Raw genomic sequence first — 71,332 nt, 5'->3', positions numbered from 1 at the left:
TAATCCATTTTAAATTCAGGCTGTAACACAACAAAATGTGGAAAAAGTAAAGTGGTGTGAATACTTTCGGGAGGCACTGTAAACGTCGTACTATACACTTTTCATCTTCTGTCTTAGTTGAATTAAAACACTGTTGCTTTGTCTGTGCTTACCAGTATTACAACTAGCCTAAATGCAGCCTTGGAATTGAACTATAAGCCTATATACAAAGTACAACTAATTATGACTAGTTCATTTATGGTACAGGGAAACTAGTTTCCACAACAGGGTCTTGAGATCAGGGTGTCAGGTGCATACCGTTGTGGGTGAAGCTTATTGCTTGTCAAAAGAAATTTAACAAAAGCTAGATGGGGAACCTTGTTCTGTAGCCGTGAACTGTTGTTTGTGATGGAGGTAATTGATGATAATGAGGCTTATGCAGGAATCAATCAATCAATCATGATGAATAGTTAGGCTAACATTGATTAACCATTATTATCTATATTGTGAGATCTGAAATATAGGGTAAGCAACCTGATGATTGGCTAAGGTTTTATAATCTGACCAGAGGTTACCTAAAATGTATTTGACTTGTCTCCCCTCTCCTCTCTTATTTTAAACCGCAGGATTGTAATGAGGAAATATATATTTTTTTCCTAAGTGGTGCTGAATGGCATAGGGAACCACACTGAACAACAAAACACACGAGTCGACACTGATATGGGGAGAGTCCAATTCACACCAACACATCTGCAATTATTTTAAAAAACACATAGGCACACACTAAAGAGCCATTGAGTAGGGGATGAAGGAGGATGGCATTTGTCACTCACTACCATTGCGTGTCAATGATGTTATGATGAAGATATTTTCAAATTGACAGTCTTCTCAACACTCTACAGCTCTCTTCCCCCACAAGATGATAGGGGGCCCCATGTCTTCAAGGCCTTTTAAAAGCCCAAAGACAATATCAACTGAGGCCCTCAAGTCATACAAGTGACAGGCACACAGTTGAGGCACAGCTACTGAGGAAAAGAGAGGTGAAATGGAGGGAAGAGAGGGAGGAAGGGTTTTTAAAGGAGGAAAGGGGATTAATAAAGAGAAGGGTCAGAGGGAGAGTGGAGATTTAATGGCCAGAGTAGCAAGGGTAAGTGGAGGGCTCAGAACGGAGGGGGGAGGGGGAGACGGAGAGAGAGAATGAGACGGAGTGAATGGGGCCTTTGTGATCAAAAGGCTTGTTTATTTTCTTGGTGCTTGAACTCTTCAGGAAACACATTGGGTCTGTCTCTGCTGTCTAGCGTCCTCACCTTACAAACCCTCCCCGAGCTAACCTCTAATGTGCCTGCCTGTGCCCTTTCGCCTCTCACCAGCACTGAGATACTTCCAACATTAGATTACATACTTTAGACTGAGGAAAGTGGAGACGTATACTATATAGACACACACGCACACACTGTTCATTTTCTCCTTTCTCCCCACTCCTTCCCTCTCCCAGCTGGTATTCACACGTGTGTAATGGGATTACTACGCTCTTGCACTGGGGAAAGGGGGCCGAAATGGAGGGAAGAAGAGGGGATGATGAGGCCATGGAAGATAAGAGCCAGGGGAGGAAGAGGGTGGGGAGGTTATAAAGGGGATGGTTGAGGAAAAGACGAAGGTACAGGGGGCGGAGATCGGAGTGCCTTGTGAGGATTCATCGAGGAGTGGGTAATCGGCCTCTACCATCAGTCCTATTGGCCAACGTGCAAGCATTGGATGAAAAAATGGATGATCTCCGATCAAGACTAACCTACCAACTGGACATTAAAATATGTTATGTTTCACCAAATTGTGGCTGAACGAAGACATGGATAACATACAGCTGGCTGGGTTTTCTATGCATCTGCAAGATAGAACAGCTGCCTCTGGTAAGACAAGGGGTGGCGGTCTGTGTCTATTTGTAAATAACAGCTGGTGCACAAAATCTAATATTAAGGACGTCTCAAGGTTTTGCTTACCTGAAGTAGAGTATCTCATGATAAGCTGTAGACCACACTATTTACCAAGACAGTTTGCATTAAAAATGTTTGTACCTGTCTATTTACCACCACAAACCGATGCTGGCACTAAGACCGCACTCATCGAGCTATTTAAGGCCATAAGCAAACAAGAAAATGTTCATCCAGAGGTGGCACTCCTAGTGGCCGGGGAATTTAATGCAGGGAAATTTAAATACGTTTTACCTCATTTCTACCAGCATGTTACATGTGCAACCAGAGGAAAAAAAACTAGACCACCTTTACCCCACACACAGAGACACGAACAAAGCTCTCCCTCGCCCTCCATTTGGCAAATCTGACCATAACTCTATCCTCCTGATTTCTGCTTACAAGCAAAACCTAAAGCAGGAAGTACCAATGACTCACTCAATACGGTAGTGGTCAGATGACGCAGATGCTATGCTACAGGACTGTTTTGCTAGCACAGACTGGAATATGTTCCGGGATTCTTCCGATAGCATTGAGGAGTACACCACATCAGTCACTGGCTTCATCAATAAGTGCATCAATGACGTCGTCCCCATAGTGACCGTACGTACATCAACACCATTTTCCCAGAAACCCTAGATCCACTCCAATTTGCATGCCTCCACAACAGATCCACAGATGACGCACTCTCTATTGCACTCCACACTGCCCTTTCCCACCTGGACAAAAGGAACACCTACATGAGAATGCTATTCATTAATTACAGCTCAGTGTTCAACACCATAGTGCCTTGAAAGCTCATCACTAAGCTAAGTACACTGGGACTAAACACCTCCCTCTGCAACTAGATCCTGGACTTCCTGATGTCCACCCCCAGGTGGTAAGGGTAGATAATAAAACATATGCCACGCTGGTCCTTAACACGGAGGCCCCTCAGTGGTGCGTGCTCAGTCCCTTCCTGTACTCCCTGTTCACCCATGACTGCATGGCCAAGCATGACTCCAACACCATTAAGTTTGCCGACAACACGACAGTCGTAGGCCTGATCACCGATGATGCAGCCTATAGGGAGGAGGTCAGAGATCTGGCAGTGTGTTGCCAGGATAACAACCTCTCCTGCAACGTGATCAAGACAGATGATTGTGGACTACAGGAAAAGGAGGGCCGAGCATGACCCCATTCTCATTGAGGGGGCTGTAGTGGAGCAGGTTGAGAGCTTCAAGTTCCTTGGTGTCCACATCACCAACGAAATACCGTCGAGGTCATCCTGACTGGTTGCATCACTGCCTGGTATGGCAACTGCTTGACCTCCGACCGCAAGGCATTACAGAGGGTAGTGTGTGTATGGCCCAGTACATCACTGGGGCCAAGCTTCCTGCCAACCAGGACCTCTATACCAGGCAGTGTCAGAGGAAGGCCCTAAAAGTTGCCAAAAACTCCAGCCACCCTAGGCATAGACTGTTCTCTCTGTTACCGCATGGCAAGTGGTAACAGAGCGCCAAGTCAAGGTCCAAAAGGCTTCTTAACAGCTTCTATCCCCAAGCCATAAGACTCCTGAACAGCTAATCAAATGGCTACCCGGACCAGTCAAAAGTTTGGACACACCTAGTCATTCAATTTTGTTTTTTCATTTGTACTATTTTCTACATTGTAAAATAATACTGAAGACAAAACTATGAAATAACACATATGGAATCATGTAGTAACCAAAATATATTTTTATATTTGAGATTCTTTAGAGTAGCTACCCTTTTCCTTGATGATAGCTTTGCACACTCAAAAAAATGAAGAAAAAACCCTTGAACGAGTAGATGTGTCCAAACTTGGGCTCAATTTTGAGTCTCATAGCAAAGGGTCTGAATACTTATGTACAGTGTCTTGCGAAACTATTCACCCCCTTGGTATTTTTCCTATTTTGTTGCCTTACAACCTGGAGGTAAAAACATTTTTTGGGGGGGGGGGTTGTATCATTTGATTTACACAACATGCCTACCGCTTTCAAGATGCAAAATATTTCCTCGAGAGCATCCTGACAGGTTGCATCACTGCCTGGTACGGTAAATGCATTTCGGCAAGGCACTTCAGAGGGTAGTGCGTACGGCCCAGTACATCACTGGGGCAAAGCTGCCTGCCTTCCAGGACCTCTACACCAGGCGGTGTCAGAGGAAGGCCCTAAAAAATGGTCAAAGACCCCAGCCACCCCAGTCATAGACTGTTCTCTCTACTACCGCATGGCAAGCGGTACCGGAGTGCCAAGGCTAGGACAAAAAGGCTTCTCAACAGTTTTTACCCCCAAGCCATAAGACTCCTGAACAGGTAATCAAATGGTTACCCGGACTATTTGCATTGTATGCCCCCCCCAACGCCTCTTTTAACGCTGCTGCTACTTTCTGTTTATCTTATATGCATAGTCACTTTAACTATACATTCATGTACATACTACCTAAATGGCCCGACCAACCAGTGTTCCCGCACGTTGGTTAACCGGGCTATTTGCATTGTGTCCCACCACCCGCCAACCCCTCTTTTTACGCTTCTGCTACTCTCTGTTCATCATATACAGTACATGCTACCTCAATAAGCCTGACTAACAGGTGTCTGTATATAGCCTTGCTACTCTTTTTTTCAAATGTATTTTTACATTTTACTGTTGTTTTATTTCTTTACTTACCTACACACTTTTTTCTCTCGCACCATTGGTTAGAGCCTGTAAGTAAGCATTTCACTGTAAGGTTGTTGTACCTGTTGTATTCAGCGCACGTGACAAATAAACTTTGATTTGATTTTATATTTTTTTATTGTGAAACAAACAAGAAATAAGACAAAACAGAAAACTTGAGCATGCATAACTATTCACCCCCCCCAAAGTCAATACTTTGTAGAGACATATTTTGTAGCAATTACAGCTGAAAGTATCTTGGGGTATGTCTCTATCAGCTTGGCACATCTAGCCATTGGGATTATTGTCCATTCGTTAAGGCAAAACTGCTCCAGCTCCTTCAAATTGGATGGGTTCTGCTGGTGTACAGCAATCTTTAAGTCATACCACAGATTCTCAATTGGATTGAGGTCTGGGCTTTGACTAGACCATTCCAAGACATTTAAATGTTTCCGCTTAATCCACTCAAGTGTTTCTTTAGCAGTATGCTCAGGGTCATTGTCCTGCTGGTAGGTGAAACTCCATCCCAGTCTCAAATCTCTTGAAGACTGAAACAGGTTTCCCTCAAGAATTTCCCTGTATTTAGCGCCATTCATCATTCCTTCAATTCTGACCAGTTTCCCAGTCCCTGCCAATGAAAAACATACCCAGAGCATGATGCTGCCACCACCACCATGCTTCACTGTGGGGATGATGTTCTCGGGGTGATGACAGGTGTTGGGTTTGCGCCAGACATAGCATTTTCCTTGATGACCAAAAAGCTCAATTTTAGTCTCATCTAACCAGAGTACCTTCTTCCATATGTTTGGGGAGTCTCCCACATGCATTTTGGCGAACACCAAACGTGTTTGCTTATTTTTTTCTTTAAGCAATGGCTTTTTTCTGGCCACTCTTCCGTAAAGCCCAGCTCTGTGGAGTGTATGGTTTAAAGTGGTCCTATGGACAGATACTCCAATCTCCGCTGTGGAGCTTTGCAGCTCCTTCAGGGTTATCTTTGGTCTCTTTGTTGCCTCTCTGATTAATGCCCTCCTTGCCTGGTCTGTGAGTTTTGGTGGGTGGCCCTCTCTTGGCAGGTTTGTTGTGGTGCCATATTCTTTCTGTTTTTTAATAATGGACTTAATGTGCTCTTTGGGATGTTCAAAGTTTAGAATATTTTCTTATAACCCAACCCTGATCTGTACTTCTCCACAACTTTGTCCCTGACCTGTTTGGAGCGCTCTTTGGTCTTCATGGTGCCACTTGGTTGGTGGTGCCCCTTGCTTAGAGGTGTTGCAGACTTTTGGGGCCTTTCAGAACAGGTGTGTGTGTGTGTGTGTGTGTGTGTGTTACATACATACATACATACATACATACATAGAGATACATAGAGATATATATATCTCTATGTATCTATCTATCTATCTATCTATCTATCTATCTATCTATCTATCTATCTATCACACACATATACTGAGATCATGTGACACTTAGATTGCACCAGGTCTTATTTAGGGGCTTCATAGCAAAGGGAATACATATGCACGCACCACTTTTCCGCTTTACATTTTTTTGTTGTTGAAACAAGTGATTTTTTTTATTTTTTATTTCACTTCACCAATTTGGACTATTTTGTGTATGTCCATTACATGAAATAAAAATAAAAATCCATTTAAATTACAGGTTGTAATGCAACAAAATACGAAAAATGCCAAGGGGGTGAATACTTTTGCAAGGCACTGTAAATAAGGTATTTCAGTTTATTTTTTTATTTTTTTATAAATTAGCAAAAAATAATAATAATGTTTTGCTTTGTCATTATTGGGTATTGTGTGTAGATTGATGATGAAAACAATTTATTTAATCCACTTTAGAATAAGGGTGTAACATAACAAAATGCGGAAAAGGTCAAGGGGTCTGAATATTTACGAATGCACAGTAAACATTATTAAAGTAACCAGTGTTCCATGTCTATGTACAAAGGGCAGATTCTCTAAGTTGACGGGTTGAGTAACTGGGTAGTGGCCGGCTAGTGACAGTGACTAAGTTCAGGGCAGGGTACTTGGTGAAGGCCAGCTAGTGATGGCTATTTAACAGTCTGATTGCCTTGATATACAAGCTGTTTTTCAGTCTCTGTCCTGCTTTAAGGCACCTGTACTGTCCTCGCCTTCTGGATGATAGCGTGGTGAAAAGGCTGTGGCTTGGTAGCTGAGGTTCTTGATAATCTTCTGGCCTTCCTGTGACACCGGGCGCTGTAGATGTCCTGGAGGGTATGCAGTGTGCCCTCGTGATACATTGGTCAAACCGCAACACCCTCTAGAGAGCCCCGTGGTTGCGAACGGTGCAGTTGCCATACCAGGCGGTGATACAGCCCAACAGGATGTTCTCAATGGTGCATCTGTAAACGTTTTTGAGGGTCTTAGGGGCCAAGCTGAATTTCTTCAGCCTCTTGAGGTTGAAAAGGTGCTGTTGCAATTTCAGATTGTCAGTGATGTGTACACCAAGGAACTTGAAGCTTTTCACCTTCTCCACTGCGGCCTCAGTTGATATGGATGGAGGCGTACTTTCTCTACTGTCTCCTGAAGTCCACAATCAGCTCCTTAGTGTTGTTGAGGGAGGGGTTATTTTCCTGGCAGCACTCCCCCAGGGGCCTCACCTCCTCCCTGTAGGTAAGGTAAGTTGGCAAAACATTTGACAAACTGATGGCGAAGATAACTGAATTTACAGTCAGCATGAAATCGGAATGGTTTGTGTTTTGGGGTTGCAGGTGGTTAGAGGTAGCCTGAGGACCACAAAGTACCTTCCAGACCATATAATCAATTTAGTCCCCCCCCCCCCCCCCCCCTTCCCTTTTTACCTTTTTTATTTTTGTAAAAATCAGGTTATCTAGAGTCATTCCACAGTGCCCTGCTGAAAAATATCCCAAAGTGGGGGCATTTTGGGTACACATGCATGTGGGAGCAGACACACCTTGTGGTTATGGAGCACAACAAGATTGTGGGACAGAAGCCAGCAATGAACACTGAAAAGTGTCAAATCAAGACTACAACAGTAATGACACAACCACCTCATTCCTCTCTCTGCAGATTCTCCAAACACAATACAAAGACACGTCTGCAAAACTCCCCTGCAAAGGGCTACGTTTGACAAGAATGATCTGTCAACGTTAATGGGCTGGGGGAGGTTTACTGACAGTACTTTGAGATAAGGAAGGAGGTTTTGGTTGTGCTTAGACAGTAAATGTATTGTTGTGTATGAGCGATTGAGGTGCCATTTCTCTTCAATCTCCCATACACAACAATTCATACTGTGTAAGAACTGCCCTCCTAATACTTTTCACATCTTTAGCTCCCCCTCCCAGCCAATTCACGTTGTTGACTGATCTTTCCTCTCAAACGCAACTCCCAATGTCGCCTCATTGTCCCTAAACATTACGTTAGCTGGCCCCATTCGGTTGATACCTTCACCAACAAAGGCGTGTTGCCCTGCGTCCCTTCCACAAAAAGTGTAAAACACCACAACCATGTCTTTCCAGGAGAAGTGCAGTACCAGCAAATCTTCTGCAAAAGAACCCTAAACAGTTGGTGGTTAAGTATCCCTACACCACTTTTGGCAGAGCCTTATCCAGCTGGCTGTTCACCGCAGACAGGACAAGCCCATTGCCATAAGCACAAAGAGTCTCAGCTTCCCCAGCCCACCATGCTGAACACAATTGCCAGTGTACCGAAGCCGGATAAAGGATTATGGCTGCGTTTACACAGGCAGCCCAATTCTGATCTTTTTTTCACTAATTCATATTTTAATCAATCAGATCAGTTCTGAAAAAGATCTGATGTGATTAAGACCAGTGGAATTAGTGGAAATAAATATCAGAATTCGGGCTGCCTGTGTAAATGCAGCCAGTGTGGCTCAACATAAAACCATGTAGAACAAGGGTCTCCAACCCTGTTCCCTTCTGTAGGTTTTAGCTCCAACCACAGTTGTAACTAACCTGTTTCAGGTTATCAACCAGCTAATTATTAGAATTGGATGTGCTAGATTAGGGTTGGAGCGAAAACCTACAGGACTGTAGCTCTCCAGGAACTGAGTTGGTGAGCCCTGCTGTAGAATCACCATAAAATAAATATGGACATTTTCTATCAATCTTTGACATTTGACTGCTCTTATGGATTCACCTAAGGTATGTATATTAGTTGTACAGGGCTCTTTAGCATCAAGCAGATGCCAGACATTCAGATATCAAAATAATGTTTTTGTCAAATTCCAAAATACAGGAGAGTGTCCACTATTTAATGCTGACTCAAGAGAGCTGGGTATTCAACAAGAATGTTACTTTTAGTATGTAACATACATTTTTTTTATGAACAGTGTAATACAGTTCAATGTGTCTCAGGTGTAGAGACACACAAGTTGTGACATTGTGAGGTTGGACCCAGGTGCAGAGAAGAGACCAGCTCAGGAGTCAGAGGTGAAGGATAAACAAACATAATACTTCACTGAGAATGGAAACGGAAGGATCACAGTAACACTGGGACAACAACCAACACGAAGTCTCACCAACTCACTCAGGAGACAAACGCACACAATTCAAGCGTGAGCGAAGGACAATAGAAAACACACCTCTTTTAACAGGGAAATCATAGCGAGTAAAAGGGACACCTGAGTGTCGTTAACGTCTCTAGGAGAGTCTCTGCCGCCACCATGTAGACAGGTGGAACCATGACACAAGTGCAGAGAACTGTAGCTACAGATTGTTACACCAGGTGAGGTGATTTCTGCGGACATCTTTTCTCTTTCAAGTCTTCTCTCATTGATTGAGACAGGTGGATGTCCACCCCAAAGTGCTGCATGTCACGACGACCAGTACCGGTCTCGATCAATGAGTGAGAAGACTTGAAATAGGCACGATAGCGGCACACGTTGTTGGATTATTTTATGGAGCAAAATAAGTATTTATTTTAATAACAGAGCATTTTCTCAATTTAAATGGATCCACTGCAACTGGGCACAGACTTTTTATGAGACTCCCGCTTCCCCGAAACAAGGGCGAAGAATGTATCGCTAAGGTTCGTGGAAAATTCTCTGTGCTACACCAAACTGTACATATCCTGTAACTCCCAGTAATGGATGCCAAAAACATTTTGTTAAATCACATTATCTGGTGTAACAATCTGTAGCTAAGCGAACTGGTGATCAGCAGATGATGGGAGAGGTGGTTATGATGAAATTGCCATTCCAAAGAAACATACAGTAAGTTCAGGGAATACTTGTAAAGATGTGGGAGGAGTTTTGTCCATACCTTTTTTTAAGGTATCTGTGACCAACAGATGCATATCTGTATTCCCAGTCAGGTGAAATCCATAGATTAGATCATTTATTTATTTAAATGAACAGATTGCCTTATGAACTGTAACTCAGTAAAATCTTTGAAATTGTTGCACGTTGCGTTTATTTTTGTTCAGTATAAATTGAGTATTTTGGATTTACGTACAGAATAATAAGAAATGCTCTGAGACCAGGTTGGAGAGGGAAAGTTTACAGGAGTAATGAGGGGAAAGAAGTGATGGGAAAGTGTGTGTGAGATGGTTGGAGAAAGGGGGAGGGAGAGAGAGAGGGGCAGCAGTCTGAGGTATGTGTGGAACGATGTCAGTCTATATTGAGCACAGTATGTATGCGAGGACAGGGTCTCCTGTGTCTCAGCAAGGAACTTTCCCTTCCTATTCCTATTGGCACTATGCACTCCACTTCCCAGTACTCTCTCTCACTCTCGCTCTCTCTCTATGCCCTTCCTTTCTGCAAACTATGTCAGAAATCAACACACCCACTACTTAAAAACTTGGACTGGGTAACAGAAACTCCTGCCTCAACATTAAATTACAACTCTGGAAATTTTTGTCACTCTTTGGCTAGGCTCCCTTTGGGCACATAAGGAAAAGGATCATGGCGGTGGGCACAGGTTGCCAGCGGTCCAGAGACGAGCGCCAACTTCAACCATGTGAGGCCGAACACTGAGCAGACAGGCATTTGCGTCACCAGGACTACGCGTCTGCAAGAGCTGACACATTGAGAGGGTGCCTGTTGTCAAAAGCAACGTGGTCTCAGAACATTTTGTATTATTCTGTACGTGAATCTGAGACACTCAATTTAGTATATTCTACAAATTTCAATTCGTACGATATGTTACCAATTGCAATTCGTATATTATATTTCGAATTTGCAAAACGTACAATATATTTCAAATTTGCTAAACACATATGTTACAAATTCCAATTTGATGTGGCTAATGTTAGCTAGGTGGCTAACGTTAGCTCTAGGTGTTAGGGGTCAAGGTTAGTGGTCAAGGTTAGGGTTAAGTTAGATTAAAGGGTTAAGGGAAGGGTTAGCTAAACCGCTTACGGTTAGGGTTCGCTAACATGCTGAGTAGTTGCAAAGTAGCTAAAAAGTAGTAAGTACAGTTGAAGTCGGAAGTTTACATACACCTCTGCCAAATACATCTATACTCAGTTTTTCACAATTCCTGACATTTCATCCTAGTAAAAATTCCCTGTCTTAGGTCAGTTAGGATCACCACTTTAAAAAAAATGGAAGAATAATAGTAGAGAGAATGATTTATTCAGCTTTTATTTATTTCATCACATTCCCAGTGGGTCAGAAGTTTACATACTCAATTAGTATTTGGTAGTATTGCCTTTAAATTGTTTAACTTGGGTCAAACATTTTGGGTAGCCTTCCACAAGCTTCCCACATTCAGTTGGGTTCATTTTGGCCCATTCCTTCTGACAGAGCTGGTGTAACTGAGTCAGGTTTGTAGGCCTCTAGCTTGCAGAGGCTTTTTCAGTTCTGCCCACATATTTTCTATAGGATTGAGGTCAGGGCTTTGTGATGGCCACACCAATACCTTGACTTTGTTGTCCTTAGGCCATTGTGCCACAACTTTGGAAGTATGCTTGGGGTCATTGTCAATTTGGAAGACCCATTTGCGACCAAGCTTTTACTTCCTGACTGATGTCTTAGATGTTTCTTCAATATATCCACCAAATTTCCCTTCCTCATGAAGCCATCTATTTTGTGAAGTGCACCAGTCCCTCCTCCAGGAAAACACCCCCACAACATGATGCTGCCACCCCCGTGCTTCACGGTTGGGATGGTGTTCTTCGGCTTGCAAGCCTCCCCCTTTTTCCTCCAAACATAACGATGGTCATTATGGCCAAACAGTTCTATTTTTGTTTTATCAGACCACAGGACATTTCTCCAAAAAGTATGATCTTTGACCCCATGTGCAGCAAACCGTAGTCTGTCTTTTTTTTATGGCGGTTTTGGAGCAGTGGCTTCTTCCTTGCTGAGCGGCCTTTCAGGTTATGGCGATTTAGGACTCGTTTTTACTGTGGATATAGATACTTTTGTACCTGTTTCCTCCAGCATCTTTACAAGGTCCTTTGCTGTTCTGGGATTGAGTTGCACTTTTCGCACCAAAGTACGTTCGTCTCTAGGAGACGGAATGCGTCTCCTTCCTGAGTGGTATGACGGCTGCGTGGTCTCATGGTGTTTATACTTGCGTACTATTGTTTGTACAGATGAACGTGGTACCTTCAGGCGTTTAGAAATTGCTCCCAAGGATGAACCAGACTTGTGGAGGTCTACAATTTTTTTCTGAGGTCTTGGCTGATTTCTTTTAATTTTCCCATGATGTCAAGCAAAGAGGCACTGAGTTTGAAATCCATCCACAGGTACACTTCCAATTGACTCAAATTATGTCAATTAGCCTATCAGAAGCTTCTAAAGCCATGACATTATTTTCTGTAATTTTCAAAGCTGTTTAAAGGCACAGTGAATTATAAGTGAAATAATCTGTCACGTTCTGACCTTAGTTCCTTTGTTTTGCCTTTGTTTTAGTATGGTCAGGGTGTGAGTTGGGGTGGGCAGTCTGTTTGTTTTTCTATGTTGGTTTTTGAGTTTGGCCTAGTATGGTTCTCAATCAGAGGCAGGTGTCGTTAGTTGTCTCTGATTGAGAATCATACTTAGGTAGCCTTTTTCCACCTGTGTTTCGTGGGTGTTTATTTCCTGTTTAGTGTTTTTTCATTCTCCTTACGGGACTGTTCGTTTGTCGTTTTGTTCAGTGTTCAATTATTTTATAAAAAAATATGAACACTTACGACGCTGCGCTTTGGTCCTCACCTTCTTCCAACAACAACGACAGCCGTTACAGAACCACACACCACCAAAGGACCAAGCAGCGTGGTAACGGGCAGCAGCAGCGATCTCAGGACTCCTGGACATGGGAGGAGATTCTGGAGGGCAAGGGACCCTGGGCACAGGCTGGAGAATATCGCCGCCCCAAGGCTGAGCTGGAGGCAGCGAAAGCGGAGAGGCGGCGGTATCAGGAAGCAACACGGCAACGCGGCTGGAAGCCCGAGAGGCAGCCCCAAAAATGTATTGGGGGGGAGGTACACGGGGAGTGTGGCTAAGTCGGGTAGGAGACCTGAGCCAACTCCCAGTGCTTACCGTGGAGAGAGAGAGGGACCGGGCAGGCACCGTGTTATGCCGTGAGGCGCACGGTGTCCCTGGTGCGCAGGCATAGCCCGGTGCGGTACATAGCAGCGCCTCGTATCGGCCGGGCTAGGTTGGGCATCGAGCCAGGTGCCATGAAGCCGGCTCAGCGCATCTGGTCTCCAGTGCGTCTCCTCGGGCCGGGGTACATGGCACCAGCCATACGCATGGTGTCCCCGGTTCGCCAGCACAGCCCAGTGCGGGCTATTCCACCTCGCCGCACTGGCCTGGCTACGGGGAGCAGGTTTGGGCAGGCTCGGTGCTCGAGACCTCCAGTGCGCCTTCACGGTCCGGTCTATCCGGTGCCACCTCCAAGCACCAGCCCTCCGGTGGCAGCCCCCCGCACCAGGCTGTCTCTCTTTCTCCTCCCTACAGGTGCTCCCTCCTGTCCGGCGCTGCCAGAGTCTCCCTCCTGTCCGGCGCTGCCAGAGTCTCCCTCCTGTCCGGTGCTGCCAGAGTCTCCCTCCTGTCTGGCGCTGCCAGAGTCTCCCTCCTGTCTGGCGCTGCCAGAGTCTCCCTCCTGTCCGGCGCTGCCAGAGTCTCCCTCCTGTCCGGCGCTGCCAGAGTCTCCCTCCTGTCCGGCGCTGCCAGAGTCTCCCTCCTGTCCGGCGCTGCCAGAGTCTCCCTCCTGTCCGGCGCTGCCAGAGTCTCCCTCCTGTCCGGCGCTGCCAGAGTCTCCCTCCTGTCCGGCGCTGCCAGAGTCTCCCTCCTGTCCGGCGCTGCCAGAGTCTCCCTCCTGTCCGGCGCTGCCAGAGTCTCCCTCCTGTCCGGCGCTGCCAGAGTCTCCCTCCTGTCCGGCGCTGCCAGAGTCTCCCTCCTGTCCGGCGCTGCCAGAGTCTCCCTCCTGTCCGGCGCTGCCAGAGCCGTCAGTCAGCCAGAAGCTGCCGGAATCGCCCTTCACTCAGATGCTGCCGGAATCTCCCGTCCGTCCGGTGCTGTCGAAATCTCCCGTCCATTCGGGACCTGTGGCTTGGGTCTCCAGTCTGAGGCCTGTGTGTAGTTGCTATTTAGCTAAAATTCTTAAATTGTCTGTGAAGAGATTCGAACACGCAAAGTTTTTGCCTTAAGTAACCTTCTACATGCCAAACATAACATATCATACTAATTTGAGTGTCTTGAGTTATACATTTCCTATGTTACGTCTAGACTTAGGAAGATAGTTATAACCATATTTTATACTCTGGTCCTGGCCAGGTCATATTAGCTAAAGAGAGACTCACTCCCTAACTGACTCAACTGTGTAAATAAGTACAGTGCATTTTCTGTGATAGTTAATGTGACAGGTGGAAATGAAGTGGGCTACAGGTTAATACATCTCCACGTCTGCATGTGATTCATTCATTTTCACAATGACACTTCCTACACATAGACTTGTGATTCATTCATTAGCACAATGGAAATCCTCTGTTCGTTCACATCGGAATACACTTACCCGTATACAGCATTTATCAGTGAAAAGTAAAGGGTCCCTTTCTTATTCCGGTCAGAATCAAATTCAATCCGTACAAATTTGCACATGTTTTGGAATTGTTCCTCCTCAGTACACGGTGTTACCTGCACAACTACTTGTGTTTACCTGAAATTCAAATATGTATTCAAAATAACTTAAACCGGCATGACGCGTCTGTACGGGTTATGACACTGCCAGGACAGTTTAACAGTGATTTTGGGTAATAGCGTCGCATCCTGCCTGTCATTCTCAAGTCAGGAATGCAAGGTACTCCACTTCCAGTACATTTGTGTTCTTTGTCATTCTCAAGTCAGGAATGCAAGGTACTCCACTTCCAGTACATTTGTGTTCTTTGTCATTCTCGTGGATTCTTTTTTTGTACTCAGTTCTATATTGGTCTGAATAAAATACTCCGTAAGGTTGTCTTTTGAATTTGGTGTATGTGTCCATCTAGTGGTGGCTGTGGTTAGCAGCACCAATGTATCAGATGCCAAGGCATTGGCCAATGACAACAGAATGTGTTGGGCCATGCCACACTCCATTATAAATAGGCCAGTGTGGGCATGGATGTGGCCTTTCACTAAGCCCACACCAGTCTGTGTGGTGTCTGGTTGGGAATTTTATACATACCGGCAATAAACATTAGAAGAAAAGTGCCAATAGCCTCAGCACGGTAATAAAAATATGAGCCAGTCAAATTTGCCACAAAATTTGTTGTTCTTGTAATATCAAAATGTTGTTTCCATTATATTTCGCCCCTCCTTGTATTCAGCTCTGTGTGTCAGAATATGTTAAACCGTGAACAGGGAGTGTTATTCATGGTCACTGAACATGAGGATGAAGTTAGTGTGTGTGTGTGTGTGTGTGTGTGTGAGGGAGGGGCGTGTGGGTATTTTTCTCACCACACCAGGCAGTGGAACGTGTGTTAATGGCCGACACACACAGACACTCTGTGAAACAGCCCAGCAGGCTCTCCAATCATTACTAGGCCTTGATGGATTCCTCGGTTAACACATGTAGGATAAACAAGAGTTCCCAGAAGAGAGGAGGAAGGACTGGGCTGGGACTGACTGGAAAGATCCCTTGTCACCCCCCCCCCCCCCCCCCCCCCCCTCCTACTAGGCCACCCAGATCTACCACACCAGACCAAAAGCATCAGCAGTGTGTTACCCGCGGTAACGCTCAGACAGACACTACGCTGTCTTGTGAAAGGATGATTTAAGATGAGCATTGTCACTCGATTAAGATGACGCAAGTGTCCGTTTGGTTTTGGGTACTTGGTATCCAAGTAACCAAAACACACACACACACACACACACACACAATCTCCCAGAGTGGGCTCTAGTCCTATTATTTGAATGTACCGAAGAGGATGATATTTTGTCATTCACGTCATGAGGGAGGCTACATCTGTTTACGACTTTCTCATATGAACTGTTTGCTTATCAGAGACACTAAACATGGGCGTCTTTGACACGGACCCCGTTTCCCTTTGCGATGACGTTTCCATTGGCTGAATGTGTGGCTGACGTACTCAATACGTTTGGACAGTAGATGTTCTGCCGTGAGGCTTCTTCCAAGCTTCTGGAAAGCAGCAAGTCGAAACTCAATGAATGAATGCAGAGCAATCATGTAGGATGAGTATTGTAAATCACTTCAAGAGAAGGATCCGTGGAATATCCTTGATTTAAATCTCAACACTGTGTGGCCCACATTTGCCACCAACTCATTTACTAGAAAGTCTGCACAAAGTCTGACCAAACTCCAAACCACAGTGTGGTTCTAGCATACTATAGCTGAGTTTGGGTTCATCATGACGATATTATAAAATGATACTATAATATCTTACACCCATTAAAGTAACAGTAGCGTTTATGAGTGGAAAGCAGTTGAAAGTGTCTAGAGACAATGGACCTCTAACTTACTTTTCTTTGGGTACCTACTGTGCTGATCCCTCTTATCAAGGCCTCTATTTTGCATATAGACAGATAGTCTTGAGTTTACCAACGTAGGACTCTCTTGATCAAAACCGGTAATAGGGTTTCAGGGATAAGACATTCATGCATTGATAAGACAAAATACAATGCATTCAGAAATTATTCAGGCCCCTTTACTTTTTCCACATTTTGTTGTGTTACGTCCTTATTCGTAAATGGATTCAGTTGTTTTTTCCTCATTAATCTACACACAATCCCCCATAATGACAAAGCAAAAACAGTTTTTTTACGAAATGTATTAAAAATAAAAAATCAGAAATACCTTATTTACATGATTTGGAAAGGCACACACCTGTCTATATAAGGTCCCACTGTTGACAGTGCATGCCAGAACTAAAACCAAGCCATGAGGTTGAAGGAATTGTCCGTAGAGCTCCGAGACAGGATTGTATCAAGGCACAGATCTGGGGAAGGGTACCAAAACATTTCTGCAGCATTGAACAAGAACCCATTGGCCTCCATCATTCTTAAATGCAAGAAGTTTGGAACCACCAAGACTGTTCCTAGAGCTGGCCAAACTGAGCAATCGGGGGAGAAAGGCCTTGGTCAGGTAGGTGACCAAGAACCCGATGGTGACTCTGACAGAGCTCCAAAGTTCCTCTGTGGAGATGGGAGAACCTTCCAGAAGGACAACCATCTCTGCAGCACTCCACTAATCAGGTCTTTATGGTAAAGTGGCCAGATGTAAGCCACTTCTCAGTAAAAGCCATGTGGCAGCGACTTGGAGTTTGTCAAAAGGAACCTAAAGGACTCTCAGACCATGAGAAACTAGATTCTCTGGACTGATGAAACCACGATTGAACTATTTTGCCTGAATGCCAAGCCAACGACCCTAAGCACACAGCCAAGACAATGCCAAGGGGCTTCGGGACAGGTCTCTGGATGTCCTTGAGTGGCCCAGCCAGAGCCCAGACTTGAACCCGATTGTACATCTCTGGAGAGACCTGAAAATAGCTGTGCAGCAATGCTCCCCATTCAACCTGACACCGCTTGAGAGGATCTGCAGAGAAGAATGGGAGAAACTTCCCAAATACAGGTGTGCCAAGCTTGTAGCGTCATACCCAAGACGACACAAGGCTGTAATCGCTGCCAAAGTTGCATGAACAAAGTACTGAGTAAAGGGTCTGAATACTTCTGTAAATGTGTATTTTTCAGTTTTCAATTTTTTATAAATGAGCAAAAAATGTCTAAACCTGTTTTTGCTTTGTCATTATCATATATTGTGTGTAAATTGATGAGGAAAAAAACCAATTGAATCCATTTTAGAATAAGGCTGTAACGTAACAAAATGTGGAGTCTGAATACTTTCCGAAGGCACTGTACTTATTCTTCCCTTGATGCAGAAATACCCATTTTTGTATCCTTTTTGGTCAATAAAACAATGTTAACCGTGAATTATGATCAAACTCCGCTTAAAATGGAGTTCAAAATACGTTTTTAAATCTACATACTGGCACTGTAAAATGTATCTCTTTAGTCAAATGCTTGATATTCAATAATTGGTTTTGATAGAATGAATACCTATTTGAAAACACAAAGAGGACGAATAAATAAAAGACATAGAGAGATTGGTCTAAATTTGCACTTTATTCCTAACACTTACTGTTTCATTTGTCCCCCTCCCCCCAAACAACAGGCACACCGATAGCGATGAGTAAGGGGCAGTTTAACAGTTGGGAACAAAATAAGAAAACGGGTTACTAACTCAGAGAGAGCCTTGAGGTAAAAGCAGGTTACTCACAAACAGAAAGGAAATGGGTCGTAACAGATACAAAGTTACAGAGCAGTGTTTTAGTTATCATCAGCATCATAGTTATCATCATCATCATCAAACATCGTTGTATTAAAGAGAACTTTTGCCATTTTTATCGTCAAAAAGAAAAATGCAAAGTTTTTACTTGTAAAAGAAAGAATGTGTGGTGGAGCTCTTTGGTTTTCACTATTGAGGTTTTCATTAGTAAAATCTTTCTTTGCCATCCTCCATTAAATGACCTTTGGATTTAAGCTGTATTGTAGAAAAAAATGTTTAAAAAATAAACAAAGCATATGGGGAAAATTGACTTTGTTCTCTCTTTTACTATATCCACTTGATTTGGGCAAATTGAGTATGTTTGTTCTCTCTTTTACTATATCCTCTCTGATTTGATGTGACGTTCAGACATATTTGTGTTCTCAAGGCCAAAGAAATATCTTAGTTGATGGAGACCTATAAGTTGAGGACATTCTTAATAAGCACATAAAACAAACATTCATAGCCACTTATAACTACTGTATAAAATGGTCACAATTCAAGGCGCATAGCTTCATAGCATTAAGTGCTCTTGAAGACAGTAGTATGTCTTTTGATATCAATGAAGGGTAAATAAATACCATTATGTAGCATTTAGTCTTCGTGAAGACTCCTGAATGTTTATATACACATGGATTAACTGTGTGTGTGTGTGTGTGTTCTCCATGTGTGTGTTGTGTGTGTCGGGTCTCACTGTGGGGGTTTAACTTTGGTATCATTCTCGGGCCACCACAGGAGAGCCCTTCACAGGCACACATACTGTACAGCATCATCATCACGCTAATACCCCACACACACCTTCTCAGAAGAGACATTGCCATAAACACCTCCAGTACCCTCACAGCATTGTCAACAGAAATCAAAGACCCACTGAAGGAGAGACGAGTGGTGCATCTATTTCTGAGGAGTGAGGTCATAGCACGTGTTACCTATAAAACCAGAGGAAACTGCTTACAAACTGTTCTTTTAAAAAGTTTTGGAAAGTCTTGTTCATCAAACTCAATAGCCAGGCCAGTTATTGTATCCCTCTGCTGAGCCAAGACGACCATGGTCACATTAAAGCTTCTGTCTATTTGGTTTTTCATCAAAGTACATGAGGTATATATGACGTCGCTCTCTTGAAATAAAAGACGGGATCAGAGAGCAAGAGAGAGAGAGCTGGAGATCGTATGAACATATAGAGGCATCTAGACGTGTTTGAACTCCTATTGGCACACACAGGTGTAAGTAGAAAAGTGAAAGGAGAAATTTCAGGGGCCACTATTACTCTAAAATGGACCCATTTCATGGATCAGTTTGAATCTCTCTCTCTCTCTCTCTCTCTCTCTCTCTCTCTCTCTGTCAGGTTAGGGCTTTTATCAGTTGAGACGGGCTCTGAGATGACACCCATTACAAGAACAGTCTTTACATTTGGTTTCAGTTTTTGTTTTAAAGCTTGGCCTTTTTGTCTTTGTGTTTTAAAGCATTTTGTCTTCTTGTCTTAATCCCAAGAACGCCTCTCTTCAAAATACAACCTCACAATCCCCAACTATTACAAAGGTCTGAATCCAGAAATAGAAAAAAAAGAATTACATCATTGAATAAATCAATAAACAAACAAGTGAGAGTTCGTAACATACAAATCTTTTGCAAAGAAACTCATCTTCCACCTCACATGAATAGATACACACCTTCAAAACAAAGATCCCAAGAGAGATAGTTTAAAGCTTTTGGTCTAAAATCAAGTCATCGTTATCATCAACATTTTTTATCAAGGATCATTTCACAGCCTTTTATACATTAGCAGTAGAAGATATAGCTTTTTTTCCTACAAAATCTATTGAAGCACTAACAGATACATTCCCTATAAAGGGTAGGTCAACTGGCTTTCAGTTGATTTCCGCCCGCCCCTCCCCACAATATTATCATTGGTTGCCTTTAATATCTGCCTATATGTGCCCAAGTATGCCTCATTTCACGTGTGAAGTTTCATGTGTTTATCGAACAGTATTCTGTGGCACACTGGACAGAAGAGTGTGTTCTGAATCTTTATGGTGTGGTTCATATGCGAGAGAATAGCTCTTTCTACACACTCATTCGGTCTCTCTTTTGCTCTCCTGTCACATACACACCATCCATATCTCACACACAGGTATGTGCGCAATCATGTATGGTAGCATGCCTGAATGCGCGCACACACACACACACACACACACACACACATACACATACCTTTCTCTCTCAACCAGTCTCTCTACATATCTGTCCAGAAAACCCTAGCACAAACACAGTTATCCAACTGTTCCTCTCCGACAATTGTGCATTGATTTGGTTGGTATTTGGTATGTCTGTGTCAAACAGTTTTGCTTTTGGTATTCAGTTTTGGCTTTTTCACAACATTCTTGCTCAAAGAAAACATTTTGGAAGCTACATTTTCACAGTATTATTTCCAACCACCGAATGAAAAAAAAGCCAGAGCACGCCAATAATAGCCCAGACCAGATATGAAAATAGGCAATAAATCACCCCATCATCTCCATTACAAGTAGAAAGCAATGAGACAAAGTCGTACAGCAATCGACAGACCGACCATAAAAAGCAAAAAACGAAAAATATATATTCTTAAATTCAGTTCCGTGAGGTCATCAGCTGTTCCTCCATCCAGGAAAAGGGTGAACAAAGTGAGGTCACAAATGGAGGAGGGAGGAGAGAGTGAGAGAGGGAGCCTCTCAGGCTGTGACAGACTCTAAAGCCTCCTCCTCTTCCTCCTCTTCCTCCTCCACGTCTTTGTCCACAGCGTGTTGTATTTGGTTTTTGGTTTCTCATCTGTTCAGTTTGGTTACTCATACGGAGGTTTTGGTAAGGTTCTTTTTTGGTTTTGGTCCTTCGTTCCAGCTTTCTCCTCCGTTTCCCCCTGCCGTTTCCAACAGATCCTCTTTTTGCCTTTGACTCCTCTGGGCAGTCTTTCTGTTTTCTTCTCGTCTTCTTTTTTTTTTTGGCTCTTTGACCCCATCTTTCGAGGCTAAGGAGAGGGGCAGAAGGGGTGGAGGGCAGGGGGTTGGGGGCTCGGAGGGATGCTGTCCTTTTTTTTGTTGGTGTGGAGTCGTCCTCTGTTATGGGGCGTTTGGTTTTTGACACGGCTGAGGTCTCTGTCTGAACACTTGTTTTCCCTGCTCTTCCGGCCGGGTGAAACAATGCTTTGGTATCCAAGAGTGACTGACTAGAAGTGACTGATATGATGTCAGTGGAATGATATGAAAATGAATTATATTGAGAGAAAAAAAAAACTGGCAAACAAATATAATGAAAGGCATTAAAGATTACTTAGCTTCAACATCTCGATACATTCTAGTGTAGTGTGTGTGTGTGTGTGTGTGTGGGGGTGTGTGTGGGTGTGTGTGTGGGTGTGTGTGTGGGTGTGTGTGTGTGCGTGTGTGTGTGTATGTGTGAGTGTGTGCGTGGGTGTGTCTGTGTGTGTGTGTGTGTGTGTGTGTGTGTGTGTGTGTGTGTGTGTGTGTGTGTGTGTGTGTGTGTGTGTGTGTGTGTGTGTGTATGCATGCGTGCTTGAAGCAACAGCCATTGGAGTACATTTTGGTGTTCATATATACATTGATAAAGATTAGCAAAAAATACAGTCTAAAATAAATGATACAAATACTTTTTGTTTGCAAAATAAGTGGGGAAATTATATTATTTTATACTAATACAATTGCTCAGAGAAAAAGAAAGAAATAAAAGATAAGGATCAGAATGATTCACACCCCAGGTTTTTAATACTCCCTCCCATTGCAAGTATACCTACACTGAGCCTTCAAACAACAGGTAGCCATTGCAAAATTGAGATTTTGTGGTCAATAACCCATTTCTTTGTGGATTTTGATTTGTGTTTGGGGTTATTGTCTTGCTGGGAGATCCACTTGTGGCCAACTGTCAGCCTCCTGGCAGAGGCAACCAGGTTTTTGGTTAAAATGCCCGGTTGGGACTTGGTAAAGTTAATGACGCCGCTGACCTTAAGAAGGGCCCCGGGATCCGTGGAAGCAAAATAGCCCCATAATATCAAAGGTCCACCACCATATTTTAACATTGGCATGAGGTACTTTTATACATATTCTCCTGTTTTTCAAAACCAAACCCACCACTGGTGTGTGTGGCCAAAGAGCTCTAGTTCCATGTCCTTTGACCATAGCACCCGGTTCCAATCCAAGTGCCAGTGCTGTTTATAAAACTCCAGACAGTGCTATGATCAGATGACATGAAAAAAAGATCTCTTTGGCCATGCACACGAGTGGTGGGTTTGGCGTTGAAATACAGAAGAATATGCAGAAATGTACCTCATTACGGTAAAATATGGTGGTGGATCTTTGACATGATGGGGTTATTTTGCCACAAGTGGATCTTCCAGCAAGACAATAACTCCCAAGCACTAATCAAAATCCACAAAGAAAAGTTTAATTGGTCACAAAAATCAACATTTTGCAGTCTCCGGACTTGAACCCCATTGTCGTTTGAATTGAAGAGGGAAGTCCATAAGGGCAGACAAAGGATCTGGAAATATTCTGCGTGGAGGTACGGTCTAACATCCCTCCCAGTGGGTTCTCCAATCTCATCAAACCTTTGAGAAAAAGGCCCAGTGCCCTTATCTTCGCAAGGGGAGGGTGCTAGAGAATTGTACATAAGAAGTTAAGAAACAAAGGAGGCAACAAGATCTCATCATATTAAACAGATGTTGAAGTTAATAGCCCTTAATGACGAGGGTGATTATTATGATGATCATGACAATGAGGATTCAATCAGCAAAATGTGAAATAAACAAAGGAAATTGAATAGGAAAATATACCACAAAATAAGTTGTAAAGTTACTAATTCGAGGTGACAGCTAAATCCACAACACGGCTTTGTACTGTAAATAAAAACTGTACAGCCACTAGAGGTAGGCAAAGATATGTGGGAGGACTGACACTACTAACATATCTATATCAAATCATGCTCATTTGGTATGACATAACCCAATGCTCAAATCATATAAAATACAAAAATAAGTGTTGAAAACGTTAAAAAAATTAAAAATACTAATAATATTCCGATGAAATCATACATGCTTTTGAGTGTGGTTGATGTGCTGATCCGGAACAGATCAGAATCAACAGTCTTTTAAGTAAAGCTTTTCTCTCCATTTTTTTGGTTTCAGTTTTTGGTATTTCGGTTTTGGAGATTTTGGCATGTTTGTCATTGTTTATCTTTGTGTGTTTTTTCCCTTCTAGGTTTTTTAAAAATGTGGTTTTCTTTCCATCCATCCACTGAAGCTTGTTGAAAGTCTTTCCTTCCTTTCCTGTCCTTGCCACCCATCTCTCACACAAAGTCTTAGTTCAGTTGTCATCCCTGCCCTCTTTTCAGCTGTTTGTTTTTAGCGCATTTGTTCTTTTCCATAGAAAGGAGTAAATGTACATTAGCATTCACTGCCGACAAAACGTTCCACAATGCCACCTCTCCAACTGTATGGATAGATCATTTTTTTTGGTTTAAATCTCCACCGTTCTCCTGTTCTCTCCTCCTCTCCATTCTTCCTCGCTCTCATCTTCCTCTTTCAATCTGTGTATTTTTTGGCTTTGAAAGACTCCGGGAGAGAGAGCGAAGGCGACAAATGGAGGGAGAGAGAGATGGCTTTGGTTGAAAGGCGAGGTGTTTCTGTAAAGCTCCACTAAAACTCCTCCTCCTCCTCCACCTTCCGACAGGAACCTTTGGGTTGTGTCGTCGTCACTCGGCCATGGCCCCACCAAGCGGCGGCGGTGAGGCTTCGCTGAACGAGCAGAAGGAGGCAGGGCTGGAGCAGGGAGAGGCGGAGCAGGAGTTGACGTCCATGCCGCTGGCGCGGGGGGGCGGAGAGTCGCCCCTGGGACCGCCGACCAATCCCACACAGGCTTGGTGGGACGCCATAGGCAGGAGGGTGTGGCGGTTGAGGAATAGGGAGGGGCGAACCCCAGCCCCGCCCAGGATCATCTGACCTCCGGCCTCAAGACTGGAAATGGGCAGCTGCCCACCACTGGCAGCCAGAGCTGAACCATGATAGAGGGAAGGGACGGGGTGAAAGAGGCAGGTGGAAGGGACGGGGTGAGAGAGGCAGGTGGAAGGGGTGAGAGAGGCAGGTGGAAGGGGTGAAAGAGGCAGGTGGAAGGGACGGGGTGAGAGAGGCAGGTGGAAGGGACGGGGTGAGAGAGGCAGGTGGAAGGGACGGGGTGAGAGAGGCAGGTGGAAGGGACGGGGTGAGAGAGGCAGGTGGAAGGGGTGAGAGAGGCAGGTGGAAGGGATGGGGTGAGAGAGGCAGGTGGAAGGGACGGGGTGAGAGAGGCAGGTGGAAGGGACGGGGTGAGAGAGGCAGGTGGAAGGGACGGGGTGAGAGAGGCAGGTGGAAGGGACGGGGTGAGAGAGGCAGGTGGAGGGGACGGGGTGAGAGAGGCAGGTGGAGGGGAAGGGGTGAGAGAGGCAGGTGGAAGGGACAGGGTGAGAGAGGCAGGTGGAGGGGAAGGGGTGAGAGAGGCAGGTGGAAGGGGTGAGAGAGGCACGTGGAAGGGACGGGGTGAGAGAGGCAGGTGGAAGGGGTGAGAGAGGCAGGTGGAAGGGACGGGGTGAGAGAGGCAGGTGGAAGGGGTGAGAGAGGCAGGTGGAAGGGACAGGGTGAGAGAGGCAGGTGGAGGGGACGGGGTGAGAGAGGCAGGTGGAAGGGACGGGGTGAGAGAGGCAGGTGGAAGGGGTGAGAGAGGCAGGTGGAAGGGACGGGGTGAGAGAGGCAGGTGGAAGGGACAGGGTGAGAGAGGCAGGTGGAAGGGACAGGGTGAGAGAGGCAGGTGGAAGGGGTGAGATAGGCAGGTGGAAGGGACAGGGTGAGAGAGGCAGGTGGAGGGGACGGGGTGAGAGAGGCAGGTGGAAGGGGTGAGAGAGGCAGGTGGAAGGGACAGGGTGAGAGAGGCAGGTGGAAGGGACAGGGTGAGAGAGGCAGGTGGAAGGGGTGAGATAGGCAGGTGGAAGGGACAGGGTGAGAGAGGCAGGTGGAGGGGACGGGGTGAGAGAGGCAGGTGGAAGGGGTGAGAGAGGCAGGTGGAAGGGACAGGGTGAGAGAGGCAGGTGGAAGGGACGGGGTGAGAGAGGCAGGTGGAAGGGACAGGGTGAAAGAGGCAGGTGGAAGGGGTGAGAGAGGCAGGTGGAAGGGGTGAGAGAGGCAGGTGGAAGGGACAGGGTGAGAGAGGCAGGTGGAAGGGACGGGGTGAGAGAGGCAGGTGGAAGGGGTGAGAGAGGCAGGTGGAAGGGGTGAGAGAGGCAGGTGGAAGGGACAGGGTGAGAGAGGCAGGTGGAAGGGGTGAGAGAGGCAGGTGGAAGGGACAGGGTGAGAGAGGCAGGTGGAAGGATTGGAAGGGGAAAAGAAAGGTAGAGGAGAAAGAATATAAGTTAATACACCTACCAGAGATACGTGGGCATCGATTTGGGTGACACTGTAACTGATTACATGGTGAGATGAAGGATGGCGATGACGAAGGTGAGATGACGGATGGCGATGACGATGGTGAGATATTGCAACAGATGAGAGAAAGTAGTGTGACTAAAGCAGGGAGAGCTTAGTCAGCCAGAGCTTGCAGGAAAGCTAACTCATACTTGGCACATACGCACAGACACACGACACTCACATTATCTACTTGGCGGCGATACGGATGGGATGGTGTGAAGACATGCAATTTCAATTGATTTGAAATCCCATGTTGAAATGATAGCAAACTGAGGCACATATTCCTTTCTGCCTTGAGATCTGCACGGTTAACTCAACATTTTCTCCTCTTGGCATCAGAGCTTGATGTAGGTGAGAGTCAGAGTTGCGCGCGCTTATTACAAATCAGAATACTAATCCATCATCTGGATAGACACTGATTTTGTCAGACTAACACACCTTGCATTGTGGCCAGGGGATTGCTGCTGATGAGAGCCTGGTTCATCCCTGTGCTTACTCCCATCATTGTGTTCCTGGAATATGTATGGATCCATATTCATCCATGTGCACATACACACACACATTAAAATACACATTCAAACAGACACACACATGCAGAGATGGAGAAAGGACCAAGAGGGTTAATCGAGAAAGGACCAAGAGGGTTAATCGAGAAAGCACCAAGAAGGTTAAGTGAAAGCTCATTAATCAAACGCCCTCATTTATGTCTGATATGGAAGCACAACATGATTTGATTGTATGCATTGGCCTGTTTCTGAGTCTGGGTTGACTAGCACGTCTATGCCTGCAGACAAACACTGCCGTTCAAAAGTTTAGGGTCACTTAGAAATGTCCTTGTTTTTGAAAGAAAAGCACATTTTTTTGCCCATTAAAATATCATCAAATTGATCAGAAATACAGTGTAGACATTGTTAATGTTGTAAATGAATATTGTAGCTGGAAACGGCAGATTTTTTATGGAATATCTACCTAGGCGTACAGAGGCCCATTATCAGCAACCTCCTATGTTCCAGGAGTGATGGTATTAGCTAATCCAAGTTTATAATTTTAAAAGGCTAATTGATCATTAGAAAACCCTTTTGCAATTATGTTAGCACAGCTGAAAAACTGTTGTCCTGATTAAAGAAGCAATAAAACTGGCCTTCTTTAGACTAGTTGAGTATCTGTGGCATCAGCATTGTTACCGGCTCAAAATGGCCAGAAACTTTCTTCTGAAACTCATAAGTCTATTGTTGTTCTGAGAAAGGAAGGCTATTCCATGTGAGAAATTGCCAAGAAACTGAAGATCTCGTACAACACTGTGTACTACTCCCTTCACAGGACAGCGCAAACTGTCTCTAACCAGAATAGAAAGAGGAGTGGGAGGCCCCAGGGCACAACTGAGCAAGAGGACAAGTACATTACAGTGTCTAGTTTGAGAAACAGACGCCTCACAAGTCCTCAACTGACAGCTTCATTAAATAGTACCCGCAAAACACCAGTCTCAACGTCAACAGTGAAGAAGCGACTCCGGGATGCTGGGCTTCTAGGCAGAGTTGCAAAGTAAAAGCCATATCTCAGACTGGCCAAGGAAAAGAAAATATGATGGCCAAAAGAACACAGACACTGGACAGAGGAACTCAGACAGTTTGCGCTGTTCTGTGAAGGGAGTAGTACACAGCGTTTCTTGGCAATTTCTCACATGGAATAGCCTTCATTTCTCAGAACAAGAATAGACTGACAAGTTTCAGAAGAAAGGTCTTTGTTTCTGGCCATTTTGAGTTGGAAATCAAGCCCACAAATGCAGACGCTCCAGATACTCAACCAGTCTAAAGAAGGCCAGTTTTATTGCTTCTTTAATCAGAACAACAGCTTTCAGCTGTGCTAAGATAATTGCAAAAGGGTTATCTAATGATCAATTAGCCTTTTAAAATGATAAACTTGGATTAGCTAACACAACGTGCTATTGGAACACAGAAGTGATGGATGCTGATAATGGGCCTCTGTACGCCAATGTAGATATTCCATAACAAATCTGCTGTTCCCAGCTACAATAGTCATTTACAACAACAACAATGTCTACACTGTATTTCTGATCCATTTTAATGTTATTTTAATTGACAAAAAAATGTGCTTTTCTTTCAAAAACAAGGACATTTCTAAGTGACCCCAAACTTTTGAACAGTCTTGTATGTGCATGTTTCTTCATATGTGTGAGAACTTGCAGATTTGCTGCAAAACAGGTGGGGTGGCTTAACATACCACATGTCGTCGCATACCATGAATTCCCAGCAAGTCAGTAAATATCACCAATTCCAGTTTATTGTTTGCGTTCACAGTTTAGCAGATGTTATAGCAGATGTTATAGCAGATGCAGCGAAATGCTTGTAAGTCTCAGAATGTCAGTTACGCTAGGTACTGTAGCTTGTCATTGCGTGCATTCTGCTGTTTATTTAATCAATCTATTCAACCTGAATCTAACTAGATAGGTCCATTGGGAAATTATTCTAATTTGAAATGACATCCTGGCAAAGTGGTGAAACACAGAAAAGTGTGTTGAGGATTCAGTGTTAGGAGTCAGTGTTAGATTGAGCACATGTGCAGTAGTCGTTGACCGTGCAAAGGGTAGAGAGAGGATAGAGGAGATCACAGGTTTTGAGTTATATAATCAGGGGACACTAACCCAGCATCTACTATCAAAGTGTATTTGTTTGAGTATGCGCGATTGTTCAGTGTTAGATTGAGTAAGTGTAGAGCAGTAGGAGAGAGAGAGACTCACCCAGCGTTCAGGCTGTGGGCACTGAGGGTGGGAGGGGCGTTGCTGGCTGTGCTGTGTGGAGGCGGAGTCACAGAGGAGGGGGCGGAGCTCATAGTTGCAGAGCCACTGGGGGTCAGAGGGCAGGGGGTCAGAGGGCAGGTTGCCGAGGGCGATGGGCTGGTCACTGAGAAAGCGAGAGAGAGAGAACCATCAGTAATAGGAGTGGTATACAGTACATTTGGTTACATTGATTACAGGAGGTTGGTGGTACCATTATTGGGGAGGACGGGCTTGTGTTAATGACTAGAGCGGAATCAGTGGAACGGTCTCAAATACAATCAAACACATGGTCTCCATTATTATGAGCTGTTCTTCCCTCAGCAGCCTACTGTGACATCGGTACGTTGTCCCAATGCCCATTGGTACTGGGTTTGAGAACCATCTGAACTCGCCTCTGTCTTAGTCCACTAAAGGGAATTTAGACCTCTGGCACTTGTGGCCTAGCTTCACAAAAACACAAATGTATCCAAAAATTCATTTCCTCACCGGTTGTGCTGAGGCTGGTGGCAGCCTGGTGCAGCCCCTGACTAGACATCTGGCAAGAGAGAGAAAGAAAGAAAGAAAGCAAGATAGAGAGAGAAAGAAAGAGAAAAAAAAAGGCAGAAAGAGAGAGAAAGAGAAAGTGTGAGAGAGAGAGGTGGATAGGTTGTGAGCAGGAGAGAGACAGAAGAAACACGCTCTCGTGGTGTAACTGTGATGACGTGTGGGTTGGGTGTGTAACGTATCACACCTCATACAACACTGTGTTTGCACGGCGCTGAGAGTGGAGCAGTGCTGGATGGGTTAGGCCACAGGGTCATACATGGGGTCGTGCAGAGGGAGGGGGCATGTCCATAGATACAGAGAGTCAAAGATCTATTCCTCTCATGATGACAGACTTGTATTTAGACAGAGTTTGTTTCCAAACTAAGGAACAGGGAGGCAAGGGACCAAAGGCCTGCCAATGACAGGCATGGTGAGGGTTGGTGGGGAGGGTGGGATGGGGTGAGGTGAGTGCGGGGTCATACCATGTGTGGGTTGTAGCAGGGGGGTTTGTGCGTCACAAGGGAGGACTGGCTGGGCAGGGGAGGGGTGGCACTGCAGGGGTTGATGCGTTTCTCTTTCTGGCGCCGGTTGCAGAACCAGACCCGGATCACCTCCTTCTCCATGTTGAGCTGCTTTCCCATCAGGAGGATCTCCTCTGAGTTAGGCTTCTGGTTCTGAAGGGAACACGGTCAGAAATCATGATCAAACATGTTGTCATAGGCCACAAACATTATATATCGCATAAATCAGACATGTTGTCAATGTTACTTTCAATAGTGGTATTTAGATAATGAAATGTTCATAAAAAAAAAAGGGAAATAAACTTCATTAAACTGTTGTGGACAGAATCGTTGGTTTATGTACTCTACTGCGAGTGCAGTGTAGAGAGTACTATGTGATTTGAGTGGGTTCCCCAGGGGTCTGTTGTGGGACCTCTCTCTTTCTCACCGAGATGAAGTTGCGCTCTAAGGCCACGCGGACGTTGGTCTCAATGCTGGTGCGTTTCTTCCTGCGGCGCCCCGTCATGCCCTCAAACCCCATCATGGGGGAGGAGAGAGAGCTGGGGCTGGGAAGCATGTTGTCTATCGCCATGGTCTCTGCATCGTTTAGCCACTTCTCAAGCAGAGGCTTGAGCTTGCACATGTTCTTAAAGCTCAGGTTGAGGGCCTCGAAGCGAGAGATGGTGGTCTGGCTGAAGTCATTCCCATACAGTTTCCCCATTGCCATGCCAACGTCACCCTGGGAGGGGAGATAATTTGTGTTAAACGTTCATCTTCATTCAGGCGTCCAGCGCCTCCTGACCCCCGTCACTGCAAACACACACACTCCGACACCATGTGAAGCCTAGCTTGATCTAATTGCTCACGCTCCTCTTGACCTCTATCACATTTCACATTTCATTGCACACACACACACACACACACACACACACACACACACACACACACGTACCTGTGTGAAGCCCAATTTGATGCGTCTCTGTTTGAAGGTGCGGGCGAACTGCTCCAGCTCCTCCAGGTCACTTGGCTCCTCACCGTGCGGGCCAGAGGTCACCGAGGTCATGGGGGCGGCCGAGGCCCCGGAGGTCACGCCGCCGTCCCCGCTCTTGTCCCTCTGTAACGACGTGAGGCCGTCACCGTGACGACGCTACAGTGCGTGAGACATAAACCAATATCATTGCTGTCGAATGGAAAAGGGGGGCTGGCACACCGACATTAGCTATTGATGGCTGATGAAAGATCTATGGCGAGGTTGTGAAGATTAATTTTCTTGACTTAATTCATTTACTTACAAGTATGTAGTACAAGTATGTTATAAAGTGTAGTCTCAACACACACACACACATTCGAGGTGGTTTTCAATAATACTACACCTGTGCTTGCAGTCCCAGCCTGGGTGGCGTAGTTAGAAGACTCCCCTGGCTTTGCTGATGCTGAGGTAGCGAAATTAAATTTGGTGTCGAGAGTAAACCTGAGGAACACAACGGACAAGGAGTTAACACTATTGGTATTGTAATTATATGAACACTATTGTATTTTAACTGTATTCTAACACTTTATTCTAACTCGTTTTAGAACTAAGCAGTTAGATCATAATGCCAAGCTATACATTGTTTTGTGCAAAGAGTAAGTCACAGTGTTGATGATGGTGGTTCCCACTTACTTAGTAGGTCCCACTTACCCTGCTGCCCCTGTTGTCCCTGGGCCTGAGGCAGGAGGAACTGAGGAGACTGCAGGTGATGGCCGGGCATCAGGACTAACTGCTGCAGCTGCAACAGTTGCTGGATATCCTACGGGAGGGAGGGAGGGTCAACAAGTCTTGTATGATTTCTGAAAAGAGCAACACACACACCCTTGGAGGAAATATAATGCAAAGAAATGAGCAAAGCCCCAGCCTTTAAAGTAACATCACCCAAGAGTATATGGAGAAACACTTCTGACATAGACAAGTGTTGGTTAGTGAGTTAAATTGGCTTAAAGCTGGTCATATCTGATCCGTGACTGGACGCTCCTACCTGGGCGGTGAGCTGGATAGGCTGAGAGAGCGTGAGCTGAGGCTGGGCATGCTCTTGTTTGGTCAGCTGCTGCTGCTGCTGTTGTTGCTGCTGCTGCTGATTGGCTTGGGCTGCTGCGTGGGCGGCATGAGCAGCGTGAGCCGCGTTGGACTGCTGCACGGCAGCGGCCAGGAGTTGAGCCTGGGCCTGCTGAAGCAACAGCTGCTGCTGCGCAGGCAAGAGGGCAGCCAGCTGAGGAACAGGAGGAAGAGGAGGAGGGGGAGGAAAGGGTAGGGTTTGCCCAAAGAGAGGAGGGGGGAAAAGCAAAAGAGGTAGAGAATAGTGTCACTCAGCGTTTGCGGCAGGCAGGAAGAGGCAGAGGTGGGATCAATTCCATTTGAATTCAGTCAATTCAGGAATGAGGAAAATCTGAATCGACAGAATTGAGTTGAAATGGATTTCGCCCCAATCTTGGTAAGACGCAAGCAAGAGCGAAGCAGAAGAAGCCTACCCTAACCGCCTACACACTACACTCTTAGAAAAAAAGGTGCTATCTAGAACCTTAAATGGTTCTTTGCCTGTCCCCATAGAAGAACCCTTTGAAGAACCCTTTTTGGTTCCATGTAGAACCCTTTTGTGTTCCATGTAAAAGCCTTTCTACTAGAGGTCGACCGATTAATCGGAATGGCCGATTAATTAGGGCCGATTTTCAAGTTTTCATAACAATTGGAAATCGGTCATTTTGGACACCGATTTGGCAGATTTTTACATTTTTTTACTATTATTTTTTTTTTTTAACCTTTATTTAACTAGGCAAGTCAGTTAAGAACACATTCTTATTTTCAATGACGGCCTAGGAACGGTGGGTTAACTGCCTTGTTCAGGGGCAGAACGACAGATTTTTAGCTTGTCAGCTCTGGGATTTAATCTTGCAACCTTACAGTTAACTAGTCCAACGCTCTAACCACCTGCCTCTCATTGCACTCCACGAGGAGCCTGCCTGTTACGCAAATGCATTAAGAAGCCAAGGTAGGTGGCTAGCTAGCATTAAATTTATCTTATAAAAAAACAATCAATCAATCATAATCACTAGTTAACTACACATGGTTGATGATATTACTAGTTTATCTAGCGTGTCCTGCGTTGCATATTATCGATGTGGTGCGCATTTGCGAAAAAGGACTGCCGTTGCTCCAACGTGTACCTAACCATAAACATCAATGCCTTTCTTAAAATCAATACACAGTCCTGCATATTTAGTTAATATTGCCTGCTAACATGAATTTCTTTTAACTAGGGAAATGATGTCACTTCTCTTGCAACAGAGTCAGGGTATATGCAGCAGTTTGGGCTGCCTGGCTCGCTGCGAACTGTGTGAAGACTATTTCTTCCTAACAAAGACAGCCAAACGGGGGGATGATTTAACAAAAGCACATTTGCGAAAAAGTACAATCGTTGCACGTACCTAACCATAAACATCAATGCCTTTCTTGAAATCAATACACAGAAGTATATATTTTTAAACCAGCATATTTAGCTAAAATAAACCCAGGTTAACAGGTAATATTAACCAGGTGAAATTGTGTCACTTCTCTTGCGTTCATTGCATGCAGTCAGGGTATTTGCAACAGTTTGGGCCGCCTGGCTCGTTGCGAACTAATTTGCCAGAATTTTACGTAATTATGACATAACATTGAAGGTTGTACAATGTAACAGGAATATTTAGACTTATGGATGCCACCCGTTAGATAAAATACGGAACGGTTCTGTATTTCACTGAAAGAATAAACGTTTTGTTTTCGAGATGATAGTTTCCGGATTCGACCATATTAATGACCTAAGGCTCGTATTTCTGTGTGTTATTATGTTATAATTAAGTCTATGATTTGATAGAGCAGACTGACTGAGCGATGGTAGGCACCAGCAGGCTCGTAAGCATTCATTCAAACAGCACTTTAGTGCGTTATGCCAGCAGCTCTTCGCAATGCTTCAAGCATTGAACTGTTCATGACTTCAGCCCTATCAACTCCCGAGATGAGGCTGGTGTAACCGAAGTGAAATGGCTAGCTAGTTAGCGCACGCTAATAGCATTTCAAACATCACTCGCTCTGAGACTTGGAGTAGTTGTTCCCCTTGCTCTGCAAGGGCCACGGCTTTTGTGGAGCGATGGGTAACGCTGCTTCGAGGGTGACTGTTGTCGATGTGTTCCTGGTTCGAGTCCAGGTAGGAGCAAGGAGAGGTACGGAAGCTATACTGTTACACTGGTAATACTAAAGTGCCTATAATGACATCCAATAGTCAAAGGTATATGAAGTACAAATCGTATAGAGAGAAATAGTCCTATAATTCCTATAATAACTACAACCTAAAACTTCTTACCTGGAAATATTGAAGACTCATGTTAAAAGGAACCACCAGCTTTCATATGTTCTCATGTTCTGAGCAAGGAACTTAAACGTTAGCTTTCTTACATGGCACATATTGCACTTTTACTTTCTTCTCCAACACTTTGTTTTTGCATTATTTAAACCAAATTGAACATGTTTCATTATTTATATGAGGCTAAATTGATTTTATCGATGTATTATATATATTAAGTTAAAATAAGTGTTAATTCAGTATTGTTGTAATTGTCACTATTACAAAAAAAAAAATAATAAATTGTCCGACTAATCGGTATCGGCTTTTTTGGGTCCTCCAATAATCGATATCGGTATCGGCGTTGAAAAATCAAAATCAGTCGACCTCTACTTTCTACTGTGGGTTCTACATGGAACCCAAAAGTATTCTGCCTGGAACCAAAAAAGGTTCTCCTATGGGGATAACCGAAAATCCCTTTTGGAAAGAAATGTCTAAGTGTGTACATTCAGGTAGTGTGTCTGTGCCAGTGCTTACCCCTGCCAGCTGACTCCCTGCCAACATGAGTTGTGTGTGAGGGTGAGGTGTCTGCTGCTGGGAGGGAGGCGGCACATGGGTGGAGGTCATCTCAGGGCCAGCTTCACTTTTACTCTGCAGGGGGAGTTATATCAAAACATTGAATAGGGTGAAAATATAGGTAAATACATGCAAAAATAATAATCGTGAAGATACATGTTTTTTTGTCATCTGGTACACAGGCCTCAGTCTAGTTGCCAACATGGGTCCCTTAAATGGGACAGAAATATGGTGCAAATGACCTGATTAGAGCAAAATTATATTTTTTGTCTAAAACTAAAGGATTTGGGTGGTTTCATGAGATAAAACATGGATTAATATCAGAGGATCATCTATATACTGTATGAACCATACAACCAACATTGAATATTTTTTTTTTGACAAAGACAATTAGCAACTTCCACAATTGTTTACTGAATTACATACAGTTGAAGTCGGAAGTTTACATACACTTAGGTTGGAGTCATTAAAACTTGTTTTTCAACCACTCCAAAAAATGTCTTGTTAACAAGACAAAACTATAGTATTGGCAAGTCGGTTAGGCATCTACTTTGTGCATGACACAAGTAATTTTTCCAACAATTGTTTACAGACAGATTATTTTTCTATAATTCACTGTATCACAATTCGAGTGGGTCAGAAGTTTACATACACTAAGTTGACTGTGCCTTTAAACAGCTCGGAAAATTCCAGAAAATTATGTCATGGCTTTAGGAGCTTCTGATAGGCTAATTGACATCATTTGAGTCAATTGGAGGTGTACCTGTGGATGCATTTCCAGGCCTACCTTCAAACTCAGTGCCTCTTTGCTTGACATCATGGGAAAATCAAAAGAAATCAGCCAAGTCCTCAGAAAAAAATTGTAGACCTACAAAAGTCTGGTTCATCCTTGGAAGCAATTTCCAAACGCCTGAAGGTACCATGTTCACCTGTACAAACAATAGTACGCAAGTATAAACACCATGGGACCACGCAGCCGTCATACCACTCAGGAAGGAGACGCATTCTGTCTCCCGGAGATGAACGTGCTTTGGTGCGAAAAGTGCAAATCAATCCCAGAACAACAGCAAAGGACCTTATGAAGATGCTGGAGGAAACAGGTACAAAAGTATCTATATCAACAGTAAAACGAGTCCTAAATCGCCATAACCTGAAAGGCCGCTCAGCAAGGAAGAAGCCACTGCTCCAAAACCACCATAAAAAAAGTCAGACTACGGTTTGTAACTGCACATGGGACAAAGATCATACTTTTTGGAGAAATGTTCTCTGGTCTGATGAAACAAAAATTGAACTGTTTGGCCATAATGACCATCGTTATGTGTGGAGGAAAAAGGGGGCGGCTTGCAAGCCGAAGAACACCATCCCAGACGTGAAGCACGGGGGTGGCAGCATCATGATGTGGGGGTGCTTTGCTGCAGGAGGGACTGGTGCACTTCACAAAATAGAGGGCATCATGAGGCGGGAAAATTATGTGGATATATTGAAGCAACATCTCAAGACATCAGTCAGGAAGTTAAAGCTTGGTCGCAAATGGGTCTTCCAAATGGACGATGACCCCAAGCATACTTCCAAAGTTGTGGCACAATGGCCTAAGGACAACAAAGTTAAGGTATTGGAGTGGCCATCACAAAGCCCTGACCTCAATCCTATAGAAAATATGTGGGCAGAACTGAAAAAGTGTGTGCGAGCAAGGAGGCCTACAAACCTGACTCAGTTACACCAGCTCTGTTATGAGGAATGGGACAAAATTCACCAAACTTATTGTGGGAAGCTTATGGAAGGCTACCCGAAACGTTTGGTCCAAGTTAAACAATTTAAAGGCAATGCTACCAAATACTAATTGAGTGTAGACCCACTGGGAATGTGACAAAATAAATAAAAGCTGAAATAAATCATTCTCTCTACTATTATTCTGACATTTCACATTCTTAAAATAAAGTGGTGATCCTGACTGACCTAAAACAGGGAATTTTTACTACGATTAAATGTCAGGAATTGTGAAAAACTGAGTTTAAATGCATTTGGCTGAGGTGTATGTAAACTTCCAACTTCAACTGTACATAATTGATTTTCTATGCATACTGTATCCCCAGTCACGCAATACTCTACAACTAAATCAAGAGTACTTTTGAATAAAGAAGTTAAAATAAAAAATGTAACCTGCAATAAATAAAATTAGTCAACCGATTTTTTTTCAAGTCTCCTGCTCGTCAGTAAATGAGTCTTAACCCGCTTAACTCTAGATATATGAATTGTATCTCCATTTTAGGCCCTAATGGGGTCCCACAACATATAGTAAGAAATATATTACCATGCATAACATGTTGATCTCTGTTGTGTAAATCATTTTAAAATATTCCAAGTTGTCTGATGATTCCTGACCTGAGGAAGCTCCTATCCATCCATCTGCCCATAACTCTCTTTTTCCTCCATCTCCCTTCATTTCGATATATATTCATGTCTGTCGTCTCTCTTCTGCAGCATGTCTTTATAAAGTGAATTGTGCTCGTTCTTACGCTCTAGTTCTCAGGAGTTGATGGGCGTGTCAGCATTCGTAATGGCCCAAACATCCTCATTTGTATATTGGCCAACGTCTATGCAGCACCTGAGGTATGTCTGTGGGGTCTAAATAGATAAGCCACTCACACACACAAGCACACACTGTCTCTCGCTCTCGCTCTCTCTCTCTCGCATGTGAGTGCACTAATTCACTCACCTTGGTGTTGCTCAAGGAAGGAGAAAGACTGAAGGGACTCGTTTTCATTGGCTGAACCTGCGAGGAGACGAACGGCAACAAACTCTTTAAACAGACAACGGACACAGACCTTTAAATCTACTCATGTGCAAAGCCATTAACACAGTTGCTTTTCCAGGTTGATAGAACTCATCAATTTAATCCACGTGTCTCCTAATCATTTTCATTTTTCAAACCTATCCAAAAAAAAAAAAGTACCATTCTAGGACCTTAGAGATAGGACAACTTGGGGAATTGAGGTGGTCCTGAACACTGGAATATCAGTAAACACTTTCAAATTCACAAACCTTTCACAAACCTTTTATAGAAAATCATTTTGTCAGATACTGTAAATATCGGATATGTTTTTAGCAAATCTAACCAGCATTTACAGTTTCTCTGTAGACTACAGAAGTTTTTTTTTGCATGTAATAGGCCTACATGTCACAGGTTTAATATTGCCCTTTCGATGACCGGTTCCCCGAACTCTGACCTTTTTGTCTTTTAGGTTCTACTGTATACACTTATTCAAATAATCATATTACAACCTTAGAGCAAACAACAAGAATACATCAAAAACAAATCGCAGTAAATAAACAACAACAAACATCATTTTACGTTCAATGAAATTAAATTGAGATGACAAACCTGATCATTTGCATCGGGACTGTTCCTCTCGGAGTCTTTTGAGATAAAAAGAGAAAGACAGAGAGACATGGGGTGACATGAGAGAGAGGAGAGAAAATGAAAAGTGCAAGATTGAATTCTAATAACCCCGCAATGATCTACTGCAAATGCCTCAGGCTGTAGTTTGAAATAGGTTACTTCAAATGTCAATTACTAGCATTCCGCATCCTAGCTGTCAGCTAAATCTACTTAGAAACATAGGTGTGCCACGATATGACTCTGAGCAGTGACCTATATGGAGCTATAGTGTCATGTGCATAAGTCATATAAACAGGCTGACAAAAACATTCTCATTTTCTGTTCGGAAAATGTGAGAAACGTGATCAAAGTAGAAGATTTGCGGTCTGTTATTGTGGGTGTTTTCTGTCATAGGGCGGCAGGTACCCTATTGCGGTTAAGAGCATTAGGCCAGTAACCGAAAGGTTGCTGGTTCGAATCCCCAAGCTGACTAGGTGAAAAATCTGTTGATGTGCCATTGAGCAAGGCACTTAACCTTTATTGCGGCTCTAAGTCGCTCTGGATAAGAGCATCCTCTAAATGACTTAAATATAAACACATCCAAACACAATACATCAGATTAGCCCACTCTTACCAATCAATACGAGAACACAGACAGATGTAGGTACAAAACAACATACTTTGATTCAAACATTCATATAAAATGATGATAAATAATATTAAAGCAACACATAATGCAGTCTCAAAATGGTTACCTGTGCTCTCCCCTGGAAAGTCTGTCCCAGGCTTCTCATCCTCTGCTGGTTTTGACATCCTGATATCTGCAGGGGAGAGAGGGAGGCAGGTCAAATATAACATGTTTCCAACAGACAAACATCCCCAGCCCAGCGTATATGGAGGGATGAAGATGAGAGAGTCACTGGGAGAAAATCTCCCTCGTCCTTTTTTTCCCCCTTCCCTCCCTCCATCCATCTCCTCTTCTCCTTGGCTCACACAGTGGCTTCCCGAGTCAAGAGTGTCACAGGGCCATGTTCAGTCTTACGCAGTAACGCATGCTATGCACCCAAGACGAGAGAGAGAGAGGCCAAAAACAACATTTCCAGCCGACTGGATTAATGAACACAAATGAAATGGTTAGGAGACCTGGCACGAGGCTAGGTGGCACAGACAAGTCTATTCAAATCTCCCCACCATAAATCCAACTAATCTGTTTGTAATAAAAATCAGCGTTGGTAACGGAATGTGATTTTCTGGACGGTAAATTGGAGCATGAATAACAGTCATATGTTTTTACAGAATCGGACAAATAAACGATTTCATGTTCAAACATAAATGTGAAAGTGGTGTTCAAGATTTCCAAATACATTACACATAATAAAGGCACAATACAAATGATACTTGTTTTACATAATTGGAAATAGGAAAACTTAAACTCATTTCATATAGAATAGGTCTATATGATATGTGGGAATGTCTGTCAAAAACCTCAATCATTTAATTGTATGTCTAGGCAAATGATTACGACAAGTCATTTTTTTGTAGAACATACACACACGCTTTTAACAGAAATGTAGCATGCTCCAAAATTAGCCTTATACCTTTTTAAATACATTTTAATTTGTTTTAATCAAAAGCATACTTCAAAATTTGTCTTGAATATAGATGAAAAAACAAAGGGTTTAGTTTGACCTACAATGAATGACACAACACGTTTTCATGAATATTTGAATAATTATGTATGATGGAACGCATGCCATTTAACAAGCTAATAGGCTATGCTGTTTTGCATGCATGTCTTCTAAGATTTAGTAATAGTCTATCTACACTTGTTTTAATTGCAGAATAGGCCTACCTATGTTATAACAGCTGCAGCAATTATGTTTCAAATAATTATTTATTTTAGGCCATATGAATATGTAGTTAGTGTTATGGAAAACAAATCCGACATTTTCCATTCGATGTTTTTACCTCTAATCTAAATATCTACATTTGAGTAGACAAACGTTTAACCTAGCTGTTACGAAAGCATAAAAACTTGAACAACAATCATACAACTGAAGAGTTACCTGGGTTTCGACATTCATGAGAAAATACAAGTACAGGTACAAGTAGTTATCGGAATCTTTGGTATGGTAATGTACTTCCTAACATCAAGTCATAGTTGTATATTTGCGCGACTCATTTTGCATACCTGCAGATATCCTCAAGCCCGTTGATTAATTTCTTGCCATTTATTGGGCCAAACAAGGAGCCTAAATAGTTTTCACAAGGCTAAAGTGAACGCACTGTTTCATTACATTTTCGGGACCCCAAAAAAGCCTACTTAAAGAGGAGGTCAAATAGATTGTCTACAGTAATAAGCCTCTATGCATATAAGCGAAACTTTGAGTATCATCCACCCACCCGTTCATTCTCTGTAGGCCTACCACTTCTAGGAGCTTTTTCTGGATGTCTACATTCTTCCACTCTCAACACTAACACCATGGTGAGTCACAGGTTTAGCCTTGTTACAATTCCAATGGCTCTAATTGCAATTATAATAGACTTATAATTAATTATATGAAGCAAAAGTTGAGCGTGCTGCTCTGAGTAAACACAATCAAACTGCAAAAGAATTCCAGTAGCCTAGCCTGAAATCGATCTCTCTGATTCCTCCCCATGTTTAAGTGGAAACAATTTATGGCAGCTGGGCAAATTGAGCCTACTCTGAAATGTTTATTTTACTGATAACAACCAAAATAAAATAAAAATCAGTAGGTCTACTTTCTGATTCCTCCCCTATCTGTAGGTGAAAGGCAGGCAATAGGCATACTGTATATGGCTGCCTGTTAATAGCTCATTTACTTTTTTGAGAATGTGACCAAAGCATAGTCCTGATTTGTGCTTTTACCATAATGTCAAGCCCTGCCTCTGACCTGCTGTGATTCATTGTTATGGCATATCCTACTACTTGACATACTTGACTTTCCGTCACTTGTCTTCATATTGTATTGACTCAATCCCCAGAAAGAGAGGGGGTGTTACAGAATATCACAAAGACATGCTAATACACACTGCCAAATACACAACGCCCAACAATGGTTATACACATCTAGAAGTAGCTGTGAAATGTTACCCTGGTAGCCTGTACATACATGAGTCTATGCTTTACGTGCGTACACACACACACACACACACACACACACACACACTTTGGTCTTCCTCAGGAGAGACAAACTGACATTTCACTGCAACTATGAACGGCAGAGCTCGTTTTGATGTTCACTAATTAGCTGTGCTTGTTACTGACGGCAACGCTAATTAACTCCCAAAGCCTCCACCCCAGGAGAGACCATTAACCGGTAATTGGTACAAGATGAAGAGCGTAGTACTTACCTGGGAATCAGACATTATTGTTCACCATAGCCACCATCTTACAGCACAAAAAGGATTCTTCTGTGCTGACCTCCCTGCTTTTTTTGGTATTTTTTCCACATTCACGCGAGGCCTAAGATGTAGCTCACACAAATCAGGCAAATTTAGCATTTAAATCTATGGATATGAATATAGCTATAGCTGAGCTTAAATATTCAAATGGGAAAACAAATCAATCCTACATGTGAATAGTAGGTCTCTTGGGGGGTCAGGTTTGAGCTCTATTCTACATGCTAATATGTGAGTTTAAAAAGATGGTGATGATGAGCAGTACCTTATCACCTCACTATTAATCCTCCCTCCTCCCACTAGGACTGCCTCCACCCTTTCACCCTCCCCCTCTTACACCTTCTTCCTCCTCCCCCCACATCCTTTAACATAGGTAGTGCATGAGCGAAGGAAAGAACACTAGAAAGAGAGGGGGATATTGGAAGAAATATGACAATGCAGGTTGTGTTTTGAGGGGGGAGCGGAAGGGGAGGAGGAGGGCACATTGTTCGGATGTAAGTGGTATATTGCCAGAACTCTAATGACAAAACGCTAAACTGATAGCACTTGTAATGTCCCCTATCTTATGTCCAGAACCTTTGATTGTACATTCATGGAGGGTTTCACACATCTTTCACCCTTGAGTCATTCATGGAGGGTTTCACACATCTTTCACCCTTGAGTCATTCATGGAGGGTTTCACACATCTTTCACCCTTGAGTCATTCATGGAGGGTTTCACACATCTTTCACCCTTGAGTCATTCATGCAAAATCAGTTTTCTGTGAAATAGCATGAGCACACAGGCTCCCCATTTAGTCATGTTAACTCCCATTTAAATGAGAAGAAACCTGCACATCGTTCTTACTAGTTCCACTGCTCTTTATTCAACTCTGAGAAAGTCTTTGAGGCCGATACGTAAAAGCTTATTAAAGAGCAGTGATACTATCAAGAGCAGTGTAGGGGTTCCTTCTTCTTCCTCATCTTATTCAACTCTTACCATGCACCTGCAACAAAGATAGCTCAGATGTGCGAGTGCCTTTTGAATTGACCATTTAATCCAATAGCAAAAAAACACAAGATACACATTTCAAAATTGCTCTTTTTGAATTGCAATAGAAAGAGTAGTAGATGGTAAATATAATTTTCCATACAGTTCTTGACTATAACTTGACATTTAAAAAAAAAAAAAACATCTATCCAAGGGCAGGTTGTAAGCATGTTGAGAAATCTGTCAGTCTAGCAGTTTCATTATCCTTATACGGTACATACGTAGGGCAAATAATCAGAAATAGGGGTATTGTAAAAGCTACTGTAAAAATGGATCACGGTGTTGTATGCCATTTTACAAGATCAGCTTTTCTACGTGATTTTCTGACACAGTATCGCCTGTCTCTCTGCTTGAAATTCATCAGCTTACAATATATCAATGAAATTCAGGTAATGAAAATATTATTATATACAAACCAGGTATTTCTGCAGTGCATTTTACACTACACTATAATTCCAAATTATAGCATCATAGAGAGTGACTCTTTCCACTTTGTACTATTGAAGCACACTGGCTGACGGAGAATGAGGATGTCGTATTTACTGCCACGTCCATACATGATTTGGTTCTAACTTCCAACATATATTGATGTCAAATTGATACAGTGTTCAGCAGCTATCAAACTACACACGTTAACGAGGCACTACATCCTTTGTGTTCAACAGTAATCTGTTTCGAGCAGTTTGATTAAGGGATAGTTCATTCCATAGCAAAGAAATGTCAAGAAAATCCTATAACAAATTTAAAGCAGGCGCCACAAAAAAAAGATTGCCATTTTGAAACTGTAACTGTGGTATCGACTGTGGTATTTTTCGACGCAGTAATTGCAGAATAACTGCAGTGTACAGAATAACTGCACTTTAACTGCATTTATACTGCAATATTACTGCAGGGAAGAAGTGTGTTATTTTGGACACAGTATTTGCAGCCTACTGCAGTTATACTGTATTCTAACTACAGTTAGACTATAGTGTACTGCAGTTATGCTGTATTCTAACTACAGTTAGGCTATAGTGTACTGCAGTTATACTGTATTCTAACTACAGTTAGACTATAGTGTACTGCAGTTATACTGTATTCTAACTACAGTTAGACTATAGTGTACTGCAGTTATACTGTATTCTAACTACAGTTAGACTATAGTGTACTGCAGTTATACTGTATTCTAACTACAGTTAGACTATAGTGTACTGCAGTTATACTGAACTCTGACTGCAATCTTTTTCCGTATGAGGTTACTTACAGTGCATACGGAAAGTATTCAGACCCCTTCCCTTTTTCCACATTTTGTTACATTACAGCCTTGTTCTAAAATGGATTCAATATTTTTTTGCGTCATCACTCTACACACAATACCCCATAATGACAAAGCAAAAACAGGCACCCCAGCAAGCACAGGGGATCAGGACCAATCGCGCTGTAGCGACTCCTGTGGCGGGCTAGGCGCATGCACACTGACACAGTCAACAGGTGTATGGTGTTTCCTCCGACACAAAATGTTTTTTTTTGTGAATGGGTATAATTTGTATGTATAAAATGTATAATAGTAATATTTAAAATGACTAAATCGGTAATTTTGTATACATTTATTTAAATTTGCATCGGGCCGCTTCTGGGGGATTCTGGTAAGATGCTGGCAAAGTCGGCTGAATTCCAGTAGACGATTCAATCAGTTCCGCTCCCTTGGAAGAGGGCCGCTTCTGCGCCAAATTCTCATTGCTAGCTGGGACAGATTTGGTGAAGGATGCAAAAAAAAATCTGCAGCATTGAAGGTCCCCAAGAACACAGTGGCCTCCATAATTCTTAAATGGTGCAGCACTCCACCAATCAGGCCTTTATGGTAGAGTGGCCAGAGGGAAGACACTCCTCAGTAAAAGGCACATCACAGCCCGCTTGGAGTTTGCCAAAAGGCACCTAAAGGACTCTGACTATGAGAAACAAAATTCTCTGGTCTGATGAAACCAAGATTGAACTCTTTGGCCTGAATGCCAAACATCACGTCTGTAGGAAACCTCGCACCATCCCTATGATGAAGCATGGTGGGGGCAGCATCATGCTGTGGGGGTGTTTTTTAACAGAAGGGACTGGGAGACTAGTCAGGATCGAAGGAAAGATGAACGGAGCAAAGTACAGAGAGATCCTTGATGAAAACCTGCTTCAGAGCCCTCAGGACCTCAGACTGGGGACGAAGGTTCACCTTCCAACAGGACAACGACCCTAAGCACACAGCCAAGACAATGCAGGAGTGGCTTCTGGACAAGTCTCTGAATGTCCTTGAGTGACCCAGCCAGAGCCCGGACTTGATCCTGATCGAAGATCTCTTGAGAGACCTGAAAATAGCGACGCTCTCCATCCAACCCGACAGAGCTTGAGAGGATCTGCAGTGAAGAATGGGAGAAACTCCCCAAATACAGGTGTGCCAAGCTTGTAGCGTCATACCCAAGAAAACTCAAGGCTGTAATCGCTGCCAAAGGTGCTTCAACAAAGTACTAAGTGAAGGGTCTGAATACTTATGTAAATGTGATATTTCAGTTGTTTTATAATTTATTAGTTTTTTATTGAACCTTTATTTAACTAGGCAAGTCTATGTTTATTTTTAATACATTTGCAAAAAAAAAATCTTATAACCTGTTTTTGCTTTGTCATTATGGGGTATTGCGTGTAGATTGACGAGGGGGAAAACAATTGAACACCATTGTAGAATAAGGCTGTAATGTAAGAAAATGTGGAAAACGTCAACAGGTCTGAATACTTTACGAAGGCACTGTTGATTAAATATGTATCCAAATTAAAAGAGTGATTTGGTGCAGTGAACAATTGCCTTTGTGAATTAGTTTGTTGTACTCAGTCAATTGAAACTGCTTAGTTTTGAAACATGAGCCATTTTGATGATCTGTGTAGATTTTTGTGCTTAGAGTTGTGAAAATGTACCACGAACTGTATTAGGGTCAGTATCAAGTTCAAGGTCTCAGAAGGAGGGAGAGGTGGTTTCAGAACGGAGTGGGAGAAAGAAATTGAGAGGCTGGGCAGAAGAAGAGAAAACAGCAAGCCGAAAGAGGAAAAGGAAAGAACGGGTGAAAGTGTCGCAGTTGGAAAGTGCTTGGGTGGCTGCTGGAAACTACTAGTCATACAATGAGAAATAGCCTGCCGCCCGCCTTCACTCACCTTACGCTCTTTCTCTCTAATTTTCCAATTTCTTACTCTCACTTCTTTACTGTCGCCTATGTAGGCAGATATGTGTGTGTGTTTGAAATTTGGACCAGAAATTCAGTTTCGTTTGAGAATCTGTTGGATAAGATTAACAGGGCTTTGAGGAAATTGCAGTAGCTAAAGACCGCCACATGGTGGCAGCACTAACCTGCTGATTCTGAGGAGGGGCTGAGTGACCGCTGTAGGCCTGCTGTGGTGCTTCACTCATCATCATCACACTATATTTTCTCATAACAGCAGCACATAAGCTCTCACCTTTCAACTACCTTAAATTAAATTGTATTACATATACTCAATATTGCCTGCTTCTAGCATGGTAAGAGCCCGGACAGTCTGTAATTCTGAAACTCTCAAACACAGCAAAACACTGCTCACTGTTCAAAGTCTATGATGCCAAGCATATGGTTCAAGTTCATTGCATCCCCACAAGATTTATATAAAAAGAGGAGATGGAAATACTGGAAGATGACAGATATAAAACTGCTTTCATGCACACTCACCATCCGCATTCACACCTCATCCACATAATACATGAAAAGAGTCCACGTAAACAGTGTTTTTAACAGTAATACCCCATCATCACTCCTCTTGCCAGGGGTCCTAGTCCCCCCCCCCCCCCCCCCCCCCCCCCCCAGCCCATCTCTATATACCTCGGCCAGCAGGCTGTGAGGGTCCCCAGTCTATCAGTGCTAATGGGAGTGGGGGGCCTCTCGGCAGATGATGTATCTGTCTTTGGGCAGCGCGGGGCTCTGACAGGGGCCGAGGCAGGGGAGGAGAGGGATGCTCAGGGTCACTGTCAGGGAATTAGGAGGAGAGGGGGAGGGGATAGGAGGGAGGGTGGCTGTAGGGGGTCTTGCTCCATCTCGCTCACGCCTGTCAGGGGACAGGGACAGACGGCGCGTGGGTTGTGTGTGTGGGGGTGGAGGGGGTCAGTGTGAGGGGGTTCAGGGGCAACAGGGGGGCCTTTTTGGGGAGAGGAGGAGCCAGGCAGGCGTGTGGATGTCAAGAGGTCAGCCACATGGCCCCGACCAACAGCAAACACCCTATACCACCCGCTCCTCCTGCCTCGCTCGGCCCTGGCCCCAATCCCCCACCTCTCTCTCTCTCTCGCTCTCTCTCGCACACACTCGCACACACACACACACACACACACACACACACACACACACACACACACACACACACACACACACACACACACACAGGACTCATCTGGTGGACCCTCTGGGGGGCCCTGTGGTCTATGGGGCTCTAGAGACCACGCTCACTTGTGCCCTTCCCCCACAGGACCAAATGTTACTGCTAACTGCTATTCCCCATGTATGCACTATCACTGTCCTGGGGACGTATAGAAAACTATAGGACCGGTGTGTTCTAAGAATTTCAACAGTCAGAGAGATCGGTAAATCAGTGTAGAGGCTTACTGAGTTGCATCTGAGCAGGCCCAATGAGGAGATGAGAAAAAGACATGACTGTTGCATTATCCACTGACAAGAACCTATACCGCTACTGCTGTACTGCCAAGCTGCCTCACACTGACACACAAATGGCCAATGCAACTCGGTACATGCTTTTCTTTTCAAAGTCCCTCAAGGAGTTGGACCACTACCTGGTTATATGTTGACCTGGTTTACAGACAATGGAATGGAACAATGGCTGGTTTTGCAGTGGGGCGCTAAAGGTTTAGAATGAGACCGTAGTCTCTTCTCAAGACATACGGTCAACCACACGGACATACAGGGGGGAGTTGACCGTAAGCGGTCAGGTTTGTGAAGAGGTGTTGTTGGTTGTTGATGACCACACACGCACACATTCAACCATTTCTACTACTGCTTTTCACATCTTCAGCTGCAAGCAATTGCGGATATTCATTTCTGTACAAATTACGAATTTCTGTAAATAGATGAATCTCTGGAGATAAAAAAATACAAATTTCTGAGGATATACTACTGGACAAAGATTGATGCTGCATTAAGGCCACTTTGTTGCAGACTTGATAAGGTTAATCCAATCAGCTTGGATTGTAAAGCAACATGGACAGCTGCTCATCTTTCACTTTCTCCTCTCTCAATCTGCACCTATCACTGCTCTCCTCTGCTACGTTCTCTCTTTTATTATCTCCCGATCCCCATACCTCTTTCCTTCTCTCCTATTCATCCCCGGGACACAGAACTAGAGGGTGCAGCATCTCTGGTCAGCAGTGGCATGCATGACATCACTGGTCAGCAGCGGCGGTCATGACATCACTGGTCAGCAGCGGCGGTCATGACATCACTGGTCAGCAGTGGCATGCATGACATCACTGGTCAGCAGCGGCGGTCCAATAGGACACATGGGCCCGTTGCCAGGCAACAGCAGTGAAAAATCACTGTGTATGCGCGCGTGCGCGCGCGTGTGTGTGTGTGTGTGTGTTAATCATTAAGTATAAGTATGTTTTTCCACCCTATAGCCCAACTCATTGAAAGGCTTGAATAGGAAGAAAACATAGTGCTGAAAGGCATAAATGTTGTTTAGACTTTCTGAGACCTTTGTAAGGTGTCGGCACATACTTGAATGGCATTGAACACGTCCTTAAGGACCAATACAGTTTTATCTACAGTTAAATAACTGCGCCCTTCTTTTGTTTGTCTCTGACAGCAAAGTTGAATGTCTTTCAGAGTCTTTCAGTGGCCCTCAAGATTGAGTGTGTGCAGATAGGCAATTATTTGTGCAGATGTATGTTTGTATGTGTGTCTAAGTGTGTGTGTTTGTGTGTGTGTGTGTCCGTGCGTATACGAGTGTGTGTGTGCGAATGCTTCTCCGGAGTGTTTATTATATCCGATACAGTACCTCTTTCTCGCACCACATATGTCTGGGCCGATCGATCCCTCTGACTCCCGACAAGACAATAATCGCAGCTCCCTCCCTCACTCCGTCTCCACTGTTATTACTGATCTCCCCAGGGAGTGAGATGGAGGGATGCAGATAAACAAAGAAATGGAGGGAGAGGAGATGGGGGAAATAGCCACTGCGTGTTACTTTCCTCTCTTTATCCCTTCCTCCGTTGGGGTGGACGACTGGACGCAAAAAAAAAAAAAATAGAGGAAGATAGAGCGAGGAAGGAAGGCTGGTGTTGGGGCAGTGGCGGGGACAGAATGGAATGAGGGATGACCAGAGTATTAGAGAAAGAGAGAGAGAGAGAGAGAGAGACAAAGAGAGGGACAAAGAGACAAATAAAGAGAAAGAGAGAGAGAGTGCAGGGGACTTGGGATGAAGGGATAAAGGGACACATTCACAAGGATGGAGGAGTCTATGGAAAATGGAGGAGAGGAAGAGATGGAAAGGACAGTGGTGGAAGTAGTGCATTGGGCTTTTCCAATAAAAGGTGGAATGACAAAAGGAAGAGGGAGTGACAATGAGAGTAACAAAGAACACAGTGCCTCTTCCGAATAGAGAGGGAACAGATAGGACTCAAGAGAATAAAACGACAAGACAGACAGACCGACGGACACACAGTCCAGAGAGAGCGAGGGAGGGAGAAAAAGAGATCAGGATTTGGCCAAAATGAAAGCCTAAAGGCTTTAGGTACAAGAATGTCTGGTGAACTTGAACAACACGGAACATAAACTTAGACATAGAAGGGCCAGAATGAATAGAACAGATTCCATTTAGATGGACATAAACCGGGCTAAACGGCTGTGAATATCCATCTGAATGAAAAGTGTGAATGAAAGCGCGGACAGACAGACAGCCATTCGACATGACAGCGCCTCGTCACTAAACCAAACAACGTTCTCTACAGTAGGCGTTGTGGTCGGCGTGAGATTGCTCGCTTTGCAGGTCTATCGATTAGCCTAGACTTAAATTGGCTCTCAATTAAAGAGAGCGGTTATTTGACCTCTTTATCCCTCCCGTCTTCCTCTCTTCCTGTCCTGTTAAATATTCCCCCTTTCCTCCCTCCATCCATCGGCACATCCATCTCTATCAGTGTAATACCAATTTCCTCCCTTCCCCCTTCCTCTACGACCATCACTCTATCCCCTCTCTTCTTTCTTCATACACCTCCCTTTAAAACCTCTCATCTCTCTTCGCTCTCTCTCCTTCCCTCCGTCCCTATTTTCCCTCTGCGTTTCACCTTTCCTTTGGGCCCACACTTCCTCCGTTCCTCTCCTTCCTCCTCTTGACCAATCTCTTTAAAATAACAATGATGAATTGTTGAGTCTATTTATTCCAACACCATTAATTATATAATACGGGATGTATAAGGTGCACGTGAAGAGCCGTGGAAAAAAACAGAGGGGAAAAGAAGGGTCTGAAAGAAAACGAGAGAGAGTGAGAGAGAGAGAGTGAGAGAGAGAGAGTGAGAGAGAGAGAGAGAGAGAGAGAGAGAGTGAGAGAGAGAGAGAAGAAGGTGGTGGTTTGTGGTTGGGGTTGAAGGGGAGAGGGGAGGGGATGGGGGGTTAGGAAATTGGTCTGGCTAGCGGAACAGCTTTTCACCCCTCTCGCCCCCCCCCCCCTCCCCCCCCTCCCTCCCTTCCTTCCCCATTCTGCTTTGTATTCTGTGGAGATGACAGGGAGAAAGCTTTATTGCTCTGAGTTTGTATCGATCGGGGCCCCTCACAGGGGTTGCACCGACCCGCACGCTCCAGAGGCACTTTCGCAATGGCCGATGCCTCCGCTCTGCACCCCCCCCCCTTCTTCCCCTCACCCCTCTCTCCTCTCCTCTCCTCTCCTCTCTCTTTGGCTCGGCTCGCTGGGGATTCAAATTCGCGTCTCCCTACTTTCAGAGGTTAAGAGGCAGAGCTTTTTATTTACCTAACCGCACTCCAAACACTACGCCCGAGTCACACACATGAACCTCAGACGCCAGAGAATATAAATGTGAATGAAAACGAGTATAAGTCTCCAGATATTCCCCCCACTGGTCTCCCATATTCTCTCTGTTCCGTCCCTCCAGTCAGATTTTTGACCAAGTGCCAGTAAAAAAGATCCCCCAGCAAAAGCACCCAAAATATATAGAAAATAGAAAAGTTAGTTCTAACACTAAATACATCTTCTTATTTGTTCTTTTTTTTACACGTGTAAATAGATACACATATTTCTGATGAAAGATGCTAGATTCGACCAGTCGCAACAACACAACACACAACTGGCATCCTGACGAGAAATTCAGCAGAAATCCCTGAGCTTGAAGCGTGACCGCTCACGGTTGGACAAGGGATAAGAGGAGCAGATTCTGAATTTGGGGATAAGAGGGGATTCAATCGGCGGTCCAACAAATTCCCCGGGGAGTGTGATTGGACGATTGGGCCTCTTGCAATGTCGCCGTGTGCCCTTGGGCCTGGGATTTGGACCCACGGTTCTCTGAGGCAGACTCTAGCCCGAGTTACGCAGTCTACACCGTCTCGTCGTTCAGTTAACAAACTCCATTTTGTGGAAGGCGAGGGTGGGGGTTGGCGGGATGGCTGTTTCTGAGGGCCATACTTCCATTTGTGGCTGTGACAGTTGCTGGCCACAGCCCCCCCCCCCCCCCCCCCCCCCCCCCCCCAAGCAAATATGGCTCTTATCTCTCTATTTTTACCTTCTCTCCATCAGCGGACTGTCTCGTGACCACTTATGTTCCCTCACCAAATGACACACGCAAAAAGGCCCTTCTCCCCTTAGATGGTGAATGTCGTGTTGCCATGTCGGCGCTGTATGGTCGTCAAGCACGGCAATTTTTAGCCAAGGACAAAAACAATGCGTCTGAGTGTGTGTCAGCTCGGATTCCAGATCCTATGGAAAATACACTGCTTTGTTCCATTTGGTCAAATCCTCAGACTGGCAAATTGTTTAGAGAGCAGGCTTGTGTACTTCTTAAGTTTTGACCATATTAATACTTACGAGGTCAAATGCAAATGTATCAACAAAAAACAAAAAAATCTGTTTGAATTATCAAACATAATTGATTCAATTATTTCTGTCGATTCAGGCTCTTACAGAGCCACCTAATAAGCATGATTATGTAGTTACAGATGTAGGATCTTAATTGGATCACTCTGTGGAGGAGAACATTCCTGCAATTCAGGAAATGTTCAACTTGTCGTGTATTTGAGGTTTTAAAAGGCTGCTGAAGTTTGTAATTCCCACTTGATTTTCCGTTTCAAAAACTGTATCAACTCCTACAAAAATGTCCATGAATTATAATCCACATAATAATTCCCATTTCCTGTTGCTGCAGGATTATTTGTCTGCTGTAGCAAACTGTCTCAAATTAACATCCTATATCTGTAATGACTAATGCAATAGGAGAGGATGTAGGAATAACCTAGCTAAATTCTCAGATGATGTAAACAATTACTAGTTATAGCTTGAAACAACGACAAAAATATGTTTGAAGCATTACCATAAAGGCTTCAACACGCTTACGAGATATAAACATTATACTCGCAGGCTAAGGTAAAGTAAGTAAAGTGTTACCATGGTTTTTCAAACATATCGATGCATGTATTTTCATCTCTTCAATTCACATCCCTGGAAATCCATTTTGTCAGGAAGAGAAATTGTCAAAGTGGAACATAATTGTGTAAGAATACAGCAACTGTCCATTTGAGCAATCATACAATCGTACAATTACCGATTGTACGACTCAAAAAAGGTTTCCTTATATACCGGTAAGTCTGTGTAATGCTGCAGCAATTGTGTGTGTGTGTGTTCGTCTTTTGTACTAGTTGAAACCGCAGGGGAGACTATAACAGTGATAACGTTGATGGAAAAAAAAAAAAAACTACTTCATATATAAGACAGAGGATTGCACTTTTTATAAAACAACAGGGGGGGGGACCATATACAATACAGGAGTATAGAGGATTGAAAGATCTGTGTGTGTTTGTGTGTGTGTGTGTGTGTGTGTACACACGCTTGTGCTTGCGTTCATGTGTGTGTCCTGCCCATGTGCCGCGGCTCTAGGCATGCTGGACCAGCACAGTGTCATGTTCATCTAGGACCATTTAAACACCGCTGCAATGAGGCCCGAGTGGCTGGAGAGTCCTTCGCGTCCCCGCCTGACCGCCATTTCACACCACTGACCAGTATAAATTGGATCAGGGTTCCGTTCACATCGCAGGCGGCAAAACAAGAGAAACAAAATGGCCGCAGTGGCTCTCCATCGGGTCTCTCTGTTTCTCTGTCGCACTCAAGTTGTTGAGTGGAGTGAGAAGAAGCAGAGATCATAACAGCGGGGGGAGAGAGAACAGGATAGGCTTTAGATTTGACATTGTGTACAGGAAGTACAACCTGCAAAAATGCGTGTACAGACATATCTACAGTACGTAAATAGATTCCACTCTATAATGTTCCCTGAGGTAGTTCTTTTCCATTCATGCATTTGTGGATATAGCTGCATAGTTGTAGTTCCATATGGCATTTCTATAGGCCTATTCAAACCAAATATGCTAATAGGTTGGCGCGTACATTTGTCACATTTTCCACTTTGTGCGTTCATATGTGCTCTCGCTCTGTATATTTTGGTCTTGCATGCCATACCTAATGTATGTTTGGAATGTCCATAGCCTTTCACATTCTGTACAGACGCCCGTTGCATGCTATTGGTTTCAGGGTTTTGTACGTGGCGTGCTGGATCACATCACTGCCCAGTGTGGAGTCTAGCTCTTTTGACATGATTTGAGGCGCTTTGTGTAGAAACCATGTAATTACAGTGTGGCTTTGCCCCTACTGTATAAAGCCAGCTAGGTAATTCTTCTAGTGCATGATTGGGCCCACGCTAGTCGATGCATTATGCGCATTTGGTTGGACTTGCAACACAGCACGTGTTTTGCCTTTGTCAATGTGAGCAAAGAGTACATCAATTCGATCATTTTTTTTTTAGGACTTATATAAGATATTATTGATAAATAAGATATTATTGAATTGTAATGCAACTTGTTCAGTGAATACGTGTGTGACAGACAGGGAAACGTTTATCGAAGAGCACAATGCCGAGCCAAGTCCAATGAAAGAAAAGTCAACAGTACACATGTGAATCACGGCAGAGTCCATTGACACGTACCAAAGCAGTCATGTAGTCTATTAACATGTTCTAGGCTTGACGGGGGGGGGGGGGGGGGGGGGGGGGCAAGCGTGCAGAGTAACGGCCGGGGCCGCGTCATGGGTGTGTGTGTGTCCACGTGTGTGTTTGTACTTACAAAAGCCACGTGTTCGTTGTGTTTACATTCGTAGAAGGGGCACACGGGGCAATATCTCACGCCGATCAATGAACGAGGGAGCCGGGGGGGGGGGGGGGGAAAGAAAATCGGTAAGGAAAGCAGGTTATCTCCTGTCATTAATGGAGGGATTCCCAGGCGAAGGGAGGGGGAGGGAGGGGTGCGGAGGGGAAAGACCTGGATTCATTGAGAAAAAACACAGACTGTTTGGCATCGGGAGAAAGCAGACAATTATCTGTATTGATTAAAGCCAGCCAGCCAGCACAGTGAAGACGGAAAACTATGACTAGATCAATAGAGAGAGGGGGGAGGGAGAGAGGAGAGAGAGAGAGGGGGAGGGAGGGAGGGAGGGAGGGAGGGAGAGAGAGGGGAGGGAGGGAGGGAGAGAGAGGAGAGAGAGACAGGACAGGGGAGTCGGAAACAGGGAAGGTTGAGAGTTTGAGGCGCAACAGTTGCGGCGGCAGAGGGAGAAAAAGTTGAAATGGGAGCAAAAGAGGGCAGGGCACGGGGGAAACAAAGTGTCAGAGTTTGTAAAGCTGATCCAACACGGATAATGTTGTCCTATTTCCACTCCTCGACTCCACCCCTGTTGATGGTAAATATCTCAGACTACAAGACCCATCCCAACACAGCGAATCAGAAAGCAGTGAACTTAACACATTGAGGTCTTTTTTTCGGGTAGTAAGAGAAAAAGAACATGGCAACGGCCCATGGTGAGGGGTCAAGCTGTACCCATTATGGGTACTGTACCCACAGTACCCATAATGCTCTGACAACGTATCCGTTGTTATCGTAGTAAAGTTGAAGCTGGAATGAATGGAGTCCTGTCTGCTAAGAGGTGGGGTGATCTTCCTACCAATATGCAGTGAAATGCCTACTGAGGACCCTGGAAATGAAGTGCAAAACAAACACTATCGTAGTACAATAAATAGGAATAAACACATTGATAATGGAGTACGTGACCAAAATGAATCCTCTTTACACTTAAAAATATTTAGCACTCAGAAAACATTTATTTTGTGCTGAGTTGATGTTCGGGGGTTATGTGGTTATGAGACGGACTGCTGTAAAGCTGGAAAGGAGGCTGAGCACCGAAGCAGAGGGATACAGGTTGGTAGGGATGAAGTGGCAGTAACTACAGGTGTATAGTTATGCATGCCTGAAATCACAAGTCTCCTGCTCTGGCAGTCACTAAGGGAACAGACGGGCCTGAGAGCAAGTTGTAAGAGTGTGTGTGTGTGTGTGTGTGTGTGTGTGGGGGGGGGGGGGGGGGGGTGTTATCGAGGATGAAATTAAAAGACACATAGAAACCTCATGAGTGTGTGGGGTGTGTGATGTGCTTGTGTGTTCCCGTAAACTACAGATTAACACACAGTACGTATATATTATTTTGCATAACGAGACAGTTCTATCCACGCAATTCATGACTTGCATTCACACCCACACCCACACACACACACACACACACACACACACACACACACACACACACACACACACACACACACCCATACACACACCCACACACACACACACACACACACACACACACAGAGCCATCCCCTGCAGTATAGTGTTAAGACAGGCCGTGCTGTACCACCTCCATGGTTCTAATTGGGCGGTGTGTCACAGCGGGTCCAGGGAAGTGCTGTAGGGCCTGAGAGAAATGGACCTTAAATGGCTCTCACTGGCTCTCAAACTTCAGTTGGCTTTACTGATACCTTGGCCCGCTGCCAACCAGACACATTTCCACTTCAAACGGTTCCCCCCCCCATTCACCGACATGCATGCTGCACCTGCGTGGATTGGACTTCTACTTATTGGCTTAGTGCACTCTGCATTCTCAGGGACGTATGTGGACCCTACTCTGTTACACAGAGTGTTAGCCAATGCTATTGACATTATCTAGCTGTGGATACCGTCCTCCCAATGTGGTGAACACACAGCTGCGCACCACATGCACACTTGCAGTCCCACCACATACATACTATATGACATTACACTCGCTCCAACTCCCAAGTGTCCTAGAAATTCATACGTCCAACCTTCACTCAAATATTCCTCTCTTACGATGTTCAAAAAGTGTACGCACAACAACTCTCTCTCTCTAACACACACACACGCACACACACACACACACACACACACACACATGCGCACACACACGCGCACGCACACGCACATGCACACACACACACACACACACACACACACACACACACACACACACACACACACACACGGTCATATTGAGTTAGCTGGCTCATCCATATTCTGACTGAATATCCGGTTCATTTCTTCAGTTGATGTTGGCACCTGAGTGTGAAGAGAGAGGGGGCTATACATGAACCCAACCCAGAACACACCACCACATGGGCAAAAATATCTAAATAACGATCAATTATTGATTCAAAATGTATAAACACTGTTACTGTAAGTTAATCATTAAAGAAAAAAAGAAAGATGTAAAAAATATATATATATTGTATGAAATGTTCCAACGGGTAAATATTTTACATTTTCTAAATATTATGCATATGCCCTTCCAGTTACTAGTCACTTTGATATTGCTTTGGGATCCAATTCATGAGTGACTGGACTTAATAAACCCTTATCTAGTCTAGTTGACTTGTTGATGAAATTTCGAATGCAAACGTATGTAAATGCAAAACACACGTGTGTGTGCAGAGACGATCCTTATGAAAAATACATTTTCAAAAAAGCCAATATTACCCAACATGCCAGAGGTGCACCCGTTGCATTTCAATGTGGATCGGCTCCCTCCATTATTTATGACGGTTTACGCCTCAAAACCACTGGCCCTAGCTCACACCTATCGCCATAGTAACCACCGATCCTCATCCTATATATATACGCAGCGGAGATCTTCCCTCTGGCTCACCACTACCACCACTACAGTACAGCAAGGAATGCATATATACGCTCCTCTGTCAGGGTTGCGGGTTCCAATGGAGGGTGGCTGGATTTTTTTTACAGTGTGTGTGGGTGCTATTTTGGTGTGTGTGTGGGTCCCCTGATGCTTGGACAATAGGGCCCGCTGTGCATCCAACACTGTTGGTCAGACTTAATGAACCCTTGGTCTCCCTCCCCCACCATTGTCCAGCCCTATTTTTACCTTGGCCTGCAGTGGCTGTGTCACTGGTAATATTGACGACCCCACCCTCCCCCCTCCCTCCACCCCTCTCTCCCTCCCTCCCTGGCCCGCAACCACTGTTGTCCACTGTTCACCTCATCCATAGTAGACAGTATTGATTTTCAGCACAGAAAATAAAAAAGGCTATGAATTTTAATGCCTTCTGTCTGTCCCCCCTCATCCGACCCATCCCTCCACCTCTCTCTTCTCTCCCCTCTCTACTTCTCTCTTTCTTTCCTGGGGGAAGGATAAAGGAGAGGAGTGTTGGAGAGGGGGGTGTTTGGGGGGGGGGGGGGTGTTAGGGGTATGAGGTTGGGTCATTTCTCATTTCCTAGCCTGGTCTCCTACCTACACCCCCTGTTAACTACAGTGTGTGCAAGAGAAATGAGAGACAGGGCGTGCCAAATAAGAAAGCTCTCGTTTGATTGAGTTTATTGGATGCTGAACCAAAATTCTATTAAATAAATCTACTTTAAAAAATAATTGGGTTCATTAGTAATGTTTTCTTGCAAGGAGCGAAGTGGTGTATCCAAATATAAACATATCTTACAAAACTTTATGAATGTATTACTCCCTTTGACATTTACTGCCACAATCATTATTTGCCCAATCATTTGTTAACTTACAGTAGAAATCAATTCAAACAAATGTACAATTTGTCTACGGAAAATGTATGATAATAATGATGTACATGCATGTGAAAAACCTCATTCTCCGTAGTCAATAAATATATAGTGATAAGATGGAAGAGTAAAGGCAAACTGCATACTATTAGTCTTAGTGAAAGACTATTCGTCTATTACATTCATTTCAGCACCCTGTCTATCTCATCATTTCAGCACCCTGTCTATCTAGTCATTTCAGCACCCTGTCTATCTAGTCATTTCAGCACCCTGTCTATCTCGTCATTTCAGCACCCTGTCTATCTCGTCATTTCAGCACCCTGTCTATCTAGTCATTTCAGTACCCTGTCTATCTAGTCCTTTCAGAAAAATATCTATCTAGTCATTTCAGCACCCTGTCTCTCTAGTCATTTCAGAAACATGTCTATCTAAACATTTCAGCACCCTGTCTCTCTAGTCATTTCTGCACCCTGTCTATCTAGTCAGTTCAGCACCCTGTCTATCTAGTCATTTTCAGCACCCTGTCTATCTAGTCATTTCAGCACCTTGTCTCTCTAGTCATTTCAGCACCTTGTCTCTCTAGTCATTTCAGCACCCTGTCTATCTAGTCATTTTCAGCACCCTGTCTATCTAGTCATTTCAGCACCTTGTCTCTCTAGTCATTTCAGCACCTTGTCTCTCTAGTCATTTCAGCACCCTGTCTATCTAGTCATTTCAGCACCCTGTCTCTCTAGTCATTTCAGCACCCTGTCTATCTAGTCATTTCAGCACCTTGTCTCTCTAGTCATTTCAGAACCCTGTCTCTCTAGTCATTTCAGAACCCTGTATATCTAGTCATTTCAGAACCCTGTCTCTCTAGTCATTTCAGAACCCTGTCTATCTATTAATTTCAATACCCTGTCTATCTATTAATTTCAATACCCTGTCTATCTAGTCATTTCAGAACCCTGTCCATCTAGTCATTTCAATACCCTGTCTCTCTAGTCATTTCAGAACCCTGTCTATCTAGTTATATCAGCACCATGTCTCTCTAATCATTTCAGTACTGTGGCGAAGATCGTTGTGGGCTATACTCGGCCTTGTCTCAGGATGGTAGGTTGGTGGTTGAAGATATCCCTCAAGTGGTGTGGGGGCTGTGCTTTGGCAAAGTGGGTGGGGTTATATCCTGCCTGTTTGGCCCTGTCTGGGGGTATCATCGGATGGGGCCACAGTGTCTCCTGACCCCTCCTGTCTCAGCCTCCAGTATTTATGCTGCAGTAGTTTATGTGTCCGAGGGCTAGGGTTAGTCTGTTATATCTGAAGTATTTCTCCTGTCTTATCCGGTGTCCTGTGTGAATTTAAGCATGCTCTCTCTAATTCTCTCTTTCTTTCTCTCTCTTGGAGGACCTGAGCCCTAGGACCATGCCTCAGGACTACCTGGCATGATGACTCCTTGTTGCGCCCAGTCCACCTTGCCGTGCTGCTGTTCCAGTTTCAACTGTTCTGCCTGCAGCTATGGAACCCTGACCTGTTCACTGTGATTACTATTATTTGACCATGCTGGTCATTTATGAACATTTGAACATCTTGGCCATGTTCTGTTATAATCTCCACCCGGCACAGCCAGAAGAAGACTGGCCACCCCTCATAGCCTGGTTCCTCTCTAGGTTTCTTCCTAGGTTTTGGCCTTTCTAGGGAGTTTTTCCTAGCCACCATGCTTCTACACCTGCATTGATTGCTGTTTGGGGTTTTAGGCTGGGTTTCTGTACAGCACTTTGATATATCAGCTGAGGTAAGAAGGGCTATATAAGTAAATGTGATTTGATTTGATTTGATTCAGTACCCTGTCACGAGTAATTTCAGCACCCTGTCTCTCTAGTCATTTCAGTACCCTGTCACGAGTAATTTCAGCACCCTGTCTCTCTAGTCATTTCAGTACCCTGTCACGAGTAATTTCAGCACCCTGTCTCTCTAGTCATTTCAGTACCCTGTCACGAGTAATTTCAGCACCCTGTCTCTCTAGTCATTTCAGCACCCTGTCTCTCTAGTCATTTCAGCACCCTGTCTCTCTAGTCATTTCAGCGCCCTGTCTCTCTAGTCATTTCAGCGCCCTGTCTCTCTAGTCATTTCAGCGCCCTGTCTCTCTAGTCATTTCAGCACCCTGTCTCTCTAGTCATTTCAGCGCCCTGTCTCTCTAGTCATTTCAGCGCCCTGTCTATCTAGTCATTTCAGCACCCTGTCTCTCTAGTCATTTCAGCACCCTGTCTCTCTAGTCATTTCAGCGCCCTGTCTATCTAGTCATTTCAGCACCCTGTCTATCTAGTCGTTTCATGCAACCCAGTGGTGGGAGTTTGATCCCCGCTTACACCTTCTCTCTCTACTGTAGTCTATCACCCCCCTTTAGTAATTCACAATAAAGCATCTAAAAGATGTGTAAAAAATTATATATATATATATATATATATAAAATACAGTCGTATTGTCGGCCCGAGACGTTGCGGACACCAGGCTTTGTGGGATTTGCAGGATACGGTGCAACACTTCCACCACGAATGGAAGCTCTTGAACACGGACCGACTGCAGTCATACAGCAGGAGCACAACCTCGAGGTTACCTTAATAATCATTCAATTATGTCGCTTCTAAAAGAAAATGGCGCTCGGCGCTCCATTATGACCAGGAATGCCATGAACACAGTCATTCGCTGACGCTCGGAGGGGCCACAAATTGCTTCCCGCAGTGCATTCAGACGGGCATCCTTGGGAGTTGTGCAGCTGAAATGTCGGCAAAGAATGTGGTTTTACACAATGTGAAGCTTTTAACCAATGGCCATTTCCTTGGACTTATTCTACCTGCGTGGGTATAACGGTGTGGTTCCACAATAGAGGCGTTTCCTCAGATTGGTTTTTTGTTTGGGCCTCACGTTATGTTCAATGACAATGAGAGCTACCTTTCATAGAAGCACTTGCGTTGGCAATGGGGTGTGCGTGATGCGTGTGTGTGCGGGCGTGTGTGCGTTTGTGAACGCATGCCTGTACACGAGTGTGTGTGTGCACAAGCGCTTGTATGAGTTTGTATGAGCTTGTATGAGCTTGTATGAGTTTGTATGAGCTTGTATGAGCTTGTATGAGCTTGTATGAGCTTTTATGAGCTTTTATGAGCTTTTATGAGTTGTATGAGCTTGTATGTAAAACATTTTCAAATCTAATAAAGAAATGACCAAACTAACCATTTGACTGAGAATTGTATCCCAAGACAGACAAAACAGCCTGAGTGTGTATCCAACCGATCTGGATCCTATCTGATCCATCTGTTCAGAAAGCATTTTCAACATCTAGCACATTTTTATTTCATTTTAGGGGAGGCAGGTAGCCTAGAGGTTAAGCCCGTTGGGCCATTAAGTGAAAGGTCGCTGGCTCGAATCCCCGAGGAGACTAGGTGAAACAAATCTGACGATGTGCCCTTGAGCAAGGTACTTAACTCCGAATTGCTCCTGCAAGTCGCTCTGGATACGAGTGTCTACTAAAATGTAAATAACAAAAATGGAATTTCAAGGCCCCCTTACACAAAGATCACAGCTTTTAACCCCACTGTCTAAATATCTTTGTCAGGGTCTTTAATATACAGAGTAACCAGGTAATCCACTTAATGTCATGGCCAGTCTGGCCCAGCTACCCCAGAGCTCCGGGCCTTGAACTTGAGACGTGACACAACAGATAGGCCAGGCCATGGACAGATGAAAGAGAAGAATAGAATGGGGTTGATGGGCCGGCTGCATATGATTTAGCAGAAGGAGGAACAACAGAGGGAGGGCAGTGAGGATGGATAAAGGTCAGGGGTCAACCCCCCCTTGCACACCTCACGGCGAGACAAAGGAGAGCAGAGGCCACGGATTGTGCTCCAAGAGGGGGGCTGGTAAAAGCCCATTTCATCCAAACACATACTCACACCTCAGCTCACATAAATGAGGCACATAACATTTGAGGGTATTGGCATTAATATTTTAGCATAGCTGCATTTAAATGCTGACATTTGTGCATATTCAACATGGTGAAGTGGGTGGGTATTGAAGCATATTTAGGGGACATCTATATGGACACAATTGATTTCTCCATTAAACATTTAGCATGTTTAGCACAATCAAATACGAATTCAGATATATCATGTATATAGACTTATTATATATTGTAGGGAGACATTTTCAAATAGACCCATTTAATCTATCACAGATTCACCCACCTATAAAATGTCAAGTGTGAGTGGTCAATAATTTGATACTCAAATCTAATTCCAGCGGATATGTTGAGAATGCAAAGATCTCTTTAAAATCAAGCCTGACCGCAGTCTTTGGCCTTTACAAGGATGGGTCGTAAAAACCTCGGAGCTACACAACCACACATGGTTCATCACAGATCATTTACTGCCTTAGGGCCAAGCGGCTAAACGTACCTTGCTACAGCTAGCTATCTACACAGAGGCGTAGCGAGGGGGAACGACGGCTGACAAGAAAGCCATGCATGGACTGAAGAAGATAGCACTTCTGGGTAGTAAGTGAACACTGGGCCATCCAACATCAGCCTTAGCTTTTGAGTGCTCGGCTCTGTGTTCTATTCTGTGTGCAACACCTAGACAGACAGACAGACAGACAGACAGACAGACAGACAGACAGACAGACAGACAGACAGACAGACAGACAGACAGACAGACAGACAGACAGACAGACAGACAGACAGACAGATAGACAGATAGATAGACAGATAGCTGGATCGGAGGGAGCTAGGCTTTTAAAAGCCCCCAGAAAAAAAAGGAGAAGGGAGAGCTAGCCTAAATATCAGATTCTCCTTCGGAAATCCCCCTTAGGAATACCGGTATACTAGGACCCATTTTCTATAGAGAATTATGCCACTGAGCGGACTGGATTTACCATATTCATACAGTGGATGAATGGTGGGGGAGGATTCAGCTTCACCTGTCCTACCTCAGCACTATGTGTGCAGGCTTGCACTCCTAAATCCCTGAGGGGTGCCATTAGGGAGAAGGGAGAAGTAGCTCTCTCCCGCTTCTTTATGTAATGCAGGCTCCTCGCCATTCAATACACTCCTCTTAATAAGGGCTAGGTTCAACAAAGGACACAGCCCAAATAGGCAACAACAAAAAAAAGTGTGGAGGGAAAAGGGCCTCTACATATCTCCATGCTAGGGGCCTTCAACACGATGCAGCCTTTAAAACGTGTTGCTGCTGCATTGGTGAGGCACACAGACTCATAATAATGTGTTTGATTGACGCCCCCAGAGAAAGCGACAGAGGACGGTTTGTGTGTGTGTGTGTGTGTGTGTGTGTGTGTGTGTGTGTGTGTGTGTGTGTGTGTGTGTGTGTGTGTGTGTGTGTGTGTGTGTGTGTGTGTGTGTGTGTGTGTGTGTGTGTGTGTGTGTGTGTGTGGATTAGGGCAGGGGAGTGTTGCTGCGAGAGTGAGGCTGGCTAACACATTCACATCCAATACGGAGAGGTTAAAGTGACGGCTTCAATTCTCCCCATAGTGCAAAGAGAGAATGAGATTGAGCTGGTGGGTAGGGGGAGAGGAGGAGGGGGGGGGGGGGGGGGGGTGTACCACAACAGATTAATTTCATTTTAGTACGGAGCACTCCTCTCCTGGAACAAAACGAGAGGATGAAAAAGAACAGAGGGAGACGGTGATAAGGAGGTGAGCATGGGAAATAAAAATATATTCTCCCCCTCTGATAGGCAAATGTTAAAGGGGGGATACCCTTGTAATGTGTGTCTATTGTGAGCACACGCAGTAGGGTTTAAAACTCCTCAGTGGTCCATGGAGATGTGTACTGGTATCTGATTATTCATACACTTGGGTTTGGTGAACCTGTACCATCTGTGTGTCTGTACTCTTGTCTATAGCCTGCAGGCACTTTGGTTCAACCCAATGTTAATAAATCCCTGTGTACGTACATACATACATACTGAATGTGTGAATGCAAATGTTTGAGTGTGTGTAAAGTGCATGTATGTATTTGAGAAGGGGGGGGGGGGTGGGGTTGGATAGGGGGCAGGTGGGGGTTGAAGCGCCCGAGCACTCAGATATATTAAAAGCCGGACCCCGAGCATCCGCTGGCCCCCGAGCCGCTCCATTGTTGTCATGTTACTTCTGTCTGCTGCACGCACACATTTGTGGGTGCATAATATTACATTTTTCACTCAAACCCCTGGCAGTCACCCCTTGCACTCACAATGGCAGGAGGGAGGAAGGAGGGAGGAAGGAAGGAGGGAGGAAGGAGGGAGGAAGGACAGAGTGTCCCTGAGGTATATAAGGGAACCCCCCCCCCCCCCCCCCCCCCCCCACACACACACACACCTCCCATCTCATCCTTTCATTACCATAACTCCCATCCGCTAAATTAAATTGGGGGGGAGGCTAAATCTCCCCCAAAACTGCACTAGCCTACAACCAGTTGAGGGAGAGGGGAGAGGGGGGCAAAATTCAACCGAACAGGACCAAGTTGTATTATTCCCCTTTATTGCTTAAATGTATCAACAGCCACAACATTATGCCTGCCAAGGCACACACACACACACACACACACACACACACACACACACACACACACACACACACACACAAAGGCCACACAAAGGACACGTTTCTGGTGTCTAGTTAATCCAACTACATGGCTTGTTGTTGCCAACACATCTCGATGTGTGTAGGGGAGTGGGATTACATTGCACACACACAAACGCACACACACACACACACACACACACAATGTGCATCGTTCTCTTTCCCTTTAATCTCACCCCGACTAAAGTTACATTCAACAGCAAGGGGCTTTAGCCCGGCGCTACTATCTTACTAAAATAGAAAAAAAGTCACACATTCTTCCTCGTTATGATAAGCCCCCCCGAAATCAAAAGAGCGGGTCCTTTTTTCTCCAGGGCGCTTTTCCCTTCTTTTCCCTCGTTTCATACTAGGCCTCATTGAGAAGCACACAAAAGAGGGGATGGGATAACAGCCTGGCGTGTGTCACAAAAGGCCAAAGCGCCGCCGCTCCTTTCCTCCCCTTGCTCCCTGTGTTATGTTGCTGTACAGTGTGAAATCGAATTATTCTGCTTAATTAAGAGGTGGCTAACCTTGACCCCGGATCAGCAGCTAATCAGCAGAGAAGCCTGCAGGCTTTCCACCACTGGCGTAGCAGGCGGGGCTAGCTCGCTAGGCTATTCATCTCCGTGTGCTATTGCAGGGCCAAGGTAAGGTAATGTATTGTGGGAGGAAGTGGGGAATGTAGTAGGAGCTGTATGTATAGACATTGCTTGCTCCCCCTTACGACGTGCCTGCTTGTACGCTATTTGTTTGTTCATTTGAGAAAAGGGGCCCGTGGCTAAGTGCATTCGATTAGGGGTTGAGAATGAGTTCCATTCCAGGGGTGTGCAGACACTGCCCATTGAGCACTGAGAGGTTTGTGCATTGGAAAAGGAGGCCCTGCTGTGCTTGGAGTCATCATTTGGGTGATGTGCGATGGACACTGGCACATGCACACTCACACACTCACAAAGATTCCACACACACTCTCGCGCGCAAAGATGTACAAAGACACACGCACAGACACATACAGAAACACACAAAGATGTACAAGGGCATGCATACACACACACCAATACACACACTCACTCAGGCCAGTCAAATATAGCATTGAGTCCTGAATACGGCCAATTTGGCTCCTAATGGTCTTTGTGACCATCAAGGCTCCGAAGGTAAGCTGAGTGGAGGACAGAGAGAGAGAAGAGAGAAAGTGTTTACCTGTATAACTATATGTGTCTAATGGCCTATGGATGTCTCCATGGTAACATGGGCAGTAGGTGGCGAGCTAGGGAGCAGGCGGGCGGTGAGGCCGAGCCGAAATCTGCCCTCCATATTTAGTTCTATCGAGAGGACCATTTATCGTTCTCATCGCTACAGCTCGGCTACATCAGTGGTCTGCAATGAGTTCATTATCGGCGGACCAAAAAAAGAAGCGGCTGTGTTTAAGTGTCCAAGAGAGAAGGGAGCGAGAGAGGCAGAGAGAGGCAGAGAGAGGCAGATAGAGGCAGATAGAGGCAGAGAGAGGCAGACAGAGGCAGATAGAGGCAGATAGAGGCAGACAGAGGCAGAGAGAGGCAGACAGAGGCAGAGAGAGGCAGATAGAGGCAGATAGAGGCAGAGAGAGGCAGATAGAGGCAGAGAGAGGCAGATAGAGGCAGATAGAGGCAGAGAGAGGCAGAGAGAGGCAGATAGAGGCAGAGAGAGGCAGAGAGAGGCAGACAGAGGCAGAGAGAGGCAGAGAGAGGCAGATAGAGGCAGAGAGAGGCAGAGAGAGGCAGATAGAGGCAGAGAGAGGCAGACAGAGGCAGAGAGAGGCAGAGAGAGGCAGATAGAGGCAGAGACAGGCAGAGAGAGGCAGAGAGAGGTAGATAGAGGCAGAGAGAGGCAGAGAGAGGCAGAGAGAGGCAGAGAGAGGCAGAGAGAGTGGGTCGGTGTTAGGGGCAGGGATGGGAGAGGTGGCTTAATGCAATAAAGCATGTTGTATTGACACCTCTGTTGTGTCTATTGATTCCTCATTATGTCCCTAACAAACCTTGGTGGACATATTGTCATTCGCAATCATGTTAGCACTGGGACTCGCTAACGCTCCCCCTTAAATCCGATCTATACACACACTCACACACACATTCCCTCACAAACACACGCTACGTACATACTGCACACACATACACACACACTAGACACACAGGCGGAGAGTATTCAATGAAACCTGATCAATATCAGAGCGAGGTTGAAACCACTCTGACAGTATGTACCTGTGAATTCATACTGGTTCAGATTAGATACATACACAGATCTATAATTGACCTCAATGTGCAATTATCGAGTATACAACCTGTCCGCCCTCTCTCGCAGACCTGAGCTGTCACACACACACACACACACACACACACACACACACACACACACACATAAATGCTAGCCAATCAATCCAGGCCTCCAAGCCTTCACCCATCTACCCCCACCTTACTCCCCTCGCGAAGCCCAGGTACACAGCCTCATTCTGGGCAGAGAGAGGTGAGGAGTTGGGGTGTGGGCTGGAGGCAGTTATCAAGCAGCATGGAGGCAACAGTGTGTGGTGGTGGAGTGGTTAGGGAGCTGGACCAGAAAACTGCCTGTTAGATGCTGCAATTGAACCGTTGAGCTAACGTGGAATAGACGTTGAAATGATGTCAGTGCCCAGTGGTTAGTCCATAGATTTTTGTCTAGTATGTCATTGTTGAGCACTTTATCAGAGTTATCTTACCATGCTGTAACGAAAGTAAATACCAACCTTTGGTTGTGTTAAAATACAATGATGAATCTGAATCTGGTGAATTAAAAACTCTTACGTTTTGCCTGGATAGTCAAAACATACAGTATACTTGGTAGCATGACCGCAAGTACCAACACAGCTACAAACATTCACAGTCCCTCACCAGACAGAGCGCCGACTCACTCTGAATTTGATAGCTTTTTATGTGCAAAAAAGAACTCTGGAGATTTTAAAGCCAAATAAAACATATATTTTTGAAATGATTTGTTCTGGCTGCGACCAATGTCAAAGCCTACGGCGCTAACGGGGTAATGGCAGGTCCCAATACACTCAAGTACCTGAAAAAGGAAACGTTTTGCAGACTTATTCCTGACGAAACCATCCATTTCAACGGGACTTCAGTAACATACCTTTCCCTCACCTTTCTATGGAGGTAACAACATACGTTATTACTATTAATATGGTATTACTTGCTTCTACTATTAACACTGCAGATATACCTCTAATTCTATGCTTCACCTTCTTTCTCAACTTGGAAACGGAACCCTGAAACCATTTCCAAATGCATCTCAAACCATGTCTGAACCCTTGAGCCAATCCCATTTAGCCTAATGCCGTGTTTGCTGACTGGCCATGCACATCCAGACAGAAAAATCCAAGATCATTTTACAAACCGCCATCAAAATGGTGGCCGGAAAAACCCCTTCATGGGGTTAGTGGGTTTGCCACAACACCATGGTCAACCTAACACATAAGCTCTTAGCTTAGATCCACTTGGTAGCCCAATAGCCCATCTTTGCTAACGTATGCTGTTTGTACTCTCTCTCTCTCTCTCTCTCTCTCTCTCTCTCTCTCTCTCTCTCTCTCCCTCCTTCTCTCGTTCTTTCCCTCCTTAACACCCCCACTTTAGCCTCTATCTCTCTCTCCCTCTAAGCATGCTGGGATTGAACCCCCAGCAGCCCCCTCTCTCTCTCTGTCCATCATCTGGACCTTAGATCAGAAGGGGAAGTGTGGGTAACAGACTTAGCTAAACAGGCTTATGGGCCAGACCAAAACACCAGGAAAATCCAATTGAAAACCCACCCGGGCCCAAAGGGAACACAAGAAAGACAGACAGAATGAGAGAGAGAGAGGGAGAGAGAGAGAGAGAGAGAGAGAGAGAGAGAGAGAGAGAGAGAGAGAGAGCGAGAGAGAGAGAGAGAGAGAGAGAGAGAGAGATACTTCTATGTTAGATGCTCTTTATTGGCTGACCGACCATCTGTGTCTTTATGTTGTTACCCAATTCCTCAAGGGACATGGAGGAATGAAAGTAGAGAGAAGAAAAAAAGGGGGTACATTCACTTTTCTACCATTGATGTTTCATACCAGTATTGACTTATACCCTTCTATTCAAGCCTGCATATGGGAGTATGTTCACTTTATAGGCTACTCACTCACACCTCTATACTGGCATAAGCTAGTAGGTGTGTTACCCTGGGATATAGGTGTGTTACCCAGGGATGTAGGTGGGTCAACCTTGAACATTAGGGGTAAATGGGTGGGTAAACCTATATGCAAATAAATTGTTATCTAGCATTATAAGTGGATAACCCCTTTTCACAAAATAAAAAGGTGTAAACTGAGTTTACTTTAGTTAACCCTCAACTACATCACGAATGTTATACTTTGTTTATCCCATTTTAAACATTTTACAAAATGTGTTCATTATTATTCACTCGTAACCTATACTTTACCTTCATTTCATTCAGTGACCTACCTATAACGGTTGTCCCCTCTTCCCACCCCTCTCTGTCACAACAAAAGCAATGGGCATACGTGCCCTGTCAAGACGTCCTCCTGCATGGCTACCACAACCAGCGCTCATTAAAAATTTCAACCGTTCTTCTCCTGGTGACATGTAGTTAAGTAGATAGCCTGCATTATCATCACAGGCCTGGAGAGGAGCATATATTCGGCCCCATCTGTCATTTGAATTTTCCACTTGGATGGAGACAGGGACAGCATCATCTTCCCGCCCCCTTCCCTCTCTCCTCGTTGTTAGATAAAACCACCTCCACCAAAAAGTGACAAAGATCGTAAAAGACAAGATAGTTCATATACTCCACAGGTTGTTGCAACACTACAGTCTCCAATCATTTCTCATTTAATTAATTGATAATTACCTAACCTGACTAGGCCTATCAACTTTACGCATCAACACTTTGACTGAGAATATGACAATTAAAGTAGAATGGCCAGTAATTCGTTCAATCTTTTCCACTCCCCACTCCCAGCCTTGTCGCAAGGTTTCTCACTCTCTATCCCTCTTTTTTTCCGCGGCCCCGGGATCGATCTCCGCTGGGTCGATAAATTACCATGAATATTCCCTTAACCGTCCATGAGACGAAAGCGGGAGAGACGGGTGCATAGACAGAGGCAGACGGAGCGGAGAAGACAGATGGGGATGGAAGTGAGGAGAGAAAACGGTCTGGGAACAGCATGGGATACAGCACATAGGCAAATGTTTAAAGGATGTAAATAATGAACCACATTTTCTTGACAACATTTTGGGGATAAGATGTTTTTTTTACACTTTGGATTTTTATACAAATATTCTAATGTCTTTTGGGGGAAAATTCGACTCGGAGAGAAATGTAACCTGTGTCTATAAACAATTCAAGCTAAATGTTCTCATCCTTTTTGAGGAATCAAGAGGTGGTCTAACGACTTGCCAGTGCAGTGGACAGGTATTAGCTGACTGACTAAGTTTTTTTCATGTATGTGAAATGTAGAGGAACATGGCCAATGAAACAGCTATGGCGGGATAAGTAAAGGTCTTACCGGAGCTGGAGCGTAGAGCCAGCGGGGACTTGAGACGCCAGGCGCTGAAGTCGGAAGCAGTTCTCTGAAAGACGAACGGCACCGGCAAGGGAACAAACATGATCCGCTGTCGTTCTTGGTTTTTATTTGCAGTTTTCTTCGAATTGCGCTTGTCTTCTCTTCTTTGTTGCCTTTCTTCGTATGCTTTCCAGGTAGACGTTTCAAAATATGTTTGGTAGTACGAATATTTGGTTGAGTTTGTGTCTAGCCTATGCTACGTTCACATTTTTGGTTTTGTGCCTCTATCTATGTCATATCGATGTGGATATATGGTCCCTTAGTTGTTCAGTGAACGGTGCTCACTTGAGACTAACACACAGACGGATAGTCGGGATACGGGATACACAACGCCAGCTATGTAAAATAGGCTTATGTTGATATGAGTCATTAACAGAATTAATAGACATTGAGTAACTCTCTAACGCTGGTATTCTCTTATTGTTAAAAGTTAGGCCTGTATGTGGCTACAAAATAGCCTAGATACGAACTGTATGGAATATTATTTTTTATATATTCTTGAAGGTATTCCCATATGTTTTGCTTATCACGACAGGTGTGCGACTCTTCCCGTCACAGTGGCTTCTTTTACCTCGATCGGTTTTGCTTTGGTTTACACTTGTAAATACATATCTCTCCAGTTTTACTTCGATGAAAAACTATTATTTCTCGCTGTCCGTTGTAGCAGGTGTATGGTCGGATCAGAAAAGGTTAGCAGCGGCTGGTGTTATGTTGTTATTTTTGGTTCTCTATATTTGGTTATAAGCAGAAATGGCTATGGTCAGCTCACGAATACATGCACACAAGAAGCATTATGATAAAATATACAATTCAATTATTTGAAACATTTAAATAATCAAATAATAAGTAAGGCTACACAGGGACGCCTCTGGTTTTCGCTCCTCCCCCTCTCTGTCACAGGCCGGTAATTAAAACGCAATTAATCGATAAACAAAAGATAAATAAATAAACCAGCTTTTTTTTTTTACTAAATGAAAGCTAAACGATAAACATAAACACGGTACCCGTTATGCGGTATCTTTTCTTTGGCTCTGTCCCGCCATCCGTCTGTGTGTCTGTCTCTATGTTCCCGTTATTTGGGAAGCCCAGTTCGTTCGGTCCGACTCCCTCCAGTCTGAAAGCGCTCTGACAACGCTGCTCGCAACATTGAGGCGAGAGAGCACCCGCCGTATAGCCTACAGTCCCCCACCCCCTTTCTCCCCCTCTTTCTTTTCCTCCCCCCGCTTCCTTCCACCCCTGCTCTCTCCCTTTTCTTACTAATCCCATATAAAATGACCTATACTCTGCATTGATCTCTTGATTAAACTTAATTCACAATGATGCCAATAGTCGTGGTGGTCTCCTAATCGATTGGTTTACACAATAGACACGTATTCAGTGTTGGTGTTTGGTGTATTTTTGTGCAGGTGATTTTTCGCATCGCTCCCTCTACATGTATGTACCTTGGCTAAATCTATGCATTGCAAGGTCATAGGCAGCATTGCCAGCGTAGTAATACAGTAGTCTTATGGTATGAGTAATTGGGATAGTTATATAGAAACTAAATTGGT

The 71,332-nt window shown here is 44.4% G+C and overlaps 1 protein-coding gene across 3 annotated transcripts; it reads right to left on the bottom strand.

The window, feature by feature from the left end:
• Positions 1-18,606: 18,606 nt before the first annotated feature.
• LOC110488367 (POU domain, class 2, transcription factor 2-like) lies at positions 18,607-70,915 on the bottom strand. 3 transcript variants are annotated; one of them, XM_036971337.1, is made up of 15 exons: positions 69,726-70,915; positions 38,723-38,788; positions 37,971-38,005; positions 37,305-37,361; positions 34,550-34,663; positions 31,676-31,906; positions 31,324-31,450; positions 31,034-31,131; positions 30,613-30,807; positions 30,109-30,399; positions 29,643-29,834; positions 29,122-29,170; positions 28,597-28,759; positions 26,277-26,350; positions 18,607-24,396 (listed from the first exon to the last, which is right to left on the bottom strand). In XM_036971337.1, exons 1-15 carry the CDS (start codon positions 69,823-69,825, stop codon positions 24,098-24,100), a joined length of 2,091 nt encoding a protein of 696 aa, XP_036827232.1. In that variant the 5' UTR covers positions 69,826-70,915; the 3' UTR covers positions 18,607-24,097. The 3 variants fall into 3 exon arrangements, with proteins under 3 accessions (XP_036827232.1, XP_036827233.1, XP_036827234.1); XM_036971338.1 differs by having other exon boundaries at positions 31,342-31,450; XM_036971339.1 differs by lacking the exon at positions 26,277-26,350 and having other exon boundaries at positions 24,225-24,396.
• Positions 70,916-71,332: the final 417 nt, after the last annotated feature.

Source organism: Oncorhynchus mykiss, chromosome 32, assembly GCF_013265735.2.
Source record: "Oncorhynchus mykiss isolate Arlee chromosome 32, USDA_OmykA_1.1, whole genome shotgun sequence".
NCBI lineage: Eukaryota > Metazoa > Chordata > Actinopteri > Salmoniformes > Salmonidae > Oncorhynchus > Oncorhynchus mykiss.
Note: the sequence above shows the minus strand (reverse complement) of the source record. Positions and strands in the feature narration are given on the sequence as shown.

Bases quoted from the DNA above. Each gene is read 5' to 3' on its own strand.
- LOC110488367 (XM_036971337.1), bottom strand. From the start codon at position 69,825: ATGTTTGTTCCCTTGCCGGTGCCGTTCGTCTTTCAGAGAACTGCTTCC. The intron at 38,006-38,722 runs GTAACCATTTTG...TTATCTCAAAAG, and splicing joins CTTTCCAGGGGAGAGCACAG to ACTCCGAGAGGAACAGTCCC. The intron at 29,171-29,642 runs GTATGACCCCGC...CTCTCTTGCCAG, and splicing joins CCTGCTACAACCCACACATG to ATGTCTAGTCAGGGGCTGCA.